Below are 72,089 nucleotides of genomic sequence, written 5' to 3'. Positions count from 1 at the left end.
CTATGTCTGCATCTCTACTGCCATGCAAATATGTTCATCTGTACCATTTTTCTAGATTCCACGTATATGCACTAATATATACTTGTTTTTCTCTTCCTGAATTACTTCACTCTGTATGACAGACTCTAGGTGCATCCATTCCTCTTTAAATGACCCAATTTTGTCCCTTTTTATAGCTGAGTAATATTCTTGTTTATATGTAGCACATCTTCTTTTTAAAAATTTATTTTAATTGAACCATTCATCTGTTGATGGACATTTAGTTTGCTTCAATGTCCTGGATATTCTAAATAGTGCTGCTATAAACATTGGGGTGCATGTATCTTTTTGAGTTGTGGTTTCCTCAGGGTATATGTCCAGTAGTGGGATTTCTGGGTCATATGGTAGTTCTACTTTTGGTTTTTTAAGGATATTTAAAAATAGTATTTTTTTCCATACTGTTCTCCATGCTAACTGTATCAATTTCTACATCTGTTATTGTATTTAACCCTTATATTTAATTTATGAACTTGCTACCAGTATCATCCATTTTTCGTATTAGAAAAGTAAGACTCAGAGTATCTTGCATGAAGCAATAGCAAATCAGGCATCCTAACCAGTCCTGACTTAATCTCCAGATTTTTAAAGTGATATCCTGCCCTGTACACATTCCTTCCATATTTCCATATTCCTTCCATATACATACTCACACATCCAAGATATTTGTATTTATCTATTTAATATTAATGTAAATACCTATTTTATTCTGAATAAATTATTATTGGCCCAATTAATGGAGCAAAATTAACCATTCACCTAGTTCCCTTTTCCTCAGCTTGCAATATTATCCCATAAGAAATATATTTAATATATCTTATATATTCCTCCCATTTCTCAATTATCAAGATTTTTAATGAGACTAGAGATAAGTTTGATTAAATGCTATTGTGATATCTATTGAGTTGAAGTTGTTTCCTTCAATCTTAAACCTTTATGAAGTGAATAAAATCAAAAGAATTATTATTGTGGTATTATATTCTTTTAATGCATTTAATATCTACAATAGATTTAGTATACAAATATTTTATTTATGAGTTTTTACATTTGTGCAGCTGTCATAAGAAGGAAAGTAACTGACAATGCAAATGTAGATAAAGACTCTAAGACATATGAGCGTATGAAGATTGTCCTGAGATTATGAGACTCAGTCATTCTTGCTCTTTGGATGGACCAACTTCTGTGGTCTTCAAATCCCCCCAAAATGAATTATTGCCTCACTAGAGATATAATCTACTGAAGAATTATACTCTCTGAGAGGATTGTGTGTGTATGTGATAAGGGAGGAGTGATTATATGTATTCCTCTGGCACATTGCCACATGGAATTGTACTGGCTACAAGTTTACCTGCTGGTCTGGGAAGTCAAGTGTAAAAATACATCAACTGAACCAAGGGATGTTCATTTCTCTTAGTGCCTTTGAATCCATGATTAGGCAATTCAGATATATCAATCCATGCATACTGAATGGATTCAATCAGTAGACAGTTCCACAGATCTCCTTGGTGTGATGGAATAGTCTTAAAGACTATGGTTCTCACAGCATTTGTGTTCAGTAGTTCATTGATGTTGGTGCACAATTGTGAACTTTTAAAATCAGTTTTATTGTACTTTCATGAATTGAGTTATTACAATGGTTTCAAATATAAAAACCAGCTTAGAGAATAATATAATGAATACCTGTTGTAAGAAACAAATCATAACTAATTTGAAACTTCCTTTGTATTCTGTTCCCTTTCTCCAAATTTGGAGATTTAGTGCTAGATTTGTTAACAGTGGTTCCTGTCCTTCCCATTCATGTTTATACATTAATACTACAGTGTCAGTCAAGTGTAACGTCAGTTTACAATATGGGTTTATAATTCTCTGTTGATGACAGGATGTTATATGCATCTTTTTGCAATTGATTTTCTTACTTAATATGATGTTTTCAAAACTGATCCCTGTTGATCAATTTTGTAGAAATGGTTTATACTCTTTAATTGATGCATAAATTGTACAGAACATACCACACCATGTTTTATACATTTCATTCCTGATGGACATTTGGTTGTTTCTATTTTTATATTTTTACAGCAAATGTTGCAGACATATTTATATATGGCCTCCTATATCTCATGTGAAAATTTTGCAACACAAAATAGAACCGTTGATGGAAGAATAAGCTCATATTCAGATTTACTCTATCTTGCCAAATTACTGTCCAGTAATGAAGATGGTCCCACTTTGTGTCAGTTGTGTTGGGAGGCCTGCTTCATAGCGAGTGAAAAATAGCAGCCTGATCAAACAGAAGGAGCTTTAGGGGACTTCAAAAAGGGTTTGAGGGTAATAAACAGGTAGATAAGTGTCACTGAAGAAAAATCTTTTAAATTTTGCAACTCTACAAAGGGTAGACAGTTTCCATGATAACCATGATAAAATGGAACTGTACTTTTCTTCATTTTGGTGGGCATTTCCATAAGTCTCAGTCATGCAGAAGCTTCAATTAAAAATTTTACCATAATTTTAAGAACAAAAGAATAAACTAGCACATGCTTCATTGGAAAAAGTTCCATGCAATTATTGTAAATTATGTTTCTCCTGACCTCTCTCACTTTACTCAGAACTTCAACTTCTAGGATAATCCACCAAAGGAGAGGCAGCAGTTTTAATCTGTAGTTGTTGTCCAGTCACTAAGTCATGTCCGACTCTTTGTGACCCCATGGACTGCAGCACACCAGGCTTCCCTGTCCTCCACAATCTCTCAGAATTTGCTCAAATTCATGTCCATTGAGTCAGTGATCCTATCTAACCATCTCTTCCTCTGCTGCCCCCTTCTCCCTTTGCCTTCATCTTTCCCAGCATCAGGGTCTTTTCCAATCAGTCAGCTCTTCGCATCAAGTGGCCAAAATATTGGAGTTTCAGCACCATTCCTTCGAGTGCATGTTAAGGGTTGATTTCCTTTTGCATTGACTGATTTGATACCCTTGCAGTATAAGGGACTTTCAAGAGTCTTCTCCAGCATCACAAATTTACCACAAAGAATCTTCACCATCAGTTCTTTCATGCTCAGCCTTCTTTATGACCCTACTCTCACATCTGTACTTGACTACTGGAAAAACCATAGCTTTGATTATACGGACCTTTGTCAGCAAAGTGATATCTCTGCTTTTTAATATGCTTTCTAGGTTTGTCATAGTTTCCTTCCATGGAGTAAGCATCTTTTAATTTCATGGCTTCAGTTGCATTCACAGTGATTTGGGCATCGAAGAAAATAAAGTCTGTTACTGTTTCCATGTTTTCCCCATCTATTTGCTGTGAAGTGATGAGACCAGATGCCATGATCTTACTTTTTTGAATGTTGAGTTTCAAGGTCTCTCTTCTTTTACCCTCATCAAGGGGCTCTTTAGTTCAATGACCCAGGTCAAATTTATATCCACAGATCCTGGTAGGATGGGCAAAATATCTTTGTCTAAGGAACCTTGAAGTCAGGTATCCAATTAGTCATCTGGACAGTATGACTTTTAGGATAAAAATATAATTACATGCCAAAAAAGAAAAAAAAAGCAGAAAAAGAGCATTTGCAGTCAGCTGACTTTCAAATCTAAGTACATTTATTTTAAAACTATTCGCTTTTTAATCACAGAACTTATTGGAATTTGGGGCTTTATATATCTGTATATGTTTAGCTGAAAAAAAACTAGAAAGACAAAGAAGAAATACAGACATGGGCATTGTTGGGCCGCAGAAATTTCATTAGTCAGTCAATGGAATTTGAGGAGAGAAGTGACATTTACTCAGAAATCAGAACAGAGCATATGGATGAAGACTGGGGGCTTATCCAGTTTCTCTTCAGCTATTTTAGTTATTCAGGGGAGTTGGGAATGTTACTTCTGTTTCTGTTTGTGTGTCTGTGTGCTTGATGTAAACATCAAAACATTAAATAAATATTCATTGACCAATTTTCTGGGTTGTATGCTTCACTGGGTGCTTGGACATTTTGTATCAATAGCTACAACCAACTGAGCATTTATTCTGTGTCAGGACATTTACATACATTTTTTCAATGCTCCTAAAATAACACTATAAGGGAAGAATCATTCATCTTTTTCAAAAATAGGTGAAGAAGTTGAAAAACTTGTTCAGGTCTATACCACAGTAAGTAGCAGATCTGATATTCAAAATCAAGACCACTCTGATTTCAAAGTTAGGGATTTTTACAGATAGATTTTTTATAGATGTAAATATACTATCTTCACCTTTCATTCAGGAATTTGAGAGGCCAGTGAGGAGAAAGACATGCAACAAAACTATCACATTTTTGAATTCCTTAGTTGAAGTCCTATTTCTTCCCTTGGATTGATTCAGGTCCATTTTTGACAGAACAAGTACTTGATAACTATTTTAAACATGAGTTGGATCCTCTGACATCTGCTTATGTCCCTCAGTGGGAGCTCAATTCCACCCATGTAAAAGTCATAGTCCTTACAATGGCCCACTTGTCCTGCAGATCTTTTCACTTTTCTGATCTCATTTCCTACTTTCTTTCCCATTTACTTTTGCAGTCACCCTGCCCACCTTCGTGTTCCTTAAACACTTAAGACAGGCTTCTGCTTCTGAAACTTCTTTTCAGAGGAATCTTTTGCTAACAGGATCTTTGCACTTTTTTTGTTCTTCTTATTCTCTGCCCACATACTCTCCCCACTAACTGTACCAGGGTTTTTATCTGCTTTGTTCACCATTTTAAGTTCAATCCTAAAAAAGTGCTGGATACCTAGAAACCTCTGCTTAATTGTATTGAATAAAGATAAATGAATAAGTGAATGAACAAATGCAAGCAGTAATATCATAAAAATGTATGTAGATAATGGCTTTCCAAATCTAACTGAAATCTACAGAGGCTTAACAGAAAAGGCACTTCAAACAGCAATCTGAAGGATGAATTATGGTTACCCTGGTGGACAAGAAAGGAAAGAGATCTCCAGGCAGAATGAAAAACATAAGACATGGATAGAGTGGCTTAATAAAGCATGTTTTGTTTGGGGAACTGCAAACACAGTTCAGTATTATATCAACATAGCACTTGAAAGAAACTGGGGTGCTAGCAGGGAGCCAGATTATGGTGCCATGTGCATCAACCAAGACCTTAGCAGGCAACAGATGAATATGTACAGGGTATACTCGAAAATACATCAATGAAGGGACTTTTCAAAATTAATTTTTTGTTTAATTTATTTACTTTTTAATTGAAGGATAATTGCTTTACAGAATTTTGTTGGTTTCTGCCAAACATCAACATGAATCAGCCATAAGTATACATATGTATACCAATGAAGGGGCTCTTTGCAGAAATGTGAGTAGCGTTAAGGGAAACCAATAAGATATGGTGAAACCTTCCACAGATAACAACATCAGGAGTTGTTGTCATCCAGAGATCTGGAAGAGAAGGAGACAGTAAGTATGATAAGACAGAGAGAGTAACTGCAACTCTAGGACAGGACTCCCTTTCAGTAGAGAGATACAACCAACTTGCCAGCTGGGGAAATTAACACCCTAAACTCATTCGTCTTTTACCCCCAATCTCTTACCATTATTTTTCATGCTTAAATCCAACCAGAAGCCAGATGGCAGGGGAGCCAATTAACTATAGCAATATAGTTCAGATTCCCAGGGGCATACAAACAAGGTGAGGAAGGGTGAAGAGTACATCTAGAGAGAAAGAATATCCATGACAGAGATAAAAATTTTACTTGATGTTGTTGGGGAACCATTCAAAAATTTCACATGCAATAGTTAAAAATCAGATCTGATATGAGAGAATATGGCTCAAGCAACAGAAAATGAATACATGTAGAAAATAAGTGAAGTAGGAGAGAGAGAATGGCATTAAGTGGTATTGCAAGGATCCTGGTGAGAAATTATGAGGGTCTGCACAAAGCAGTAACTGCAGACCAGAGGAGGAAAGACCCCAAATTGAAGACATTACAGCATTTTACATCACAGCTAAATATCTCTCAAGAATGCATACAGGAAGAGCTACTATCAATTTCCTTAATTATATATTAGCTTACATGTCTAATATGAAGAATAACTGCTGTTTAGCTTCCATAAGATTTGCAGGGGGCTTCCCAGGTGGATCAATGGTAAAGAATTTGCCTGCCAGTGCAGGAGATGTGGGTTTGATCCCTGGATCAGGAAGATTCCCTGGAGAAGGAAACAGCAACCCACTCCAGTATTCTTGCCTGGGGAATCCCATGGAGCGAGGAGCCTGGCAGGCTACAGTCTATGGTGTTGCAAAAGAGTCGGACACTACTAAGTGACGAACAACAAAAACAGCAAGACTTTACATACAAAGGATACTTGCTCTGAAATTCAAAGAGGCTTCTTTACTCATGGCCAGTAATGATTTTAACCAGGATAGAGGGTACCCTTTCCAACCAAATATTTGATTTGATTATTGAACTGTAAAAAGAATCCAAGTTTGTATAATTTGTAGTCTTTTTTCCTAAGGACAAAGAATATAGAGAATATTAGCTACGCTTGAAACTCTGGCTAGCTTACTAGCTAGGTGTGTAGACAAGCTAAAGTTACGTGAACATGGGCTGAGTAAAGTTTATATACTCATTTTCACCATATAACTGAAAAACCCAGCACGTCTTCAACAAACTCATAGGTCAAAGGCCTCCAACTGTAGCAAATATTACATTAATGAAAAAAATTCAAATCATAGGTTTAAAAAAAACTGAGTTAGGTCAGACTGCAAAGGCTGGTCAAGGTTTGAGAACTGTGGAGAGTGGTGAGTTGACCTTGGCTGAGGTCACTTTCAGTTCCCATAAATTTAGGACCCAAGCAATGTGAAGGGCATGCATGAAATCACAGATACAGGGTGCAGAGAGGAGAAAGGGATCCCTAATGTCTTTCTGGTATGCAGTCACTGAGTCATGTGTGACCCTTTTGTGACTGTATGGACTGTAGCCTGCCAGTCTCCTCTGCCCATGGGATTTCCCAGGCAAGGATTCTGGAGTGGGTTGCCATTTCCTACTCCTCTGAAGTGTATCCCAAGGTAAAAATTCCCAGCAGTCCATTTGCCTTGAGAAACCTTCCTGATAAGTTAGATCTAGAACCACAGGATCACAATTCTTCTATACCAAGATCATGACATAGGGAGGGACATTTTATCACTCATAAGTCCAACTTACATAAGATAAAATTCTTGCTTACTCTCAGTTGCACATTTCTATAATTTTGACTCCTGATTCTGCAACTAACTAACTGTACAACTTTGGGTAAGTTGTATAGACTTGCTATTTACTTGCTTAATCTATAAAATGAGACAACAATATGACCTCCTTTATAGGTTTTTTCGGAAGAATGAGTTGATTCATGAAAAACGCTTGATGGGCACTTGCCATATAGTAAATATTTTAAAATACTAGCTATAGTTTTATTTCTTTTTGTACTACCTGCTAAGGATTTCAGGGAAGCAGGCTTTTTAATGAACCCGATAAAAAGGATGTTCATAGTGCCTGGAGGATATCTATATCATCTTTATTTGTCTGTTTATATCTAACTATCTACCTTTCTATATCTATCTACCTGTCATCCATCCATTTATCTATCATCTATCTATTTCATGAGAAATTACCAGAAATAGGAAAGAAGAGAATTGAAGACAAGTAAAAATGAACAAGAAAAAAAATCAGAAGAGAAGACAGACAATAGGTTAGACCAGAAAGAGCAGAAGTGAAGTGGTGTAGGAATAACAAGTATCAGGTAGAAGTAAGTCAGGAAGGAAATAAAGCGGAGGTGTCCCTGATGGAAGAGACAGAGCATTAGTCTGCCCTGCACATCAATGCAGTGGGTATTTCTATATTACAGTATGCTGTAGTAACTATTTTCTATTTATTCTACTAAAATTTATGGAGAATCTACTATTTGTAAAGCCTGAGAACTGACAGATATAAGAGAACTGTCAGCAAGAAGTCTCATCATGGAAGAAGTGTTTATATCTAGTGTGTACTTTTTTTATATGACTTGGAAAGTGAATATCTTACTTTTTGAAATGCTTTGTGAATTATAAAAGGTGATTATAAAAAGGTGGGGCCCATAAAATAGAGCCATTTGTCATCTGTAGACCCGATTCTTCAGGACTAAATGTATTGCCTCAGATCAGTGCTATAGTGCGCCAATCTTCAGTGGGATGAACTTGGGGCTGAGAGCGCTAGCCACGAGCACTGTCCTCTGTTGCATTATTACATACAAAAAAAATCACCACTCCATGTTCACCAAGTGTAAACAGTTGGGAAGCAAGGCTTTCTGGGAGCTGTTGATGGATACTCTCCCTATTTTCCTTCACTGTAGAAGCTGCCAATAATCTATTAATAGATAAAAAGTATGATTGTTGTTGTTCAATCGCTCAGTTCAGTTGTATCTGACTCTGTGACCCCATGGACTGCAGTACCCCAGGATTCCCTGTCCTTCACTATCTCTCAGAGTTTGTTCAAACTCTTGTCCATTGAATCGGTGGTGCCATCCAACCATCTCATCCTCTGTAGCCCTGTTCTCCTCCTGCCTTCAATCTTTCCCAGCATCAGGTTCCTTTCACTGAGTCAGCTCTTTCCATCAGGTGGCCAAAGTACTAGAGCTTTCGCATCAGTACTTCCCATGAATATCCAGCTCAATCAGTTCTGGGAACTAATTTTTCTTGCCATTAGAATAGGACTGTTAGGATGTGATTACAACTCTTGAAGTAGCCTACAGCTTTCCCCCCATTTTGGAGGGAGAAGATCAGACAAAGTTCACCCGAGTCAATCCATCTTCTCCTGGGCTGCCAGCCCAGCAGTTCATTTTCATAATTGATAATTTCCAACTGGTTACTTGATAGGACCCCTATTTCTAGCACTTGCATTAGGAAAAGTGAAGGACTTCTCATCTTTTGTTAAAAGATATTTAACACTTGGATGACTTCATATAGCCTTTGATCATCGATAGTAAACTATACTAGAACTTCAAATGCTTTTAAATGATATTTAGAACTTCAAATGCTTTTAAATGATAGAACTTCCACGTTACAGACAGTTTGGGGAGAGTTCGGAGTCTGCTAATTAAATTCCTAGAAAGTTTGCTAATGAGAGCTTAATGAGATAAATGTAAAACTAGCCAGACTACTTTACAAATACAGAATATCTGAAAAGTAATTTTAAAAATGCAACATAGGGAAGTGATGAGGGGAGTAATTGAAAAAAAAGAGATAATTCAGTGGTCCCTTGATGTCCCAGTTGTGGAAAGTAAAAATTTTTAGCATGAGTGAATTTGATTTATGTCCTCAGTTCTGCCAGGAAGATTGTAACTTCCTGGGGAGAAAGACCTCATTTTACATTTTTCCACCTTGATATATATTATCTTACTTTCCCCCCACCGTGTTATAGCTATTTTAATCCCTTTAAAATTAACTGATCAGCCAGCATGTACATACTTGGAAGGTTCTAACTGATTTGGATTCAATGGACCTGAGTACTACAAGAGATAAAACAGATTCAAAGGCATTTCATAATCAGAGTGGCTTTACAACTTGTATTCCAGTTGCTAATCATTCTACAGAGAATCGTCCTGTAGAAGACTCTAGAGATGCTATTAAACAATTGAAAAAGAGTTTTTAGTGACTGTGTGCAACGAATTTCAAGATTCTGTTTTAAATTCAAAATTCCTGAAAGTGGACCATGAATTACATATCATTATTTGAAAATGAAGTGGTCAATGTTTTATTTCTCATAAGGTCCTTTGAATTATCTTGTATTTTTAAAAGTCTGGAAGGAGTGTGTGCATGTAGTAGAGCATCTCCTGTGTAGATGCCCTTTGCTGTGATTTTGGTGGGAAGTTTAGATAACTCCTTAACATGAACATCAAGTCTTCTTAGATGGCTGTAGCTTTTTCCGGGTCCTTGTTCCCCACTGGGCAGCAGGATATCAGCAGGAAGAAGAATAGCAATGATTGTTTCTGAAAAAAGGAAAGTGTTACACAGGAAAAACTACAAAGTCTTATTCTACTCACATCGTTTGTTAGAGTACTATTTGACCTTGACTAAGTGGAAGTGAGCACTGGGTAAGGAAATTAGACTCAAAGATACTTTATTATCAGGGCTGTTTTTCAGGATTATTATTCCAGTTCATAATCATTTTATAGAATGTCATCATCTTGAAAGACTCTAGAGATGCTATTAAAATATTCCGGGAAAGATTTTAGTGACTTTGCACAGCATGCTTTGAGATTCTCTCCAATGTATAATGATGTAGAGGGTACCTAGTAAATGTCTTAAAATAGGCATTTTTTCCATTGGAAAGCTAATGAATAATTTCCATTATATTTTAAAGAGAAATTAGAAAAGTGAAATAATTTAAAGCTTACTTAATTCATCCTCATTTCTGATAATAAACTCTTCTCTACTGAACCCTGCCTCGGCCCTTTCTTTTTAAAAGTATATTTAGCACATTCTGTTTCTTTTTGGGTAACCTAATTGGAATTGCTAGTTAAGTCATGAGAAGGAAAAACAAACAAATGAAAAAACATGAGGTCAAGATTGTTAAAGACCATATATTATACTTACTGATCCAGGAGGTTAGAGTTAAAGATCCATTCAGAGACATGAAGGCATGTTAGTGATAATGAAACAAGGAAGGGGGCAGGGTACAAACTTTAAAAGAATGACATAGCCCGAAGATACAGCACAAACTGATTAGAGCCAAATAAATTTAAGGTGACAGAAGAGTTGAGTTCCACTAGACCTTGTTGTTGTTGTTCAGTCACTCAGTCATGTCTGACTCTTTGCAACCCCATTGACTGCAGCACACCAGGCTTCCCTGTCCTTCTCTGTCTTCGGAGTTTGCTCAAACCCATGTCCATTGAGTCAGTGATGCCATCCAACCATCTCATCCTCTGTCGTCCCCTTCTCCACCTACCTTCAATCTTTCCCAGCATCAAGGTCTTTTCCAATGAGTTAGTTCTTTGCATCAAGTGGCCAAACTATTGGAGCTTCAGCTTTAGCATTGGTCCTTCCAATGAATATTCAGGGTTGATTTTCTTTAGGTTTGACTGGTTTGATCTCTTTGCTGTCCAAGGGACTCTCAAGGTTCTTCTCCAAATCCACAGTTTGAAAACATAAATTCTTCAACTCTCAACTTTCTTTATGGTCTAACTCTCACATCCATACACGACTATTGGAAAAACTATACCTTTGACAATAGAGACCTTTGTTGGCAAAGTAACGTCTCTGCTTTTTAATACTCTATCTAGGTTGGCCATAGCTTTTCTTCCAAGGAGCAAGCATCTTTTAATTTTATGGCTGCAGTCACTGTCTCCAGTGATTGTGGAGCCCAAGAAAATAAAGTCTGTCACTGTTTCCATTGTTTCCCCATCTATTTGCCATGAAGTGACCTTGAGCCTCATTGTATTAATAACATGTCAGCAAGCTAAATGACACACCCACCAGTGCCATGACAGTTCTGAAGTCAACCATCAAAGATCAAAAATTGGATGGTTGCTCAATTCTTAGAAATCCCAGCCCCTTCCCAAAAATAGTTGGAATAATCCTCCCATTCATTAGCCTATGAAATTATCCAGTCCAGAAAATCTAACTACACCCTATTTTGAGGGCTCTAATTTTCTGAGATGGCTCACGCTCTGCCTGTGGAGCATGTTTCTCTCTAAATAAATCCACTTTTTGCCTATCATGTTATCTCTCACTGAATTCGTGCTGCAATGAGACTTCAAGAATCTGAGCTTCATTAAGTCCTGAGACCAGGTATGTGATCTCAATTAAAAGACCTGGGGTTTTGGCTGGCTGGGTTCAAGTCTCAATCTGAGTTACACAATTTCAATCAATACCAAAGTAGTTTTGACCTAATATTTACTTTCTCCATCATATTACATATTACATGAATATTTCTCAAGAGTTGGACTAAAACATGTTCTAAAGAAAAAGGACTTTAGAACTAGGAATAGACAAGGACAGGGTGCTCCAGGACACTCTGTCAAACTCTGGGAGAATGGCTGGTATGTTCCAAATTGTCTGCTTCAATCTGAGTACACAGATATTTCATCAACACTAGAAGAACAGTGAGAAGGGTCTAAATAAGCCTTAGAAAGGAAATGGCCTTGAAGTTCAAGTGCTATTGTCCACTCATGGGGTTAAAGAGTTTTTCAAAAAGTGGGACCACTATCCTTCCTACAATTCCACATAATTGTATTGAACCCCAAGTTAGTCTGACATAAGTTATCGCTAAAGAATATTCCAAGCAAGCAAGAAGGAATTATGAATGTTTGTGAATGAGATAGCAATACTCAGGTCAGTCTTGTGGAATCAGTAAATCACTGGGCTGAGGTCTGCCTAGCTGCAGAAGGATTGGGAGATTTTCCACATGCCTAGTGTGTTCCATAGAGGAGAAATGTAATAGAGTTTCTACTACATGTTTCTTAAACATGAGCCAGGCTTGTTTAGAGTAAGCTATGCATGAAGTGAAATATGTTTCCCTTGGCAATGTAAGTTTGGAAAGACTTGGGTTTGTAAGTTTCTTCTAGTATTTTATGAGAACACTTCAAACATGCTAATTAACTATACTTTTTGTGAAATTCTTCATTTGTGGAGTAAGAGAACACAACATTGTAAAGCAACTATACCTCAATTTGAAAAAAGAAAAAAAAAACAACCTTTCTGTAGGCTCAAGGTATTGCATCCATGGTTCTTAGCAAAGAGTTACATTTTGAGACCATATTTTCCCCATCTGACCATTCTTAACTCATTTTTCGTTTTCTTAAATCCTTTCCTATCATAATTTCATAGTAGCTGTATTTCTTTTTATAACTCAGAAGTAATGAACATTTGTGTTTTTTCCTAATAAAAAATTAAAATAATGTTTAAAAACTTATTTTCCTATTGAACACCAGGATTTCTCTTGAGGAATGAATGTCTTTATTTAAGAACAGCCTTTAACAGGGATAAAAAGAGTGAAACTTGAAGTACATGAGTTTGTAGGAAACAAGGAAGGAAAGTGCCAAGGCACTTTGTGTAACATGGGAGAATCATGTTCTCTTTTAAATCATCTGCTATATAGTCTTGTGATGAGTGCTTACCTCCACTACCCCCTGAATCTCTTCTGTGTAAAAAGTCTATTTTTTTTGTTTGTTTTTATTTAGTCATGTGCAACTCTTTGCAACCCCATGCAATGTAGCCTGCCTGGCTCTTCTGTCCATGGGATTTCCTAGGCAAGAATACTAGAGTGGGTTGCTAAACGTCTACAGCAAACTCGATTCTACGAATGATAGTTTGGGGTGAGGGAACATGGAATCAAGAGTTGAAAAATAGGTCCTAAGGGCAACTCAATAAATAAGCAGCAATAAGATAGGTAGTAGAAAATTAAGCATGCATCAGGAGCATGCAAGTGAATTTGGAACTGCAGGGGTTAGTAGAAATGTTGGAGAAGACATTGAACTTTCCATTTGAATAGGATGGTTTTGAAATGACTCTGTAGCCATCTCAAGGAACAGGATAACTGCTGATATCTTGATAAAGATCTGATTCTGTGGTAGAATACAAAATTCGATTAAATTAGATAATATAAGCACATTTATTTCAACAGCTCAGTCACCGCCACCTTTCTCATAAATCTGTCACTTCTCTCTCTTCACATCCCCTGGATTTCTTTGCTTTCATGTTTGATATGGCTTTTCAAGACTTCTATTCTCTGATCCTCTTTGGATCTGCTCTTACTAATAATGTTCTGTTATGAAACTCTCTGAGTCATTAAAATGAGGATTATAATGTCTTCCTCAAAAAGTCCTAAGAATCCACTAAAATATAATATAGGAAGAGGACAACTTGTATAATTCAAAGTGCTATAAATTATAGGTTTTGTACTTAGACAGTAGTTCATAACTGCTCTAATAGAAGAGAATAAGATAAAACAAATTGAGACTCTTCTCCAAACAACTACCTCTTCTTCTGGACAGTAGAGCTGGAAGGAAACTTAATAACTTTTCAGCACTTCTTGGTAGGATTCTCCATTTAACTGTGTATCAGAACCAAAGCTCAGTCCTCTCAGCAACCTGGCCGGAGAACTTTGTCTTTTCCAGAGGCTTCTGTACAGAAGGATGCACTGTCAGTAGCCCCAGACTAGTTAATATGGTAACAGACCTGAGAAAATCTTGGCCCCTCAAACTCTTCAAAATCCAGAGTATCCTTTCAACATAACTTTCACCTGAGTAGCTAACCAAACATAGAGATGGATGCTGGGTGCTTAGAACAAGTTCTTGTATTGGCTAATCTATTTACATTTGATTGTCATGGCTGGACTTGAACTGTTTCAGAATTTATTGAATGTGAATAATGGCTAGATCCTTCTCATTTCTTTACATGAGAATTTGGCAGCACTGATTTAAGATGGGTTGAAGGTGGAGTGGAAGTGAGGCCTTCTTTTCTCCAGAATTTTTCTTCTGCCGTTTAACCATTCCTCCTGGTTTTAGTCAATGGCAATAACATGTTGCACTGATATCCTTTTATATACGTGTTGACAGCTTTGATGTTTCACTCTGTCTTCCTATATCCTCCAGACGGAGCATCCACAGTTCTCTTAACCTTCCCACATAGATCTTATTTTGTAAATTCTGTCCTATCTTGTGACTTCCTTGAAAGCTTCCCATCTGTTTTCCTTTGAAGAAAGCCCATATAGAAAATTAAAGGGCAGCTAGAAATAAAGGTGAAAATATATCTTATTTTGCTCTTCTTATCTACTTCATTTTTCTTGTTTGTTCAGTAGCAGGAATAATTTACAAAAGGGAATAAATCTTATATCTAAATGAATAATTACCTCTTTCTGAAAACAACACAATTTAGATTTCGATTTGGTGCTGAATACAATTGAAATCAATTTGTTGTAGTTTAGTCGTATCCGACTCTTTTGCTACCCTGTGGACTGTAGCCCACCAGGTTCCTTTGTCCATGGGATTTCCCAGGCAAGAATACTGGAGTGGGTTGACATTTCCTTCTCCAGGGGAGCTTCCCAACTCAGGGATCGACCCCGTGTCTCCTGCATTGGCAGACAGATTCTTTACCATTGAGCTACCAGGGAAGCCCTGTTGAAATCAATGCCTGAATACAAAAAAAAATCTGTCAGTCTGTTTTTAATTTCATTGGTAAAGAGTCCATTAGATTAGAGATTAAATATAATCTGGATGATGCAGATATGAACAGGAATATGAATCTAATTTCTTTTTTTGCGCCTTTATCTCAGAAGAATACAAGATAACCTTAAACCATCCTTTGTCAAGGTTTTTTGAGAGACTGAATACATTTTGAAGCCACTCAGTATTTATTCCATGCTGAACCTTGCCTATAATCTTACTTGGACTTTGGACAAAAAACAATGGAAAAGTTATATTTGTAACACACATACAAACACACACACACACACACATTATGGTGTGTGTGGTACATTTCCATGGTGTTGGTTTCTGAGGCTGAGTTAGCTGTTTCAGGCATCTCTCTTCCTTTTTTCTTCTTTTTAAACTAGAAATGCTAAGTATGTTTCCTATGTGCAAATATCATGATGGTGGGATTTGTCCAATATGGGATTTACTGGCAAAAGTAGGACAAAACATAAAATTATGTCTTTTTGATAAAGCCAATGTTTTTAATGTTTTGATTTATCAAAAACAACAATGATTGTCTCAGTACATACTTTCTCTACTAGAGATTTTAATCACTCTTCAAATAGAATTTTTTTATCATTTCTTTTTTTCCAAGAGTGCATAAGAATGGCCAAAAAATCTTTAATTTTGGTTATTATTATAGTTCCTAGGGCACTGTCAAGAAATGAGTCCATATAAAATAATTTCTAATTTAATTTGAATCAGTACAATATATAAGCCCCTTACTTATGAGGTAGTAGTAATTTATTGATTTATAGGAAAATTAAAAATATATTTGAAAATTGATTTACAGGAATAGAACTCCTTCCCCTCCTCTACCCTTCCTCAAAAATGCATAGGAGTGAAAACTTAGTTAATACATGTGCTATGTAACTGTGTGCCTTGTTACTATGTAAAAATCTAGTAGTTCTCTACTCAAAAAAATTTGGGTCTGATAAATCTTTAAAATGATCTTTGATAACATGACGGTTAATTTCATGCATCACTTTGGGCCATGGGGTGCAGAGATAATTGGTCAAACATTTTTTCTAGTGTGTCTGTCATGGTATTTCTGGAGGAGTTTAACATTCAAATTGCTGAATCAATAAAGCAGATTGCCCTCCCCAATTATGGTGGGCCTAATCTAACCCATTGAGGACCTGGATAGAATACAAAGACTGAGTAAGGAAGAGTTCTTTCTCCCTGATTGTCTTTGAGCTAGGGCATTGGTCTTCTGTCTTTAGATTTGTATTTAGACTCGACTACACCATCAACTCACCTGGTTCCCAGGTCAGACTTGGTCTGGAAGTGTGTCATCGGCTCTTTTAATCTGGACCTCTCAGCCTCCATAATTGCACGATCCAATTCCTAATGATAAATATAAACTATATATTAAGCTATATATATACATGTATATATATATTATATATATATGCATGAGTGCTAAGTCTTTTCAATCATGTCCGACTCTTTGAGACCCTATAGACTGTAGCCCACCAGGCTCTTCTGTCCATAGGCTTTTCCAGGCAAGAATACTGGAGTGGGTTTCCATGCCCTCCTCCAGGGGATCTTCACGATCCAGGGATTGAACCGTCTTCTCTTAGGTCTCCTGCATTGGCAGATGGGTTCTTTACCACTAGCACCACCTGGGAAACCCCTTCTTGCCTGGAGAATCCCATGGGTAGAGGAGCCTGGTGGGCTACAGTTCATAGGGTCTCAAAGAGTCAGACATGACTGAAGGACTTAGCATGTATATATATATATATATATATATATATACACATATATAATATGTATGGGGCTTCCTTGGTAGCTCAGGTGGTAAAGAATCTACCTGCCAGTGCAGGAGACGTGTTTGATCTCTGGGTCCGGAAGATTTCCTGGAGAAGGCAATGGCAACCCACTCCAGTATTCTTGCCTGGGAAATGCCATGGACAGAGAAGCCTGGCATACTACAGTCCAAAGAGTTGCAAAAGATTTTGACACAACTTAGTAACTAAACAAAAGTGTGACCTTTTTTATGATCCCACCATGGGGATTTCTGTACACTAGTGTCTGAAATTCCATTAATAATTACCTACTTCTCTATCACAGATGAGGTATGAAAGGTAAATTCTTCGGAAGAAACTATGTTATGATTTCAATTTATGTGAAAGTAAATGGGGAGTATTTGATTCCTATGAGTTTTTTTTTCTTCAAAGAAGGGGTGGATTAGACTAGAAAAATAGCTGAAAAGATAAGAGTGTTACAGAAACAGAAAGAATACAAAGAGGCATGATTGAGTGCGCTATAGCTTCTTTCACAATTATTTCACGTTCATTTATTCAAAGGCCACCCCAATGAAAACCACTTTCTGAAAACTGGGCACTTCTCCACTCTGCTTGGACCCTCAGGAGTGATTCCAGGGATTGGCAGTTAGCTTTTTTTAAAGATTTAATTACTTCTCTAACTAGAACTATGTGAAAATATAGACTACTAAACAGATAACAGTGTGCCATTGAGGGCAGCCTGACCCACTATATAAATTCTCAGGAGGCTGGAGAGAGAAAGGATTCTTTTTCTATTTGTGCTTATTGTAAGCCCAGGCACTAGAATATTCTTACAGTTATGAGTAGTGTCATGTTTCAAATGTTTACTCATCAGGATCAACTTGTCTGCTTTTTGAAGATCACTGTGACACAGTAAATGTTAGAAAAGATAATACAAATTCTCCAAAAGAAATGGATTAGAGCTTGAGCTTTTATCAGTCACTGGAAAGTAAAATAAAATCCATATATCTATTTTTAATATGTATGAACTGCCAAATTCAATTCTATGCCAAATTGTGTATCACTATAGGATCATATACATTATATAATATATATATATGCACACACACAGATATGTATACACTCACACACATATATATGAAGTGAAAGTGAAGTCACTCAGACATGTCCGACTCTTTGTGACCCTGTAGCCTGTCAGGCTCCTCCGTCTATGGGATTCTCCAGGCAAGAATACTGGAGTGGGTTGCCATTTCTTTCTCTAGGGGATCTTCCCGACCCATATACCTGAATTCTATTATCTAATATTTTGCCAAAGTTTTCTCTGTCTATAATCGAAATGATATTGGTTCCAAGTTTCGTTTTTCTTTTGTCTGCTTTTGGCATCAGAGTGATTCTAGTCTAATAAAATGAATTGGGAAGTATTTTTTTTTTGTATTCTCTTTTCTGAGATTATATAGAATTAACATTAATTCTTCTTAAATATTTGAAAGAATTCTCCACTGAAGCCGTCTATACCTGGAGAGTACTTTTTTTTTAAATTATGACTTTAATTTCTTTAATAGTCATAGGGCTACCCAGATGATCAGTCTCATGTTAAGTGAGTTTTGGTAGTTTGTGTTTTTCAGGAACTGTTTCATTTGATGAAAATTGTTATATTTGTATGGACAGAGTTCACTGAGTTCCCTTATGATCCTTTGACTTCTGCAGAATCTGTAATGATATCCTGGTTTCATTTCTGATAATGGTCATTTGTGTCTTCTTTTTTTTTTTTCCACCAGACTTGCTAGAGACTTATCAATGTATCAATGTTTCTAAGAACCAGCTAGTTTCATTGCTTTTCTCTATTACTCTGATTTTGTTTTGTTTCAATATTGTTGATTTCTCCTCTTTAACATCATCTTTCTTGAGCCTGGCTTAAGTTCATTTTATTCCTCATTTTGTAGGTTCTTGAAGTAGAAACTTAGGCTATTTCTGTCTACTAATGTTTACTAAACATTAGTAAAATGTTTTTATTTAGTGCTATAAATATTTATCCCCAAATTGCTTGGGTCTCTCAGATTATTATTTTTTGTTCCTTTTCCAATGTTTTTGGTAATGTATCTTTATTACGGTAAAATCTATACAGCATAAATGAACCATTTTAAACCATGTAGTTAATTGGCATTTAGTACATTTATAATGTCTTGAAGCCATCACCTCTAGTTTCAAAATATTTTTTCACCAACTTTACTGAAATGTAATTGATATATATTATTCTGTAAGTTTAAGGTATAAATGTGATTTGGCACAAATATGTATTGCAAAATGATTACCACAATAAGTTTCACTACAAAACTATAATTTTACACAGTTACTATTTTTTTTTTGTAGTGAGAACATTAAACATCTATTCTCTTAGCAACTTTTAAGGATGTGATATTGTTGTTGTTGTTATTTAGTCTCTAAATCATGTTTGATTCTTTGTGACCCATGGACTGTAGCCCACCAGGCTCCTCTGTCCATGAGATTTTCCAGGTAAGAATATTGGAGTGGGTTGTCATTTCCTTCTCCAGGGGATCTTCCTGATCCAGAGATGGAACCCATGTCTACTGCATTGGCAGGTGGATTCTTTACTGCTGAGCCACCCAGGAAGCCCGGAAGGATATGATACATTATTGTTAACCATAATCTTTATTCTGTATATTAGATGCCCAGAAGTTATTCATCTTATAACTAGAAGTTTGTGCCTTTCGGCCAACATCTCCTCATTTTCACCTCCTTTTCAGCCCCTGGCAACCACCGTTCTACTCTCTGTTTCTGTAAGTTTTGATCCTTTCAAATTCCACATATAAATGCAATCATTCAGTATTTGTCTTTCTCTCTCTGGCATATTTCACTTAGTATAATGTCCTCAAAAACTTAGTTGGTAACCCATGAAAAGATAGAAACATAATTAAAATATTAGCACAGTTTTATACTCATTAAATAGTCAAAAGATACATAAATGCTATAATAAATGTAACATTTTATCTTGAAAAAGAAAATTCCTCAAAACCCAAAGAATTTACTGCTTAGTCCACCGCTGGGAAGGGTTTTATTATGCTGATTCTTATGGTTCTTATATTTTTTTAAATATTGCAAAGTTCTGATGAGCTTTTATGAGAATAAAAATAAAAACCACGTTTTTCTTCTGACAGTCATTCCAACTGAGATATTTTTGATATGTTATAGGAATAATGAATAGCATAAAAGAAAACTATCCTAGAAGGAAATCTCAGACCTTAGATAATACTGTCATTTATTCAAGGGTCTTGGCCGGTCATAATGTAAAGAAAAATAACTACTTTTCTGGTACTAGAATGTCATGCATTAAGAATCAAAATAATTTAGATCATAAAGCATTTTCCCCTACAAACTAACTCTGTAGAGGCTTGGGGAAAAATAGAGAAACATAAGTATTCAGTTTCATTTTAAGCAGATCTTCATAAAATGGGATTCTTCCAAAGTAAGCGTTTATAGTACCATTTTGAGGGCAATGTAATATTGAAATCTGTTTGAATGTGTATTCATTTAATCCATGTGTGCCTATGTTCAGCAACCAACTAGAGAATTAATATCTATCCCTCTATAGTGATAAAGATCAAATTCTTCACAACACCGTGAACCCTTCCTAACTAAATTATGGTTATGATAATAAATTTACATCTTGAAGGGTTTAAACACAAGAGAATAAAGGACTTAATAATGAAAGTTAATGGATTACAATCCATTTAAACTGTATACTCAGAAAGAATATGTTTCATTGGGGAGTTTTGCTAGCTTAATAAATGAGAATTATCTGTCCTGACTGTAAAATCAGCCTGGTTAAACTCACTAGCAAGTCAGCTCACTGATTAAACACAGAAGGTATTTGAAGGGCACTTTATCTCTAGACCTAGATCATGCCCTTGACACAAGGGCATTTTTCCTTTATTAAAAAATAGCCATTTACCCTGACTTTGTGTTTAAATTACTCATTTGCGAAAAGAAGTAACTTTTCACATTGTTAGATGAAAACTATTTATAATGGTAACAGGTCAAATCATTCCTTCATCCACTTCCTGTTTGTGGGTCTCAAAATCGGAAGCAACCTTAAGGAAGGAATTTAAATATTGTGTGAAACACAGGATTTGGCCATGAGAGTCCGTCAGGCTTGTTTTTGGAATAAGTCCACATAAACCCCAAGAGACCCTCTTTGTTCTGCAAAGACTGTTCCCTCACTGCTGTAGAATGTCCTGTGTTCATTCATCCGCACTAACTGAGCAGTACCCTGAAACAGGTGCCCCGCTCTGCCCCTCATGTGTGTCTAAAGATGCACTTGGGAAAGATTTAGAAATTAATGTTGTGAGCCAGAAATATATCAGCTGGGCAGGTGGACACAGTTTCACTCACCGGAGGGAACTGGAGGGAGGAGACGTGGCTCCCTGAAAGAAAATAACCATGAGTGAAGTGGAAGTCTGAGAAATGGAGCCACATCAAACACTGCAGACAGAGAGCAGGGGACCATGGCAAGGTGTGAGACTCTGTCTAATCACCTGGCCATTCAAATACACTGGGAATGTACCCTGAGAAAACCATAATTCAATAAGACACATGCACTCCAGTGTTCATTGGAGCACTTTACAATAGCTAGGACATAGAAGCAATCTAGATGTCCGTTGACAGATGTACAGAAAAAGATGTGGTGTGTGTCAAACACAATGGAATATATTTCAGCCATAAAAGGAATGGAATTTTGTCATTTGTAGTGATGTGGATGAACCTAGAATCTACCATACAGAGTGAAGTAAGTCACAAAGAGAAAAGCAAACATCATATTTTAACATGTACGTATGGAATCTAGAAAAATGGTACTAATGAACCTATCTTCAGGGCAGGAATAGAGACGCAGATGTAGAGAACAGACTTGTGGATACACAGAGGAAGGAGAGGTGGGACGAACTGAGAGAGTAGCATGGACCTATATACACGACCATGTAGGACCATATATACGGTACTGTTGGGAAGCTGTTGTATAGCGTAGGGAACTCAGCTCAGTGCTCTGTGATGAGCTAGAGAGGCAGGATGTGGGGAGGGGGTGGGTGGGAGGAAGACTCAAGAGGAAAGAGATATCAATATAGCTGATTCATATTCTTGGAGAATCCCAGGGACGGGGGAGCCTGGTGGGCTGCCGTCTATGGGGTCGCACAGAGTCAGACACGACTGAAGCGACTTAGCAGCAGCAGCAGCAGAGCAATTATACTACAATTAAAATAAATTCTAAAAATACAAATATATAAAAAATAAAATTAATATTCAGGTTTTTTAAAAAGACACACACACACACACACTTATAAATGTACACACAGCTTTCTCTCTCTCTCTCAGTCATCTTCCTGAGTGTGTACACTTTGGAAAGAGGAGACTGATAAACAGAAAGGTGCTATGTCACCGTGATCCAGTTCTGCAGTGGGACATCTTTTAGAACAAACTGGTTGTAAGAGTGGAGCAGAGAAAAATCAGCACTTAGAGAGTTAACCATGGCAGAGGTGGTGGTAAGGGCACAAGAGACAGTGAAGATGTTTCTGATTATCATGTGCAGGTGGTACAAGTTACAAAATTCAGGAATATTGAGAACTATAATTTCATTTTCCTGTTACCCACTTTCCTTTTTATTCTCATTCATCTGGAATGGAGGAAAAGGAAAGAAAATTTTCTCGAACATCTTTTCTATCCATAAATCTGTGTTTGAGTTGCAGGAGCCTTATGGAGGACCAAACAGTGAGAGGACAATCTTGTCATTTCTTCACTCAAATGAGATGCCCATTATCCAGTTTGGGCATCAGCCACCTGACCTTGTATGTAAATGTCAGGTCATTTCTTACTGCTCTTCACCCAGCCCTTTTGTGCCTCACTGCTGTAAGTGACAAACGTGTGACATACTTGGAGTCAGGGGAATTCCCTTGCCATGCTCCGTTTCCCTGGGGACAGAAATCTCAGTGGAGTTGTCTCATCCTCATTAGTCTAGACCTGTTCCTCGAGCAGTAAGTTGGATCCTGTTGCTCTCAGAGAACCTTCTCCTTGCCAAGCTTCTTCCAGGATTTCCCAGTGCACATCCCCTGTCTGCAGGACCCAGTAGAGTCTTAAGTTTCTTATCTTACTTCCTCTTCTCTTTTGTCCTTCAACATGGGACTGATTTTTCCTGGACCACTGCAGCAATTACAAATAGATTAAATTTGGTTTTTGAGGCCATTATAATGCCTCTCCAATAATAGCTGAAAATTTCCTAATTTATAAACTTGGTGTCTTCTCAGTTTACATTTAGAATCAAAGCATGTAGGGATAAAATTTCAGAATATAAAACGTTCCCTGCCTTCTAATCAGTTGAATGTCTCTTTTGGGGAAAAGAGCCTAGAAAGGCCTCAATGCTTTATTTAGGAAAAATGGATAAGCAGAGAAACAAAAGTAAAAACTATAGTAGATGGATATTGATACATGACAAACCTAGGCAGCATACTAAAAAGCAGAGGCATTACTTTGCCAACAAAGGTCCATATAGTCAAAGCTATGGTTTTTCTAGTAGTCATGTATGAATGAGAGGGTTGGACCATAAAGAAGTTTGAGTGCCGAACAATTGATGCTTTTGAGCTGTGGTGTTGGAGAAGACTCTTGAGAGTCCCTTGGACTGCAAGGAGATCAAATGAGTCAATCCTAAAGGAAATCAACTGGTGGTCCAGTGGACTGGTGGTCCAGTCCTTCCAACATACATTGGAAGGACTGATGCTGATGCTGAAGCTCCAATATTTTGGTCACCTGATGTGAAGTGCAGACTCATTAGAAAAGACCCTGATGCTGAGAAAGATTGAAGGCAGGAGGAGAAGGGGACGACAGAGGATGAGATGGTCGGATGGCATCACTGACTCTATGGGCATGAGTTTGAGCAAGCTCTGGGAGATGGTGAAGGACAAAAAAGTCTGGTGTGCTGCAGTCCATGAGGTCACAAAGAGTGGAACACGACTGAGTGACTGAACAACAATAGATAGATCAATAGATTGATACATACATAGATGGTCTGATACCTTGCCACGTAAGTGAGAGTTCCGGGTGATCATGCTGAATTATGAATTACAGCGAATGCTATAATGGTATGTGCATGCCTGCTAAGTTGCTTCAGTCATGCCTGACTCTTTGCGACCCTGTGGACGGTAGCCCGCCAGGCTTCTCTGTCCATGGGATTCTCCAGGCAAGAATAATGGAGTGGGTTGCCATTTCCTTCTCCAGGGGATCTTCCTGACTCAGGGATCAAACCTATGTCTCCTACATCTGCTGCATTGGCAGGCAGGTTCTTTACCACTAGCTCCACCTGGGAAGCCCATAGTGGTATATTACTGGGTGAAGTTGAGGGACAGAGAAAGTTGAGGGACAGAGAAAGCTGAGGGACAGAGATTACTCCCTTTATTTATGGCTCTTCTGGGTCTTCGTTGCTGCTCAAGGGCTTTCTCTAGTTGTGGTGCTCAGGCTTATCATTGAAATGTCTTCTTATCTTGCAGAGCACAGGCTCTGGGAATATGGGCTTTAGTAGTTGTGGTGTATGCACTCAGTAATTGTGGCTCACAAGCTTAGCTGACCCACAGCATGGAGGGTCTTCCTGGACCAGGGATCGAACTTATGTCCCCTGAATCGGCAGGTGGATTCTTAACCGCTGGACCACCAGGGGATTCTCAATTACTCCCTTTCAACCCCTCATTTGCAGTGACTGCCTTAGCATCCTTACAACTGAGTAAATGCTGATCTTTAAGAATTTTCTATAGCCGGGACATTTGAATGTTATTTAGAACTGGAACAAATGGTCAAACATCCTAAAATGTGAGATACGGGTAACTTTCTTATAATAATGTTAAATAAAATTAGTCCATACCTGACAAAGGAATATGGAACATGAAGCAAATGTTGATGAAAGCCACATACAGATTTCATTCATATCTACTTTTCCTTTTTAGATAATCATTCAAACAAAAGACAACTAATATTTAAGACAGTACTTTACTGAAATTAAAAACAAGTGGCTATATTTTTTTTATCAATAAGGGCTTTTGATTTAGATTGGTAGAAACTTATGTATGTGACACCCATTAAAGCTAGATACTCAATAGTGGTGTGTACAGGTATTTAGGTATACTGATTTTTTGATGCAACAGGTAACAATCAATTCCTATAAAAAACTCAATGTTTCTCACTTAAAGTGTTCATTTAAGTGACAGCAAAATTGATAGGAAATATTGACTAAGATGGTAAAGAATCTGTCTGCAATGCAGGAGACTTGGATTCAATCCCTGGGTCAGGAAGCTCCCCTGGAGAAGGGAATAGCTACCCACTCCAGTATTCTTGCCTGGAGAATTGCATGGACAGAAGAGCCTGGAGGGATACAGTCCATCAGGTTGCAAAGAGTCAGAAATGATTGAGCAACTAATGCTTTCACTTCATTTCACATGAGCTAGAGACTGGACCAGGTTCTAGCATTATAAGAATGTGTGTGTGTGTGTGTGTGTGTGTGTGTGTGTGTGTGTGTGTGTGTGTGTGTGAGTCACTCAGTCATGTCTGACTCTTTGACACAACTGAGTGACTAACACTTTAACTTTTCGAGGTAAAAATACTGTAATATCACAGTTAAAATAGTAGCAAAAAAGTGCTTGATTTTATTCATTACATCAAGTTTTTAAGTCTTATGACAGTCTTTTGAGGGGTGCACTATTATTATCTTCAGTTATAGGAACTGAGGCACGGAGGGGTTGTATAGCTTCTCAAGTAAGTACTGAGACAGGATTTACAACCAGGCCACCTGGCTATAGAGTTCATGAACTTACCTCCCTCCTTCTACATCCCAGAAGTCCCATTTCACTTAGACCACATAGAACAAGAGATAATCAGCCTGAGCACAGAAGCAGTAGGTCCTCAAAGTGGTGGTTCTCAAAATTTAAGAACAAAGGCAAGAGTTATTGTTTTGACCCAAATTATTGAAGATTTTTAATAAGTCATATGTTTATTTGGACTGATGAAAATGTTAATTTGTTCAATTGATTAAAGTCTTCACATGTGGGAATACATTACTTAGGTATGGATACTTAATTAACATTTTCCTATGGCCCTATCTAAAGGTTTTTGCCCTTCTTAGTGACTAGCTGTGGTCAGCCTGTACCTAAGTACCTGAGATCATGGGCAAGTATGAAGCGTGTGTGTGTGCGCGCGTGCTCAATTGTTCAGTCGTGTCTGACTCTTTGTGATCCCATGGACTATAGCCTGCCAGTCTCCTCTGTCTATGGGATTCTCCAGGCAAGAATACTGGAGTGGTTTACCATTTCCTACTCCAGGGGATCTTCCAGACCCAAGGATCAAACCCACACTTCCTGCGTCTCCTGCATTATCAGGCAGATCCTTTACCACTGAGCCACCAGGTAAGCCCCAATTAGTGTCTTCGGGGAAAACAAAAAGTATAAATTACTTTCCTAAAGAAACCCACAAATCATATCATCCAATAGCACAGAATTTTCAGAAAATGTGGTATGTGGTAGATAGGAAAACTTGGAGTCAAGTAGACTGGAATGAGTGTTTGCGGTGTGGCCTTGGGAAAGTTACTTGACTTCTCCAATTCTTAGTTTCCTAATTGAAAAATACAAATAGAAATGCCTATGCAGGTTGGCTGAAGATTAAATGAGATAACATACAAATCCACTTTGAACAATGATGGTGGTTACTTAATATTAGAGGTTATCCCTGTTTGAGCAAAATCATTATAATGGCACCTAGGAAAATACCGAGTTTTGCCACCAGTCCTCTACAGTCAACCAATGAGATATCTACAAGGATGAAAATTTCTTGTCGTAACTCTCATGAGTCACAGAATAGGATGATATTGTAGCCAAACTTCCAGGGCTTGAGTTCTATATCTACCTCTTACCAACTGGTGATTCTGGCCAAGTTGCTTTATCTCTTTATGTTTAGTTTACTCATTTGTAAAGGCTCCTTCATCCATGGAATTCTCTAGGCAAGAATACTGGAGTGGGTTGTCATTCCCTTCTCCAGGGGATCTTCCTGACCCAGAGATCAAACCCGGGTGTCCTGCATTGCAGGTAAATTCTTTATCATCTGAGCCACCAGTGAAGTCCCTGTAAAATGTGTGTAATAATAATACCCTCAATGCTTGCTTTGAAACTAGACTATGTGATTATTTATACATTTCTTAGAGCAATGACTTACACGTAATTAGCACTGTTTGTGTGGGTGCTATATCGCTTCAGTTGTGGGTGCGTGCTAAGTCGCTTCTGACTCTTTGGGACTCTGAACTGTAGCTCCTCTGTCCATGAGATTCTCCAGGCGAGACTAATGGAGTGGGTTGCCATGCCCAACCCAGGGATCAAACACTTCTCTTACATCTGCATTAGCAGGCATGTTTTCTACCACTAGGGCCACCTAGGAAGCCCTTAGCACTAGGTTGCTGCTGCTGCTGCTGCTAAGTCGCTTCAGTCGTGTCCGACTCTGTGCGACCCCATAGACGCCAGCCCACCAGGCTCCTCTGTCCTTGGAATTCTCCAGGCAAGAACACTCTGGAGTGGGTTTCCATTTCCTTCTCCAATGCATGAAAGTGAAAAGTGAAAGTGAAGTCTCTCAGTCATGTCCGACTCTTCACGACCCCATGGACTGCAGCCTACCAGGCTCCTCCGTCCATGGGATTTTCCAGGCAAGAGTACTGGAGTGGGTTGCCATTGCCTTCTCCTAGCACTAGGTAGGTATTTATTAAACAAATATCTTCATAATGCATTGCTGATTTAAACTCTAATAATGGATTCGACTGGATAGTAATTTTAGTCACATATATTTCTAGTACTTTTTGATTTCTTATTTGAACAGATACATAATTATTCCATATGTTGTAGAGGTAATCAGAGGTGGAAGCTTTTTGATATTTAGCAAATACTATTTTAGAAGGTTGATTAGCTTCACAGTATTTGCCTGAAGCTACTTTTTTTATGAGACTACGTTCTATGTGAATATTAGTTTTTGTGTTTTTTTTTTAATTGAAATTGTGGTGTCCTTTGTGTATTTGAACTGAAATAAGCTAAGTGACATTTTGAATTCATTGTGTATTCCCAAGATGTCTGACTTCATATAGCCCCTTGTAAGAGTTTACATTCATGAGGGAAGAAAGGAAGAAGCCTGAATGAAAGTGCTGTTACCTCGATGTCAGGTTGTGATTATTAACAGCAAAATAACGAAGTATTATGGAAATAAGCAATCAGGAGTCCAAATCAGTAATTCTCTCCAGTCCTTAAGTGTTCTGTTGCTTTTATTTGCAATCCATTGCCAACCAATGAAATTGCTCCCCAAATATGAACTTCATTCTCCACGCTGTATTCAGAGTGTTCCAGACTTATTTCTGATTCCAGTATGTGATTAGATGCTGACTGAATGAGTCTCTCAGACAAGTGATGAGACACCTTGTCAAGGTTATAGTCAGACACTCCATCTCGTACAATTTAGACTTGGAAGGTGGTGGCTGCATTTATTTCTGTTAAGTGAACATCAGAGATAAATGGCAGGGTTCATTTTCCAACTTAACACTTCTGTGAGGGTGAATAATGGCTAGCTAAGAGCAACAGTGGTATCTTAACAAAAGCCAAAATAGGAACAGTGAATTTAGCTTGCTCCATCTGTCTAAAATAATATCTCTTATTTTACCTACTATTGCATCTCCATGGTACCCCATTCATTACTTACTTTTGGCAAAACTTTTGAGATCAACTAAAGCATTATTAAGAACTATTTCTGTGGGATGTAGACCATCCATATCAACCCCTAATACATTTTTCAGAGGTAATATCCAACCTGAAAGTGAAACTTAAAAATAAATCTTTTTTTCAAATATAGTTATGAAAGGGAACTTAAAAGGAGAGAGCTTTCTTCATGGAACTGGATGTTAAGTCCAAAAAAAGAGAATTTGATGGAAATATAGTTAAACTTCAAAAACGCAGACCATGCTTGGTTTCTGGGCGGGAAACCAGAAGGAAGCATCACAATAACCACTTCTGATGCCTACATCATTGAGGTGGGGTAAGGCTCTTTCCAGTTTCCTACAGAATGGTAAATATTGACTTTCAAAACTTTGATGGAGTAAAATACAAAATATTTTTCCTGGCAGCTCTTCCTGGATATTCTGTTGGTCTAGGCTGAAGATGAGAGGGGAGAAGTGTAGTTAAATATGACTAACCCATTGCCTTTAGTGCTCTGGAAAATACGAGTTTTTAAACTACTTGCTCCCCTTGGCCATTCCTGCCTCTTGGTTTAGCTATTAATCTCATTATCAAAGTCATACTAAATTCCCTAGCTGCTAAGGTTTGTTAGAAACCACAGCAAGAGAAAGGTTAGTGGTCCCCATCCCTTGATTGCTGAATGCCTGGGGTCCTTCTGTATGGCAAGATGATGCATTGTTCCCTGTGCTTTCTTTGCCGTAATCTTACTGTTCTACAACCCAGTATATAATTTCACAATCATTCTCATTATCAGCACATTTCAATAAAGTTCAAATTTGTATAGCCTTGAAGCCATTAACATTTTGTAGCACATTCTGGGTGGCACATTTTTCATTCAGAAAAATGTCTTCAGAGGAATGTTCTTCTGATATATTACACTCCTTGGTTTATCATTTAAAACTTGAGACATCCACCAGCATATACATCTTATTAAAAGTGTCGAAAGAGGGCAAAAAATTGCACTGACTTGAAGAGCCTTGTTACTTAAACTTCAGGGATCACTGCATCCATTTTGCCTTTTGTTAACCATTTTCTTCCCCTATTTTTTTCTCTATTTATTTTCTTTACATGAGGATCAAAAGAAAGGGACAAAATGGGTGAACATCTTTAAAGAACAGCATTTAAATACAAAAATTTTGGGGAAAATAATGAAAATGATTATTTGTCCCTGCATAAATAAGGCAACATAGAAATATTAATATTTATACCTTTAGAAGCATTTTCTTTGTGGATTATATATCTATGCAAAATAATAATAATATGACCTTCAGTTAGGTGAGCCATAAAAAATTGAAATGCCTTACTTATGTAGAGAAACTCAGAACTACTGAAGTCTGAAGGGAGATTCTTCGAGTTTAAAAATAAGAGTGCTGATTCCTTTTGTCACTCTTTAAAAATTCGTCATAGGACAGATCACTAAGGAACATAAATATTGTTAAACTGTGTAGAGGCTCTTTGTCACTGCTTACTTTGTATGCACCTGCATGTGGTTGGCACAGAATGGAAGGTCATCTTCAAGCTGTGATGGGAAGGGCTCTTCTGAATGACTCTTCTGGTCCTTGTTTTGATAGTGTTAATTTCACCATTTGAGATTTATTTTTTCAGTCCTTCTCAAATGCCATTGGACTCTGATTCACCCAGAAAGTTTGCTAACAGTAAAAATACACAAGGCCTGTATACAGAACTGTCTCTTTGCAAGTTCAATTGACCCTTGAACAACACAGATTTGGACTGGGTTGGTTTATTTACACATGAACTTTTTTTAGTTTTGTAGATACTACAATGGTTATAGTATCCATGGTTGGTTGAAGCAGTGGATGCTGATCCTTGGGTATAGAGGAACCACCTATGCAGAGAACTGCATCTACTCAGAGGGTCAACGGTAAATTATACACCTGCAAGGAAGGTGAGCCTACCTTAACCTCTGCTTCATTCACATCTGAAGTCTGGAATAGACCTTTGATTTCTGCAATTTTATGTACTTCTCATGTGATTCTCATAGTTTGGAAAATGCTGAATTCAGGTGACTCTTTAGAGGATTCATATTAAATATAAATAACTCTTGGAGATAAAATTGTTATGCTTTTATGTGCTTGATTGAAGTACTTTTTATAATTTATTTTTGCCTCATAAGATGACCCTCAGTGAATAAGACTAGTGGTGTGCTGATAAAGTGGATAAAGTGGGAGGTAGGTGTTAGGTTTGGGGATTGGTAGGAAGAAGCTTTAATTTGTAGCATTTGTCAATTTCTATGGTGTAAATCTTCTTGCCATAGCTGATTTTAAGCTATTAATGGATTAACAACCATCTTGTGAGATTTCTGAATATTGAACAATCACCTCTTTTGAATCCATGAGATGTGGCTCCTGCATACAACTGAGACTGCGGGTAACTATTTCTGAGAAAGAGGGAAAGAAGGCTCTGAAAATATGGCCCAGGGCCAAGAAGGTGAGGCTGAGATATGATGCTCTTCTAAAGACATCCAGGGAAGGATTATGGTCAAAGTAAGCAAACAAAAGACAAAAGAAGGGCGATTCTGTTTGGGATTTCACATGGGACACGGTTCTTTGGACCCTGGAAAGAGACAATGTAGGAGTTAAGAAGGAATTAAGAAGTTAAGGAGTTAAGAAGGAAAAACTCCAGGAAGATGGTTGAGGTCAGGTGTCAGGTTTATGATAATGTGTGCAGGTGTGCTAGGTTGCTATTTCAGTTCAGTCACTCAGTCGTGTACAACTCTTTGCAATCCCATGGACTGCATCATTCCAGGCCTCCCTGTCCATCACCATCTCCTGGAGTATACTCAAATCCATGTCCATTGAGCCGGTGATGCCATCCAACCATCTCATCCTCTATCGTCCCCTTTTGCTCTTACCTTCAATCTTTCCCAGCATCAGGGTCTTTTCCAATTAGTCAGCTCTTCGCATCAGGTGGTCAATGTATTGGAGTTTTAGCCTCAACATCGGTCTTTTAAATGAACATTCAGGACTGATTTCCTTTAGGATGGACTGTTTGGATATCCTTGCAGTCCAAGGGACTCTCAAGAGTCTTCTCCAGGACCACAGTTCAAAAACATCAACTCTTCTGCACTCAGCTTTCTTTATAGTCCAACTCTCACATCCTTACATGACTACTGGAAAAACCATAGCCTTGACTAGACAGACCTCTGTGGACAAAGTAATGTCTCTGCTTTTTAATATGCTGTCTAGGTTGGTCATAACTTTCCTTCCAAGGAGTAAGCATCTTATAATTTCATGGCTGCAATCACCATCTGTAGTGATTTTAGAGCCCCAAAAAACAAAGTCAGCCACTGTTTCCACTGTTTCCACATCTATTTGCCATGAAGTGATGGGACTGGATGCCATGATCTTAGTTTTCTGAATGTTGAGCTGTAAGCCAACTTTTTCACTCTCCTCTTTCACTTTCATCAAGAGGCTCTTTAGTTCTTCTTCACTTTCTGCCATAAGGGTGGTGTCATCTGCATATCTGAGGTTATTGATATTTCTCCCAGCAATCTTGATTCCAGCTTGTGGCTCATCCAACCCAGTGTTTCTCATGATGTACTATGCATGTAAGTTAAATAATCAGGGTGACAATATATAGCCTTGATGTACTCCTTTTCCTATTTGGCACCAGTCTGATGTTCCATGTCCAGTTCTAACTGTTGCTTCCTGACCTGCATACAGCTTTCTCAAGAGGCAGGTCAGGTTGTCTGGTATTCCCATCTCTTTCAGAATTTTCCACAGTTTATTGCGATCCACACAGTCAAAGGCTTTGGCATAGTCAATAAAGCAGAAGTAGATGTTTTTCTGGAACTCTCTTGCTTTTTGGATGATCCAGCGGATGTTGGCAATTTGATCTCTGGTTCCTCTGCCTTTTCTAAAACCAGCTTGAACATCTGGAATTTCACCGTTCATATATTATTGAAGCTTGGCTTGGAGAATTTTGAGCATTACTTTACTAGCATGTGAGATGAGTGCAATTGTGGAGTAGTTTAAGCATTCTTTGGAATTGACTTTCTTAGGGATTGGAATGAAAACTGACCTTTTCCAGTCCTGTGGCCACTGCTGAGTTTTCCAAATTTGCTGGCATATTGAGTGCAGCACTTTCACAGCATCATCTTTTAGGATTTGAAATAGCTCAACTAGAATTCCATCACCTCCACTAGCTTTGTTCATAGTGATTCTTCCTAAGACCGCCTTGAGTCTACCCAAGACAGACGGGTCATGATGGAAAGTTCTGACAAAATGGGGTCCTCTGGAGAAGGGAATGGCAAACCACTTCAGTATTCCTGCCTTAATAACCCCATGAACAGTATGAAAAGGCAAAAAGATAGGACACTGAAAGATGATCTCCCCAGTTCAGTAGGTGCGCAATATGCTACTGGAGATCAGTGGAGAAATAACTCCAGAAAGAATGAAGAGATGGAGCCAAGGCAAAAAAACAAAACAAAACAAAACAAAACACCCAGTTGTGGATGTGACTGGTGATGGAAGCCGGGTCCGGCGCTTTAAAAAGCAATATTGCATAGGAACATGGAATATTAGGTCCATGAATCAGGCAAATTGGAAGTGGTCAAACAGAAGATTGGAAGAGTGAATGTTGACATTTTCAGAATCAGCAAACTAAAATGGACTGGAATGGGTGAATTTAACTCAGATGACCATTATATCTACTACTGTGGGCAAGAATCCCTTAGAAGAAATGGAGTAGCCCTCATAGTCAACAAAAGAGCCCAAAATGCAGTACTTGGATGCAGTCTCAAAAACGACTGAATGATCTCTGTACGTTTCCAAGGTAAACCATTCAATATCACAGTAATCCAAGTTTATGCCCTGAGCACTAATGCTGAGAAGCTGAAGTTGAATGGTTCTATGAAGACCTACAAAACCTCTAGAATTAACACCCCTCAAAATATGTCCTTTTCATCATAGGGGACTGGAATGCAAAAGTAGGAAGTCAAGAAACACCTGTAGTAACAGGGAAATTTGGCCTTGGAGTACAGAATAAAGCAGCACAAAGGCTAATAGAATTCTACCAAGAAAATGCACTGGTCATAGCAAACACCCTCTTCCAACAACACAAGAGAAGACTCTACACACGGACATTACCAGATGGTCAACACCGAAATCAGATTGATTATATTCTTTGCAGTTAAAGATGGAAAAGCTCTATACAGTCAGCAAAAACAAGACCGGGAGCTGACTGTGGCTCAGATCATGAACTCCTCTTTTTGCCAAATTCAGACTTAAATTGAAAAAAGTAGGGAAAACCACTAGACCTTTCAGGTATGACCTACATCAAATCCCTAATGATTATACAGTGGAAGTCGCTAAGTTGTGTTCAACTCTTTGGAACCCCATGGACTGTAGCCTGTCAGGCCCCTCTGTCCATGGGATACTCCAGGCAGGAATACTGGAGTGGGCTGCCATGCCCTTCTCCAGGGGATCTTCTCCACCTAAGGATCAAACCCATGTTCTCATTATGTTTCCTGCATTGGCAGGAGGTTTCTTTACCTTGAGCGCCATCTGGGAAGCCAAATGATACTGTGTAGGCAGCCAAAACAAGAGGCATCTTAGAGAAGAATTGTTGAGCATTAACTAGCAACTTAATGGGTACCCACAAAATTAAATAGTAGAGCAATCAAAATGACAAGGAGTAAAGAGATGAAATCTCTCAGTTAGGGAGAGGAAAGCAGAGAGAAGACCATTTGTGGGTATGGTGGGAAGCCAAATCAGGACAAATATCAGAGTCCAGGTACTAGTTTCCTTGCCACATTTCAACTGCATTAGGAGCAAAGGAGAACTAGTAGAGTGAAGCTGTGTGAATAATTCAGCTCAGTTCAGTTCAGTTCATTTGGTCACTTGTGTCCGACTCTATGACCCCAAGGACTGCAGCATGCCAGGCTCCCCTGTCCTTCACTATCTCCTGGAGCTGGTGTATGGATAATTAACCCCACTGAAATAAAGTGGTGAGACTAAAGTGAAGACTCTCTAAACCAGGAGTCTCCAACATCTGGGGTCTAATGCCTGATGATTTCAGGTGGAGCTGATGATAGAAATAAAGTACACAATAAATGTAATGCATTGAATCAAACCATCCTCCACCCCAGTCAATGGAAAAGTTTTCTTCCACAAAACCAGTCCCAGGTGCCAAAAAGGTTGGGGACTGCTGCTCTAAGCTATCTATGCGGTGTCCAATATTACCAGGGATGGTAACTTCCTGATGTACACTATGGGGAGTTCTTCATTTCCAGTGTCCTCATTTGGAAGTCACTTTCCAATTTAATATTGTTTATTTAATATGTAAGATTCTTCTTTCCGATATGATACTATAGAAGTGGCTACCAGCTTCCTGAAATATCGCAGACTTACAACTTCTCTGGCAAAGGCAGGAATTGTCAATTCACATGTTATCCTTGTGCTCACAGTGGCAGACCCTTGGAGTGGCTGTGAGCTTTTGTTCTGCCATCTGAGAGTCACTTGTAGAACAGGAAGGATTATTCCTTTATTTCCCAGCCTTTTAAAGAAGAGGAGTCATCTTTCTTATCCAAGCAGAAAAATGAATGATCAGTGATTCAGGAACGTCTTAAGAGCACTATGGGGGCATATGAGGTCTTCCCAGGTGGCTCAGTGATAAGGAATTCATCTGCAACGAAAGAAACAGGAGTTCAACCCCTGGATCAGGAAGATCTCCTAGAGATGGAAATGGCAACTCACTCCAGTATTCTCGCCTAGGAAATCCCACGGACAGAGGAGCGTGGCAGGTTGCAGTCCATGGGGTCTGAAAGAGGCAGACACGATTTCGCAATCGAGCACTCACGCAAGGGCATATAAACACTTTGGAAGGACAACCTGTTTGCTTTTTCTCAAATAACACTCAATATAACTATATAAAAAACTAATCAGTTTGTTAAGATAAAAGTAATATTTCAAGAAATGATGTTTCTGTTTATAAAGACAAAACCTTCCATCATAAATTATAAGAAAAAGGAAAAAGAACTGATTTGGACCCAGAGAAACAAATGTCAGATAAATAACCTTATTATATATGTATATTCAATTTCTTATTTGATTTTGTTCAAATGATTCTTCACCCTGACACTCTTCTTGCAATCTGAAGGATGTAGTAAAAAATGGTGCTCTCCTGTATTGGTTTTGTATGTGAGCTGCATCCCCAAACCAAATTGCTTCATGAAAGGTGATAAAGAAAATTGATATCACAAAATAAAAAGGGATATGTTACTTACAACTACCAGCCTTGTGTGTCTCAGATCAAAAATCAATTAAAAAAAAAACTGCCTTGAGATATTAAGGTAGATTATTTTACTTCATGTTTTCCCAGAACATAGCTTCTTTTCCAGAGCTCTGTCCTCTCCTTTAATTTGGACCCTAACTAATTTAAGTTGTACAATTTAATACAAGACCTTTAAACTTATTAAATACAATTTAACATATTTAAATCTATTAAAGAGTTGAAGTATAATGCAATATTTATTTTATATAATGATTTAAGAATAATCAGAAACAGAATAATGCAAAATTGATTTTTTTTTTGCTGCATCATTGATAATTAGTAAGAAAATAGCAATATAAAGAGGTAAAAGTTGTGATCCAAGAAAAGAATACAATTACATCTATCAAAAGGATCAAGATAATTTGATCCTGAGCTTCCTAGCAACCAGAGAAGAGAGAAAACATTGATTTTTATGGTTGTCATCAGAAATGACAAAGCAAACCAAATTTTTCAGGAAATACATTTTCTTTAGATTCTGTGTTATTTTATATAGGGATCTGAGTACTGTCACATTCAAGGTTCTCAATGACTTACAGTAAATGTAGTATGTATTTATCATGGTGATTCCACAGGAGAAAAATCCAATGTAATTCATGAAACAAGGGGCTTTGTATTTGCTCAGTGGACCTTAGTACTTTGCAGAAGTTGAATTTCATAGTAAGAATAAAAATTCCATTGAAAAATAATCTCCCAGTTTTTCATACTTCATGAGTTTTCCTATTTAAACAATAATCTATTGGTGTTAGTATATGAGAACCCATGTATGTAAGAATAGCCTCTTATGACAGTGTTGTATGATAGAAAATAAAATAGAATGATAAATGAGCTTACCTCCTTCTCAGATTGTCCTACATAAAAACTTTCCTATTTATCCAGAAGAGCTGTGAAAAAGTTTTCCAAAACCATTAGAATTGGCATTTGAACATACCAATGAAATCTTATGCATGTTAAACAAAATAATGCTTCAATCATTTTATTTTAAAAGAAAAACATCAGATGAAATGTAGGTAAAGACCTATGTTATGTCTCCATTACAAATGTTATTTTTCCCATAAATACATTAAAGAGGTGATTTTTGTATTTATAACTTATAATTGTCACTTTAATTTCTTCAATAACAGAATTTTAAAATAAAGAATGAGGCAGATTCAGTTGCTTTGCAAATAGCATTTGCAATTGTTAAAGATACAGGGTTTCTCTGAAAAAATAACACAAGGAGAAAACAACTATAGATTATGGTTCTGGTGTTGTTGTAGTGTGTAAATACATTTTAAATGCATTGTTCATTTGTTGGTACTTATTTATTTGAAAGATAAATACAGAATTCCCAACTGTAAAACAAGAAAAAAACTATTCCAATTTCTACAAAATTTGGAACTTAGAGAAGAGATGAACTTTCATCAGTTTGGAAGCCTTTTTCTAAAAATCTCTTTGGGTCTGTGCTGAATAGAGAAAACAATAATTATAGCCCAAATTTGAAGTGATAAGCAACAGTTAGGTTTTTTTTTAATAGGACTGAATAGTTTAAATGCCATTAATTCATTAATAAATGAAGGCCACTACCAAAAAATAACAATATGTGAATACAATAGCAACAGCACAACAGAGGAGTTCTTTTAGGAAGAAAGAATTCTGTGCACAGACCCTAAATCAGCAATGACTGTTACCTCTCAAGAATGTATCAACATCTCTTTTCAATTTACTTTAACTTCCTGGACAACAGCGTATGTTGAAAAGTAAAAGAGTAAGTCTAAAAATTTAGTTTAGAACAAACAATAAAAATCTTCAAACTGTGAATTCCAACTCAGTTAAAAAATTCACCTGAGTAAAACTGTGTTAAAATTTAGTATTATTCTACTAGGTATATTTGAGATCAAAGGTGTATAGTTGTATTTTGAGGTAAATCTTATCCACTGACAACCAATTAGGAGACTTGGGATTGGAATTTTGCCTTTAAAATGGCCAGTGAAGTGATTATGGACTCTTATTTGTCAATATCACAGTCTAGGAGACTTTTGACCTTCTTGTGATGAACAACAGACTTTGCTTTCCTTAAGGGTCCTGTTTGGGGGACTTGGAGCCCCTGAGAGATGGGCAAGAGGAGAAGAAAAAGAAGAATGCCAAGTGCTGACTATTGGGTTCCTCTGTTCAGAGGTGCCATTGACACCTTGCTTTTGCCTCTAACCAGGTACTTCTGGCAAAGAGGAAACAATCTTAGAGTGTTCTTGCTTAATTTTGTCCCACAGATTCAAAACTGTTAGGCTAAGTTCAGTGGAAATTAGAAAAATAATAACAATGAAGCATTTGATTTTGAACCATTGTCTTGTTTTAATCTGAGTACTTGGCTTCCAAAAGTATTTTAAACATTTTAGCTGTTTACTATCTGGAGGAGATAACATAATCTAAAACACTGTGCTTTGCTAAAAGCTGAATAAAGTGTTTATGAAATTTAAGAACATGAATCTTTATTTTTTCTTGTTAAATGATAGATAGAAATAGCCATTTGTCCTTAAAATTAATTTCATGTATTTAAAATTGGATCATTGACTTTTTTCAAGTTTTTGCTCTTCAACTTTACATATGATAGCATAAGTTATCAACATAACTACTCATTATCAACTTTGATTGAATAAAAAGTAAGAGAAATAAAATAGAAGATGAAAAGCAATGTTAAAATTAGCAATGGCTTTCCTATGATTTTTTTTCTGAGATTATAGTTTAACTGTTTAAATGGCACTGATCTTTTTGTCATTTTTTGTTTATTTACCCCAATTTTTCTGGTACTTTTCTTGACCTCTTACTTCCAAAGCTAATTCCCTTTACCCATATGTATAGAAACACATGCATTGGATGATATAACGAACTAAGAGGAATGAGAATTATGGAGGGTACTTGTGTAATATCCCAATCATTTATCAACCCCAACTTTTAGTTGCTTAAAGCAGTCATTTAGTTTGCTGCAAATCTTCAGTTTTGTCAGGTCTCTGTGGAGATGCTCATTTCAGTTGTATGAGACATCAGCTGGGCTTCTTAACTGCAACTAGAAGATCCATTTTCAAGATGGCTTACTCACAAGACTGGTGAATTGCTATTCGCTCTAACTGGGAGGTCATTCAGGGATTTCGGCTGAGGACTATTTCCTGTCCAGATAGGTTTCTCCATGGTACTGACTTTACCTTTCAACACATAGGTTTAAAAAGTGGGTGTTTTATGAATAAATATATGTTTCTTGTTTTTATCTTTCTGACTTACTTCACTCTGTATGACAGACTCCAGGTCGATCTATATCTCTACAAATGACCCAATTTCATTCCTTTTTATGAGTGAGTAATATTCCATTGCATATATGTACCACATATTCTTTATGCATTCATCTGTCAATGAATATTTAGGTTGTTTCCATATCCTGGCTATTGTAAATAGTGCTACATCTAGTTCCTCAGCAGGACTAGAGATGCATATGTAGAGAACAGATGTATGGACATGGCAGGGAAGAGGAGGGAGAGATGAACATGGAGATTAGTTTTGACATAAATACAGTACCATGTCTAAAATAGATGGCTAGTGGGAACCTGCACAGTGATCTTCAGCTTGGTGCTCTGTGATGACCTATAAGAATGGGATGAGAGGTGGGGGTGGGAGGGAGGTCCAAGAGGGAGGGGATATATGTATATATATAGCTGATTCCCTTTATTGTGCAGCAGAAACTAACACAACATTGTATTGCAATTATACTCCAATTAAAATAAATAATAATGAGTGTTCCAGGAGACAGGAGGTGGGAGCTGCAAGTTTCTTATAGATCTAGAAATTGGAACAGGCCATCTTTCACCATATGGTTATTGACCAAGCAGCCATAGCCAATCCAAGGAAAAGGAACATTGATCCTACCTCTCAGTGAGAAAAGGGTAAACAAATGTGGCCTCCTTAAATCCACCACTGATGGATTGCACACTTTGATATCTCAGAATATTAATATGCTTCTGCCTATGTACAAAGTTACAGTCAGTGTCCATCAACACAGTGAGATATTTCTCACAGTCAAATTAATTTTCCTGGTTAGCATTTAGTCACTAAATTTTAGAACTAAAACTTGTCTTTGTCTAATTCCTTCATTTTAACAATGAGAAGGAAGTAGAAAGGATGTTTGAGAGTTAAATGCAGAGTCAATAACAAAATTCAGTTGGAATGCAGATTTCTGAGTCCTTCTCCCATCTTTGGTTTACACATTGCCTTCAGAAAATTCCTTTACCACATACATAGGAAGCCTGGGTAGTCTCAACATCATCACAAGATAAACTTATAAGATTGGCTAGTTGATATCTAGTGACTAAAGTGCCCTGAAAGGAATAAAGAATAAAGTACATACTTTTGAAAGGTGGACAATATCTTAGAAAGATTGGAAATAAATGTAAATACCTTATGGTTAGAACGTGGGTATAGATAGGACATAGAAACAATGGTATAGAAGTAGAAAAAAACATAGAGATACTGGGGGACTTAAATTTATAGAAGAGAGGAGTAGAAAATGAATTTTGAGAGAAATTCTTAGGTTTTACCCCAAGGAAGAAAAGACAGGATTTAACTAGCCTTAATTTAGCTTAATTCAAGCACTAACTAGAATAAAAGTGTAATTAGGATATTTTGATCTGTAAATACATAAAAAGTCAGCTCTTTTGCATATGAAAGTATAAAGATGATCTGCATTATGTTTTGTTGGAGGATAATAAGGGATCTTAAATATCACATAAGCCCATCTAAATGGCTTTTACACAGTGTTGTACTCTGTTCAATTCTAGAAGATTTTAAAAACCACTTGAAATTGACTAGGCCATCTTTGGTTCCCTAACATAATAAAGCTTACAAAATAGCTTCCACTGTGCTGCAGTATACTGTAATTTAAATTGACTGATTTTTTTAGCTGAGTCAGGTAAACGATGAGCCAAACCACAGTATGGCCTTAGGTGAACCCATTCTAAGAACAAGCAACTTATGTGTAAACTTGTTTTAGCAGATAAAACACAGGAGAAGCTGTTTATTAACCTTGTTCTCTGCAGACAGATTTTGTATGTTGTGGTACATTTGGGTGGTTGTACTGAATTGACCAGCTTGGTCCAATTGACCAGTCACCTCTGAGCTAGGGATGTACAGCCAGGTTTAATTTTAATTTAAATGTAGATATCAGCTTTTTTTTTTTTTTTTTAAAGTAGAGGTTGTTTGCCACCATGTTATGCTAAGCCAGGAAGAGAGTCAACCACAATATTCAACTACTTTTCTCTGGATATCATGAAAATAACCAGTATTAAACACTCTAGTTATAACAGTGGTATAATATGAAAATATTTTAATACTAATATTTTAAAATAATATTTTAAAAATAGCTAATATTTTAAAATAGCTACTGATATATGTCAGACTTTTAGCTGAAAGTAATAGACACTGACTCTGGCTAATTTAAGCAGAAGTTGAATTTGTTCAAAGGAAGTTCTGACAATGTCAGAAAAATCCAAACTCATAGAATTTGATGATGGTCAGTGATAAAGCCTCAAAACTCTGCTGTAGAGCCAGTGCCGTGACGATATCAGGCTTCCCTAGTGCCTTAGTTGGTAAAGAATCCACCTGCAATCAGGGAACTCTAGATCTGGGTGAGGGCTGTCCTTAGACTTGTGGAATAAGTGAGGATCTTACATGAGCAAGCTTGCCTGGTGGCTCAGCTGGTAAAGAATCTGCCTGCAATGCAGGAGACCTGGGTTTGATCTCTGGGTTGGGAAGATCCTCTGGAGAAGGAAAAGGCTACTTCAGTATTCTGGCCTGAAGAATTCCATGGACTATACAGTCCATGGGGTCGCAAAGAGTCAGACACGAGTGAGCAACTTTCACTGACTGATTACATGAGCAAAGAGAGGATAGATATGTTGTGGGGGAGAAAGGGCGTTGAACTTGAGAGTAAGGAAATTGGGTTCAGGGCTTCCTAGGTGGCACTGGTGGTAAAGAACTCATCTGCCAATGCAAGAGGAATGAGAGACGCTGCTTCAATCCCTGGGTCAGGAAGATTCCCTGGAGGAGGGCATGGTAACCCATTCCCGTATTCTTGCCTGGAGAATCTCATAAACAGAAAATCCTGGCAAGCTACAGTCCATGGGGTAGCAAAAAGTTGGACAGGACTGAAGCGACTTAGTGTGCATGCATGTACCCAGACCTGCTAACCAGCTATTTGATCTTGGCTCAGTGCTTACTTTTCTATTCCCTGTTTTCCTTCAATGGACAGTAATAGTGTTACATCGAAGAATTCCTGAGGAAAAAAAGCATGCTGTATCCATCAAGGAACAGTGGCAAGCTGTACTTTGATACACATGTTTTCAATGTTTTCCATTCATTCATTCAGTAATTTTATCATTCCCTCTACAACATCTTCTGTCATTCTGATAATGTATTATGCACTGAGAATACAAAGTTGAGTAATAAAAAAGCAGATATGTTAGAAAGCAAATAAGAACTGCACAATAAAAGCATGATTCAAATGTAAAGTAAAATGTGGCCTGATTTAACAACTGATAGACTCTCAGGAAAAAGAATGTATTTGCCATTTACTCTAGGATTTTCCATTAGAGACCAAGAGCTGCAACACCAGAGACTTTGAAAGGCTGTATGATTCTATAATGTCTTGACAAAGCAACATTTATGGAAGTAGGATAACAAACCATCTTTTTGATCCTAACTTTTACAGACATCTATTATAAACAATGTGGCGTCTATAATTAACTCCAATACTTTGGCCACCTGATGCAAAGAACTGACTCATTGGAAAAGACCCTGATGCTAGAAAAGATCGAAGGCGGGAAGAGAAGGGGACGACAGAGGATGAGATGGTTGGATGACATCACTGACTCAATGGATGTGAGTTTGGGTACACTCCAGGAGTTGGTGATGGACAGGGAGGCTTGGCATGCTGCAGTCCGTGGGGTTGCAAAGAGTCGGACATGACTGAGCGACTGAACTGAACTGACCAATGATTAACAAGGGGCTTCCCTGGTGGCTCAGCAGTAAAGAAGCCACCTGCAATGCAGGAGACACGGGTTCAGTCCCTATGTTGGGAAGATCCCCTGGAGAAGGAAATGGCAACCCACTCCAGTATTCTTGCCTGGCAAATCCCATGGACAGAGGAGTCTGGCAGGCTACAGTCTATGGAGTCATAAGAGTCAGACATGACTTAGCAACTAAACCACCACCACCATAGTTAACAGAGATCTGATTTCCATGACAGAGCAGAAGTTAATCCTTAAGAAATTCATTAGCAAATACAAATTGTTTCAAAGGGGGAAATACAGATTATTTCTTGAAAGGTCGTAGAAGAAATAGAGGTACTCACTTTATGCAGAGTAGAATGGAATTGCTGATTAGAGTTATAGAAAAAGTGAAATGGGTGTATCATTTTAGGTAACAAAGAAAATAACTAAAACTAATGCTGTAAGAAAAATTGGGAAAAGAAAGTGATTCATAGAAGGTATTGAATGAGATGATTGGTTTTTTGAAATACAGGGAAAATGATTTTTTGTAGTTAAATTTTTTAAAAATTTTACTTGGAGGATAATTGCTTTACAATGTTGTATTGGTTTCTGCCATACAGCTATATGAATCAGCCATAAGTGTATATATATACTCCCTTTTGAGCCTCCCTCCCACCCCTCCATCCACCACTCTAGGGAGATGATTAAACCTGAAAACATAAATGGCCTAAAGGAATAAGGAATAAAAGGAAGGATGGAGAAGAGTCTTGCTGGAGACTGTTGCTTTTCATCTTGTTTTTCAGTCTTTTAGAATTGGGAGGTGTGCTTTTTACTCAATAGAATATTTTGTATATATACATTATGTGTATACATTCTTTGTATAGACTCTACCTATCTATTTATCATCTATCTATGCGTAACAGGTAGAATTTCTCAGGGAAGGTGATACTTGAGCTGAATGTCAAAGAAAGAAGAGTTATATTAGGCAAATAAAGAAGGATCAGAGGCATTTCAGTCTAACTATAGGACTTGAATATATTACTCATGTCTTCTGATTAAAATATGAAGTTTATTTAATGGTTTATTTAAAGCTATGCTAACTTGAGACAAGTCATTCTTTCTTAAACATGACCGTATTTTCCATAAATATAAAGGTAAGAATAAAATTTGAATCAATATTCTGCTATGAGAGAAGAAAGAAAGCAAGGCAGAACCTGACACTCTTGGTGAGGAAATAATCTCACTGATATGGGCTGAGTAACATTTGCATGAGGTGAGGAAGCATTTGAATCCTTGACAATCTAAGTTTTGGAGTTTTGAAAATGAAGATTTAAGAGCTCTTGATGGAAGCAATTTTCAATGTCACATGAGGTTAGAGTTTTCTCCATGAGTGATTTTGAAAGGAAATACAAGTATTTGCAACACTCAGAGTCCAGGTTCAGAGATACAGAAACTGACAGAACCTGACATTATTTTTCAGTGTCCTGTCCCATTGGCATGGATCAAGGCTGTCACTCCAGTGAGAAAACCAGCACCAGTGTCTGTGCACAATCAAATTAATCCTTGGATCATCAGTGTGCCCTTACAGTCAGGGGCAACTTGACATTGGGGCAAAGTTGTAAGAGAAAATGAGTTGAAACTAGAATTTTATTCTTGGCTTTCCTAGCATTTTAATATGAAGAATAGTTGAGATATTTCCAAAAAAGTTGCTTACCATAGAAAAATGAAAAAATAAATCCCTGGGGAAAAATCATGAACTACAAAAGCGACGTGGAAGTATTTAGCAAATCTTAAATGTTGAAAAATATTGATAGCACTCTTGTATTCAAATCTAAGCTATACTCAACATAAGCAGCAGCAGTGAAAGCATTTTAGTTTAGATATAGATGTTTATTAGGTCTTGTTTAACAATTGTGCTAAAAATATGAATTAGTCATCACATTACAATTCTATACATACACATTTTTAACCATCAGAGAAAATACAATCAAAAAAGGAAAAAACCAAAAAGGGCAGGGAAGAAAACTGGATAAAAATTTCAGAATATAATAGTAGGAATAAAGCTAAATGTGTTAATAATCACACTAATGCAAAATGCTATATTTTGTATTAAGAATTAAGTTCTTATTTGATTTTTTGAGGAGGTGACTTTTTATTGAAGTGTAGTTGATTTATAAGGTGTTATTTTCAGGTGTACAGGAAAGTGATTCAGTTATATATATGTATGTATGCATATATATGTATGTGTGTGGGTGTGTGTGTGCTTTCTTTTCAGATTCTTTTTCATCATAGGTTTAGGTTATTACAAGATACTGAATATTGTTCCCCTGTACTATACAGTAGGTCCTTGTTGGTTATCTATTTTATATGTAGTAGTGTGTATCTGCTAATCCCAAATTTCTAATTTATCCCTATGTGCCTTTCCCTTTGGTAACCATGTCTGTTTTTTATGTCTGTGAGTCTGTTTCTATTTTATAAATAGATTCATTTGCATCAGTTATTTAGATTCCACATACTTGTGATATCATGTGATGTTTTTGTCTAATTTGCTTCACTTAGTTTGATAATCTCTAAATCCATCCATGTTGCTGCAAATGGCATTATTTTATTTATTCTTTTTTTATAGCTGAGTAATATTCTATCATTTATATGTGTATACACACACATATATGTAATTTTTAAAGTAAATACAATATAAAAGGGACAAAGTTTGAGAATGACAAAATAATGGAATATTAAAATATTTACCAGGTAGATGCTAACTAAAATTGCAGTGATGCAGTAACACTTGCATTAGACTCAATGTGTGCAGGTATGCATGTGTGCTCAGTTGTGTCTGACTCTTTGCAACCCTGTGGACTGTAGCCCACCAGGTTCCTCTGTCCATGGATATTCCAGGCAAGACTACTGGAGTGGATTGCCATTTCCTTCTCCAGGTGATCTTCCTAACCCAGGGATCAAACCCGTATCTCTTGCATCACCTGCATTGACAGGCAGATTCTTTACCAACTGTGCCATTTAGGAAGCCCTCATACTAAACTTTAAATGCTATTTTTAAAAGATAAAAAGAAGCATATAATAATAAAAAAGTTATTATCTAATAGAAACACATTTGTCACAAATATTTAAATACCTAATAAAATAGTGTAAAATATATTAATAATTTTAAATTTAATTTAAAGCACGCAGTAAAATATGAAAATATTTGACAAGTCACAATCACTGGGGAAGAACTTCAACAAATATATGTTAGCAATTTTAACATCAAGAAACCATATTGAAGATTGGCTAAAAGAGGTATAAAGTCTGATATGACATATAATTTCTTTCAAAGTGAAAATTTCTAAAAGACAAAACAAGATAGGAAGGATAGAAAATCCTTGGTAAATCCTTTTAGAAGGAATTTGTCAATACAAAAATTTAAAGCACTCAGTCTTTGAGACAGCACTTTAATTCCATGACTCTATCCAAATGAAATATTCATGTGTTTGTTTAAAGGTGCTATTGTAACATCTTTGTCATTAGGAGAAAATTTTAATACTTCAAAGAATCACAGAGCATTCATAAATATTTGGTTAAACCTACATGTTTAACTGATACTAATATGTTGCATTCAGAAAACTAAGATCATGGCATCTGGTCCCATCACTTCATGGCAAATAGATGGGGAAACAGTGGCTGACTTTATTTTTGGGCGGCCCCAAAATCACTGCAGATGGTGACTGCAGCCATGAAATTAAAAGATGCTTCCTCCTTGGAAGGAAAGTTATGACCAACCTAGACAGCATATTAAAAAGCAGAGACATTACTTTGCCAACAAAGGTCCGTCTCATCAAGGCTACGGTTTTTCCAGTAGTCATGTATGGATATGAGAGTTAGACTATAAAGAAAGCTGAGTGCAGAAGAATTGATGCTTTTGAACTGTGGTGTTGGAGAAGACTCTTGAGAGTCGCTTGGACTGCAAGGAGATCCAACCAGTCCATCCTTAAGGAGATCAGTCCTGAGTGTTCATTGGAAGGACTGATGTTGAAGCTGAAACTCCAATACTTTGGCCACCTGATGCCAAGAGCTGACTCATTGGAAAAGACCCTGATGCTAGGAAAGATTGAAGGCAAGAGAAGAAGGGGACGACAGAGGATGAGATGGTTGGATGGCATCACCGACTCCATGGAGATAAGTTTGAGTAAACTCCGGGAGTTGGTGATGGACAGGGAGGTCTGGCATGCTGTGGTCCATGGTGTTGCAGAGTCGGACATGACTGAGCGACTGAACTGAACTAAATATGTTGCATTGATACTAATATGTTGCTAAACTATATTGTTAACTAGCAAAAATAAAGTTCTAGAAAAATACATACAGCATTTATAGGAAAATAATATTTGTATATAAATATCTAGAAAATTGTGTAGACATCAAATTTCTAACTTTAGATATTTCTGAGGAGAGGGTGGGAAAGCAATAAGAGAGTTTTGAGTAAATGCTCATGTATTTCTTTGCATAATTACTTGAGTATTTTTCAGAAAGGATACACTAGGATTGTATTCATGAAATTAAAAATATCAAAAGCAGTCTGGTTAAATGTTTACTCACATTACAATTAAGAGAAGTGAATTATCAGGGTGGTTAGGTATTAAACTAGTAAGTGAAATGACCATGCTATGAATTCAGGAAGGTTCATTCCAGGTCTTCTTGTTTTTTCACTTTCATTTTGCTGAAACCCTTAAAGATGTAAGGACTCAGGAATTTATATTTTTTTCTCACACTTTGCCTTTCATTAACTAAGCACCTGTTATCAGAATCCAAATATATCAATGTATCATTCGGAAGTTTGATCAGTGGTACTTGTCAGTGCTTTTGCAGAGATTTTTCTGTGTTCAACTCAGTATTATAGCGAGTTGTTTTTTGGCCTTATGTTCCACTTCATTTGCATTCAGGAAAAACAGAATTATTCTTAGTGAGAACCAATCGAAAAGAAAACATTGAATTGTTTTCAACTCATTTCTTTCAAGATGTTGCATGTTACAAAGATGTCAGTCATATAATAAACTTTTTATCTTGTAAATGTGACATATTCTGAACAGTTTATTCTGCCAATAATTTGAGGTAATGAATATTTTATTGTATATTAGTTGAAATAAATCAAGTCTACAAGGCACTTGATAAAATTGTGAACATCATAAAGGAAAATAATCTAGTCATGTAATTGTAAAGGCTAACAGCTGTCTTGCTGGCATAACTATTTGGAAATAGATTTATTATTACCTTGTACAAGTCAGGAAGTATTCATAATTGTTGGGGGGGGAATTTTATTGGTTAGGAATATATATATAGACCTGAAGTTCTGATTGAATTTAAATTTTATTTGTGACACTGCGCCTAACCTGTTCCTTGGTGATTTTATTACCTAGGTTTCTTTGGTTTTCTGTCACTGAACCCACATCTTTTGCTAAGTATAGCATCTGAATTGGGAATACATAGCAACTTAGCACCCTGGAGGAGGGCATGGCAACCGACTCCAGTACTCTTGCCTGGAGAATCCCATGGACAGAGGAACCTGGCAGGCTTATTGTCCATAGGATCACAGTGAGCCAGACACAACTGAAGTGACTTCACATGTACAACTTAGCAAATCCTAGTATTATTGCTTAGGTTCAATCTTAGAAAGGGTCTGAACAAATAGAAATTATTCATATTTTTAACTGCCTACACAAATTCTTCTCATCTTGGCAACTTTAGGTGTTACATCAGAGCCATAAAACTTTTTGCAGTTATTCCTTGGTATCTGTGGGGGATAGATTCAAGGACTCCCTGTCAATAGCAAAATCTACGGATGCTCAAGCCCCTTATATAAAATGGCATAATATTTACACATCCTCCCATATACTTTAAATTATCTCTTGTTGTTGTTCAGTCACTCAGTCATGTCTGACTCTTTGCAACCCCATGAACTGAGCACTCCAGGCTTCCTTGTCCTTCACCATCTCCTGGAGCTTTCCCAAACTCATGTCCATTGAGTTGGTGATACCATTCAACCATCTCGTCCTCTGCCACCCCCTTCTCCCCCTGCCTTCTATCTTTCCCAGCATCAGGGTCTTTTCCAATGAGTGAGCTCTTTGAATCAGGTGACCAAAGTACTGCAGCTTCAGCTTCAGCATTAGTTAGCCCTTCCAATGAATATTCAGGACTGATTTCCTTTAGGATTGACTGGTTTAATTTCCTTGCAGTCCAAGGCACTCTCAAGAGTTTTCTCCAACACCACAGTTCAAAAGTGTCAGTTCTTCGGCTCTCAGCCTTCTTTATGGTCCAAATCTCACATCCATACATGACTACTGGTGAAACCATAGCCTTGACTATACAAACCTTTGTCAGCAAAGTAATGCCTCTGCTTTTTAATACTTTATCTATGTTTGTCATAGTTCCCCCCCCTCCCAAGGAGCAAGCAGCTTTAAATTTCATGGCTGCAGTCACCATCTACAGTGATTTTGGAACCCAAGAAAATAAAGTCTCTCATTGTTTCCATTGTTTCCCCATCTATTTGCCATGAAGCTACGGGACTAGATGCCATGATCTTTGTTTATGGAATGTTGAATTTTAAGGCAGCTTTTTCACTCTCCTCTTCCATCTTCATCAAGAGGCTCTTTAGTTCTCCTTCACTTTCTGCCATAAGGGTGGTGTCATCTGCCTATCTGAGGTTATTGATATTTGTCCTGGCAATCTTGATTCCAGCTTGTGTTTCATCCAGCCTGGCATTTTGTATGATGTACTCTGCATGTAAGCTAAATAATCAGGGTGATAGTATACAGCCTTAACATACTCCTTTCCCAAATTTGAGCCAGTGCATTGTTCCATTGTTAAACAACTAACTGTTGCTTCTTGACTTGCATACAGGTTTCTCAGGAGGCAGGTAAGGTGGTCTGGTATTCCCATCTCTCTCCAAATTTTTCACTGTTTGTTGTGATCATCACAGTCAAAGGCTTTAGCATCATCAATGAAGCAGAAGTAGATCTTTTTTCTGGAATTCTCTTGCTTTTCTATGATGCAATGGATGTTGGCAATTTGATCTCTGATTCCTCTGCCTTTTCTAAATCCAGCTTGTACATCTGGATGTTCTCAGTTCATGTACTGTTGAGGCCTCACTTGGAGAATTTTGAGCATTACTTTGCTGGTGTGTGAAATGAGTGTAATTGTGCAGTATTTTGCACTCTACCTATGTTAAATTATATCTAGGTTATCTACTCTAAATTATTTCTAGGTAACTTATAACACCTAATAGGATATAAATGCTATGTAAATGGTTTTAAATACAATGTAAATGCTACGTAAATAGTTGTAAACTCAAGTTTTGCTATTTGAAACTTTCTAAATTTTTTCCAAAATATTTTTGATCTGCACTTGGTTGAATCCTTAGATGTAGAAACCACTGATATGGAGCGTGGGCTGTATAATGTTTAACTTTGGGGTTTTGTAATTGGAAATATTGTGTGTGTGTGTGTGTGTGTGTTAATTTCTCTGTGTGCCTATAGGTGAAGAATATTAAAAGAGAAAAGGAGATTCCAAAAGGGAAGGCCATTTTCAGAATTCTTTCTTGTCTTCAAGAGGGAAGATCTTTGGGAAGAAAGTCACAGTTTCCAGAGGGAGTCAGTTTTCTTCCCTGCACCTTTCTCTTTAATTTTGATATGGTCAGTACTTTTGTCTCAGTTACCTTGTTTTCATGAATTGTTCAAGACTTAACTCAGGCAAGATAGGATAGGTCAGTAGGATCCTCAAGAACTTTTTGTCAGGCTGGGAAGTAAGTCTAGGCATTCTCCTTTTCCTCTTCCTCACCAAGCAGTCTAATGTCTGAAATGTGCTAGTTTTCAGAGATGAAATACTAGGGAGTTTCAAGATGATAATACAAAGGTAATAACTACCATTCTTGGATGACCTCCAAAACAGCATTGTAGAATGTTTCTGCTGGCTTTATTAAGACTTATACCTATTAATCCCTGCCCTGGGCTGTTACAGCATTATCACTGATAACATAGCTAAGTATCCTTCCACCCCCATCAGAAACAGTGCTCACACTCTGAGATTACAGCATATGCTTATTCGCATCAAAGCTAGATAACAAAAAGGCAGTCATCTAAATGGCCAATAATAACTATTTTAAATAGGTAATTAGAAATGCAACCATATGAGGAATAGACTGACATCTCTCAAAATAGCGCTGAAGTAAATTTATTGACATTCATGCTACGTAGTAGAAGGAAAAGCATTTCCTACAGACCAATTTGGAAATTACCACAGTTTATAATTTTTGCCAAAGGTAACAGCTGAGCGGTTTTTGTCCAGTAAGAAAGTGAGCCTGAAAGTAATATCATCTGTGTGGATTGGTAGGTTAGAAAATCTGTAGATGCCAAGGAAACTTCATTGTGTCTATTTTTTCCCCAAAAAGGTTGCATCTTTCTACTGCCATATCTGACACATCAAATCCAATATATATTGTAAATAATTTTGTAAAGCAAATAGTTCAATGCTTACCAAGAGATATTTGGTTAATAAATGAGAAATATTGTTACTCAATGTATATCAAGAAACGGAATTAGAATAACAAGTTGAAACTATCAGAAATAATTGTTGGGCTCTGTAGCTTGTATCGGAGAAGGCAACCCACTCCAGTACTCTTGCCTGGAAAATCCCATGGATGGAGGAGCCTGGTAGGCTGCAGTCCATGGGGTCGCTAAGAGTCGGACACGACTGAGCGACTTCACTTTCACTTTTCATTTTCATGCATTGGAGAAGGAAATGGCAACCCCTTCCAGTGTTCTTGCCTGGAGAATCCCAGGGACAGGGGAGCCTGGTGGGCTGCCGTCTATGGGGTCGCACAGAGTCGGACAATGACTGAAGTGACTTAGCAGCAGTATCAGCAACAGCAGTAGCTTGTATATGTTGGGCTCTGTAGCTTCCCGGGTGGCTCAGTGGTAAAGAATCTGCCTGTGATGCGGAAGATGTGGGAGATGCGGGTTTGATGCTTGGGTCAGGAAGATCCGCTGGAGGAGGGCATGGTAATCCACTCCAGTATTCTTGTCTTGGAGAATCCCATGGACAGAAGAACCTGGCAGGCTATAGCCCATAGGGTTGTAAAGAGTCGGACATGACTGAAGCAACTGAGCACTCATGCATAACTTACGTATATGGCACCTATAGCAATTACATGAGGTCAAATAATTGAAAGGACTCATGAGACGTTATAAGGCTTTAATAAAGATGAATAATACAACAAGAGAATGAAAGCATAAGAAAATATCAGAGAGGTCCAAGACTTCCAGGTACAGCTCCTGGGGCCATTCTCAGGAACACTGGAAATACTTTATTTTTCAATCATACGTCTGCAAGAAACATACAATTTACCTTAGGGCCAGGGGAGCCAAGGTAAACACAGCTCAATCCAGACCATGTAACCATACAAATCAGGTATAAATCATCCACCTACAGCTTATCGATAAAAAGTATAAACACACAGGTACATGGTACCTTCTGAGAGGTTTCAGTCTTTAAAATTCACATCGTAAATCACTAGCTGATAACTTTCATCTCCATCTTGGCTAAGGATTAGTGCCATAGTCCTGGACTTTGGTGGAGATATGTACAGAGCTACCCAAGCTACCGGCCTATTAACCTATCCTTACTCAGCACTTTCATGAAAATTGGAAAAAGGTACTCTCCTGTGTAATCTGAAAGAGTAAATAAGACTTTTTCCTCTGGGAAACATAGGTCCATAGCTTGAAAATAAAGGTAGGCTGTCCGCTGGTCTCTACTTGTCCTGAATGCTGGCTGCTTCTCTGAGTGCACAAACTGTATATTGGTTTATGACAGACATATGTGGAAGAACTATAATCTGGACATTCAGCACTTCCACTGGTGTGACCTATGTACGCATCAGAGGACAGATCTGGCCTGGTGTGCTACAGTCTATGGGGTCACAAAGAGTCGGACATGACTGAGTGACTGAACTGGACTGATTGCAATGCCAGCCACTCCATGTTCGGAGACAGAACGTGTGATTTTTGGAATGCTAAGTCTTGATTTTGTGACAACTTGATGCCAGGCAGATTCGAAGCAGTAGCTCAAATGCGGAAGAAGCAGAGCTCTATCCAAGTACCAGAACTCTGGTTTAAAGTGAGCATTTAGTCCCAGCCATGAGGCTCATGCCAAAATATCACACCAGATGGGACAGAAGGTAAGCATGGGAATAGGAAATATAACACTTTGATGCTTGCTTATCCATCCTGTAGAACTTGCTGTTTATAATCTGGCCTAATTAAAATGACACTGAGAAGCAAAATAGCACAGCAATTAAGAGTCAAATTCTGCTGCCCGAGGTCTGATTTAAATCCTGGCTCTGTGACTTATCACCTGTGTGACCTGTGTTATTAGTGTTAAACCTATTCTTTGCTTTAGTTTCCCCATCTGTAAAATGAGGATAATAATAGCATCTATTTCAAAGTGTTTTAGAAGCAAATGACATAATAAAAATGTAAGTTCTTAGCACAGTGTCTGGCACAATATAAAATATGAGCATTGTGTATTACCCACGATTCTTACTATTCCCAGATGTTGGAGTGGAGTTAAACTACAACAGCTACCAAGGCTTTTAAGGGCTGGCTGCCTCCACTGTAACGGGGCTTGCAATGGATCAGAATAAAATCTTTCTTCCTTTCATTAGTTCCCATATCCCGCTGACAAATTTGTATCAGCACATCCCTTTCAATGCTGAGCTTCCTGACACCCTGCAATGCTGCATTTCCTGATGTCCTGTTGACATCTCTGGCTCCTACTGACTGTGTTTGCCTTTTCATGGATTTCATGCAGTAGACTGATCTCTTGGAACTGATGTTCCATTTTGCTTATTTTCTTGACCATGTCTACTAGACTTTTAAGTTCCGTGCAGGCAGGTGTCACATCTACTTTATTTACCACTGGCTTCCCTGGTGGATCAGATGGTAAAGAATCTGCCTAAAATACAGGAGCCACAGGAGAGGCGGATTTGATCCCTGGGTGCGGAAGATCCCCTGGAGAAGGGAACGGCAACCCACTCCAGTATTCTTGCCTGGGAAATCCTGTGGACAGAGGAGCCTGGCAGGTTATAGTCCATGGGGTCTCAAAGAATCGGACATGACTGAGAGATTAATACTTTCACTTTCACATAATAACTAACAGAACAACACCTGGAACACAATAGAACCAAAATTAATGGTTTGTTTAAGGACGGAAGGATTTACCTTTACCATATAGACCTGGCATCTGATGCTTCTCCATTGGTAATAAGGGCTTCCCTAGTAGCTCAGTTGGTAAAAGATCTGCCTGCAATGCAGGAGACCCGGGTTCAATCCCTGGGTCGGGAAGATCCCCTGGAGAAGGAAGTGGCAACCCACTCCAGTACTCTTGCCTGGAGAATATCATGGACAGAGGAGCCTGGCGGTCTACAGTCCATGGGATTACAAAGAGTCAGACATGACTGTGTGACTAACTTTCTAACTTTCATTGGTAGTAAACTCTGGTTCCTTTCTTTGATGCATGGCTTAATCCCTTTGTTAACTCTATTTTCATTTCTTTTTTAAAAAATTATTTATTTTTAATTCACTTCTTCAAATTAGTATCTTACCCATGCAAAGTCAGCCTCTGGAACTCAACCTAGTAGAATTTCCTGGTTTGGGACCTGTAAGTGGGATCTAGACATGAGGAATATTGAGATGTCAGTAGCATGATCAAGGAAGTTATTGCGCCAGTGACTTCAGAATGCATTGAATATTCATTTTAAAAAGTACACTTGTTACCTCATTTCAGTACACTGACTTTGTGCATTGTGCTTAAGTCAATGTGCATATGTAATAAATTTAAGAAAAAGAAGTCATTGTGGAAAACAATCATGTGGTGTGTGTGGGTGTGTGCTCAGTCATATCTGATTCTTTGCAACCCCATGGACCTTAGCTTGCCAGACTCCTCTGTCCATGGGATTTCCCAGGAAAGAATACTGGAGTGGGTTGCCATTTCCTTCTCCAGGGTATCTTCCCCACCCAGGGATTGAACTGGCGTCTCCTGTATCTCCTGCATTGGCAGGTGAGTTCTTTACCACTGAGCCACTTGGGAAGCCACGAAAACAGTCATGTCACCCAGTAATGTGCTATGTAGTTGATTCTACCTTCAAATTATCTCTAAATGATTTAAAGACTTTTTTTCATATTTTATTCTTGTTAAGTATATCTTACCATGAAAAAATCCATCTCAGTAGCAACTGTAAGCTTAAGGATATGCTTTCATGCCTCATAATAAAATGTAGCTGAGAGTGTTCTCAGGGATTATTTGGTAGATGTGGAAACTTCCCCTAGGAAGATGGTCCCTTGACCTAAGTCATATTTTGAAGGTAGATATAGTGTCTTCCCCGCATTATGTTAAAGTGCTTTCTACGGACCTGTCAAAATAAAGGGAAATGACTTGTCATTTCGCTTTGGAATGTATAGTGTAAATCTCCATCAAGATCCATGACACCTTATATGGTGATAATTGGCCACAGACCTTGACAAAGAGGTTTTGCTTTCTTCCCATGGGGTATATCTTCATGCTTTGTGCTTCAGCCACTACTGATTCATATACGGTCCATTTCTCTTTTTTCCTCAAAGTAAGGACACAACAATTATTGCCCCTGACCTTGTATGATGTTAAATTAACTGTAGCTTTGAATTTAAAAATTGCTTTACAAGCAGGATGAATCATGTACTTATTTCATCGGGCGCTTATAGCAGTGAAGATTGAGAAGGCTTTAATGACTTGGAATTTTCTTTTTATTGTGTTATTGAACAAATTATAGAGCTAATGAGATTTACCCTAAATGGAACACCTCTGTATCACCTGCTGTTTTATGGGTCTTAGGGAAAAATTGTTGGTAATTTTTCTCTTTCTGCAATTAGACAAAGTTTTGTTTTTAAACAATATTTTCTCTGAATGTAAAATATAAGCTCACATTATTTCTTCATGGGAAATACATTTGATGTGGTATGTGAAATGCATAGTTTACATCAAGGGTCTCCTTGTACACTTGAATATTTAATCAAAATAATGCAGTAGTATGAACAAGGCTTGACACTGGGAATCTCGAGTTCAAATCAAGTTCTGCTAGTTTTAGTTTTTAAATTAGCCAAATCACTTAGTAACTAAGCCTCAGTTTTCTCAAATGAAAATATCAGTATTTCTGTGAACTATGTCAGAGTAAATAAACATAGAGAACCTAAACCAATTTCTAGAACATTATAAAAACTCAGTAAATAGTAATGGTCCAGAAGTTGTTATTAATGCTGAAAACTGCATCCTCAACTCCATATTTTTTATAGAAAAATTTAAAAGTTGATCCAGGAGGCAATGAAGAATTCTGTAGGAATATTAGAAAATACATGAAACTACCTTCAATACTTCATTAGAGACTATAAGACATGAAGGTTTAATAAGGGAAGAAAATTAGGATTAGAAGGAAAGTAGATTTGCCAAGAACAGTAAATCAGAAACTATTATCACAATAGATCAATGCTTTTATATGGACTTAATAGGAAGAGTATCTTTCTAAATTTGGTTGGGCCATAGTTTGTGGCAAAGGAAAAAAAAAAAGGAGATTAAAATAACAGATGAGCATCAGTCATAATTCACACGGAGAAATAATTTTATTTGAAGTTTGTGCATTTATTTTTCTGTTCTCTCATACTTATCCAAGCCTTTTTGGCTTTATGTTGTTAAAATACCACTGTCACTCCGAAAGAAACTTATACCAGATAAAGAGGCTCACAAATCCAAATCAAATCTCAAAAGAGATGGCTCTCTTTCTACCCTAGGCACAGCTTCTTTTTTTTTTTTCCAGTTTCTAAACAATAAAGGAAACTACTTTCTTATTATTTTGATATATATTTTTGTGGCGCTATGTGAGGTACCCAAGTTGCTGCTGAAATCTAGATAAATGATTCAATAAAGATACACAAGAATATAATAGGTTCATATGGTCTGAAAAAGATAAGACACACTACATTAACCTTCTCCATAAGAAATAAGACAAACGCACACATATATCTAAATACCTCTGCAATTGTGAACTCAATGCATTTATATTATTGCCTGAAAAAATACGTTACTGTTGCAATATCCCCCTTGCTGAGACTTTTCTATCCAATGCAAACTGCCAGGTTTAAGGCAGTCCTCGGTCAAGCAGCCATAAAGCAGGAGAAGAAAATAAGTCTGTGAGTTTAAAACCTGCTGTTTGGTACAGAAAATAAAATACAGCATATTCTAAAGTAGTTGTGGTTTTATCCCATGAAATGCCTCCCTACACCAGGGACTGGGAGTAGCAATTCATCAAAATGAATACCACCAGATAACAGGCATGCCTGAGATTTTCCTTAGAATGGGTCCTCCTGAATCCCTCCCTCCCTGTGTGTATTTGTCTCTGTTGCTCAATATTTTGAATTCCCTTAGAGAAATAATTATTTTATCTTCTAAAATTTAAAAATGCTTAATACACAAATAGCCCTAGAGAAGATGCATGATAGATCTTTTAAGCATTTATTCAACAATCAGACATTTAGCCACTTCTGTATGGCTTCCCCAATGGCTCAGCAGGTAAAGAATCTGTCTGCCAATGCAAGAGACACAGGAGACATGGGTTCGATCCCTGGGTCAGGAAAATTCCCGGGAGAAGGAAATGGCCACCCACTTCAGTATTCTTGCCTGGAAAATCCCATGGACAAAGGAGCCTTGTGGGCTATTGTCCATGGGATTGCAAAGAGTGGACATGACTGATCATACACACCTATGGCCAGGAACTTTATCAAGTCCTGATGGTAAAGATATAAACAAGACTAAAAGTGCAAAAGCACCCAAAGACTAATGGCAAATATAAAGAGGTAAATGAGCCGACACAGAGAGATAGGGGTGCTTTTCCAATAGAGGTAAGAAGAGGATGGTTATTCGAGTTTAAGGGAGGGGGACTTATCCAATTTGGGATGCCAAGGAAAGTTTCTTGAAAGATGTGACTTCTAGCTGGAGACCTGGAAGAGGAGAGCTATTTGAAAATGAGAAGGGATGGATTGGAAGAGTAGCTCATACAGAGCTTTTAAAGAAATAAAATTTTGGCAGCCCTTGGTTTGCATGAACTTTGAGTAAGTTAGTGTGGCTGGGATTTGTAGTATACTTAGGAAAGGGGGACCATGACACAGATGAGGTGGGAGGAGGAATCCAAATTTGTCACACATAAGGCTTTATAGACTGGAGTTGCTTGCAGTATCGTCATCAGACTGGTATTTTCAGCATACCTTGGAAGCTGGGAAGAAATGAAGTCTCTGATTCAGGGGCTCTGGGGTGGAGCCTCAGATTCTACAATTCGAACAGATTTTCACACAACCACTTTTGGCAGCAAATTGTGAACTATATTAAGAGTTTTGTTTTTTTTTTTTTTTAATTACTGGTTGCTTTACAATGTTGTGTTAGTTTCTGCTGTAACAGCAAAGTGAATTAGCTGAACATATACATAGATCCCCTTCTTTTTGGATTTCCTTCCCATTTAGGTCACTACAGAGCACTGAATGAGAAACGCTGGGCTGGAAGAAACACAAGCTGGAATCAAGATTGCTGGGAGAAATATCAATAACCTCAGATATGCGGATGACACCACCCTTATGGCAGAAAGTGAAGAAGAACTAAAGAGCCTCTTGATGAAGGTGAAGGAGGAGAGTGAAAAAGTTGGCTTAAAGCTCAACGTTCAGAAAACTAAGATCATGGCATCTGGTCCCATCACTCCATGGGAAATAAATGGGGAAACAGTGGAAACAGTGTCAGACTTTACTTTTTTGGGCTCCAGAATCACTGCTGATGGTGACTGCAGCCATGAAATTAAAAGACACTTACTACTTGGAAGGAAGGTTATGGCCAACCTAGATAGCATGTTTAAAAGCAGAGACATTACTTTGCCAACAAAAGTCCGTCTAGTCAAGACTATGGTTTTTCCAGTGGTCATGTATGGATGTGAGAGTTGGACGGTGAAGAAAGCTGAGCGCCGCAGAATTGATGCTTTTGAACTGTGGTGTTGGAGAAGACTCTTGAGAGTTTCTTGGACTGCAAGGAGATCCAATCAATCCATCCTAAAAGAGATCAATCCTGGGTGTTCATTGGAAGGTCTGATGTTGAAGCTGAAGCTCCAATACTTTGGCCACCTCATGCGAAGGGTTGACTCATTGGAAAAGACCCTAATGCTGGGTAGGATTGGGGGCGGGAGGAGAAGGGGACGACAGAGGATGAGATGGTTGGATGGCATCACCGACTCGATGAACATGGGTTTGGGTAGACTCCGGGAGTTGGTGATGGACAGAGAGGCCTGGCGTGCTGCAATTCATGGGGTCGCAGAGAGTCGGACACGACTGAGCGACTGAACTGACTGAACTGAACTGAGAGCACTGAATAGAGTTCCTGAGCTATATAGTAGGTTCTCGTTAGTTATCTATTTTATACATAGAATCACTAGTGTATATACGTCAATCCCAATTTCCCAGTTGATTCCAACCCCTTCCCTTTCCCTTTTTCCATATGTTTGTTGTCTACAAATGTGTTCATCATGCTGTAGACAATCTGTGGGTGGGTATGATTTGCACTTTAGAATAAGCACCCTGGTTGCACCAATGAGGTTTATTTATGGGTGCAACACTTTCTTCATAACAGTTACATGAATTAATGAACAAATTATTAGGTGACAATTCCTTAGAATCCTTTAGAATTCAACTCTAAATCTGGTTTTTTAACTGAAATCACTGTAGTTAGGCTTTTTCTATGAAGACAGTGGTATTGAAGTGTGCAAATTACAGAAAGTATATGGTGCTGGGTTTATAAATGATGGATTGAATAGTATGAAACATTTTTTATTCTGATACTCCAATGCAATATACATTAAGGATTGCTTTCATTGAATATTTTTGCTAGTTGCTATCATTTTTTCATGTGTTTCTGATGAAATGAGATCAGGGTTTGGGCTATGCTTAGACAGTCCTGGGGGCCATTGAATAATTGCCAACTGACTATTGGGAAAATCTGCTCATTAGAGAGAGAAGAGAACATCAATGTTCAGCTACATTTTGAAGTTCTACTTGGTCGGCTGGCTTTAGGGGAATTGGGCTCACTTGTTTTACCTGCTCTGAGGCAGAGTTGTCGTGAAAAGTAGAAAGCGGGTATTTTAAATTATTTTTTATAGAGAGGAAGAGAAAATGATAATCAGGGCACACGGCCTGCCTATTTCTCAAGAATATTGCTCAGCTCAGAGTGTCTGAGTCAAAGAATTCCTCCCAGGCTGTTGTTGATGATGACTTATGAAAGGGCACCTGTCTGACCTGACAAGTGTACACAGCGCTGGAGGCTTCAACTTTCCATTAGTAACAAGATCCCCAAAAGGTTAATTTGTTTTGGCACTTCCTGATTACTTTCTCTGTTCATCTCATTCTGAGACTTCACATTCACCACCTGATTTAGGAGTTCTCCCTAGCAACATATTGTCATTTTTCTCAACTTATTTGCTAGCTTTGGTCCTGTGATTTCTAAATGCAGCTAAATAGTGGAAATCAATTTTCTGTTTAGAGGAGTTGATGACACCTAGAGGAATTTGAAGATTTCTCTTCTTGGATGTGTCTGGGAGTCATGTTGCACTGTCATCCCAAATGGATGGAATTTGGAGGTCTTGTCACATCAGTGACCTGGATGCCGGTCCCCTTAGTTGAGGCTCACTTTGAGTTTTCATTTTGGGATTCTCTGTCTTCTTAAATTTCCCATCACCTGAAAACTTTTTTAGGAACACTGCTGTTTTAGTCTGTTTCATTAAAATTTTTTCAATAGTTGTGCATAAAAAGTCCCACTTTGCTTACTTACATCCAGTGTCTCATAAAATAACCTAAATGTCTATAAAACCTCTCTGAAAAGCCCTCAGGTGGTTTGACCTGTAAGAATAGATTACATCCATGATCTCTCACTTGACTTTTAAGGCTTTCATTCATTTACTACCTTGATTTCCAGAAACTATCTATAGGATTTTTTTAAATCACATTTTCTTTCTTTTCACTCATTTATTTAGGACTTTCTACCAAGAAAGAAGTTATGGGCCCAGCACTGTATAAAATTTCAGTTCAGTTCACTTGCTCAATCATGTCCGACTCTTTGTAACCCCAAGGACTGCACCACGCCAGGCCTCCCTGTCCATCACCAACTCCCAGAATTTACTCAAACTCATGTCCATTGAATTGATGATGCCATCTAACCATCTCATCCTCTGTCGTCCTTTCTCCTCCTGCCTTCAATCTTTCCCAGCATCAGGGTCTTTTCAAATGAGTCAGCTCTTCGCATCAGGTGGCCAAAGTATTGGAGTTTCAGCTTCAACATCAGTCCTTCCAATGAATACCCAGGACTGATCTCCTTTAGGATGGACTGGTTGGATCTCCTTGCAGTCCAAGGGACTCTCAAGAGTCTTCTCCAACACCACAGTTCAAAAGCATCAAGTCTTTGGTGCTCAGCTTTCTTTATAGTCCAGCTCTCACATCCATACATGACTACTGGAAAAACCATAGCCTTGACTTGACGGACCTTTGTCGGCAAAGTAATGTCTCTGCTTTTTAATATGCTGTCTAGGTTGGTAATAGCTTTTCTTCCAAGGAACAAGCGTCTTTTAATTTCATGGCTGCAGTCACCATCTGCAACGATTTTGGAGCCCCCAAAAATAAAGTCTATCACTACACTAAATTATGGAGAAAGTATGAGTTTAATTAGATATCATTGAGATATTTGGTTAACTTTTCATATCACATAATATAAACTTGGGGCTTCCCAGGTGGCTCTAGTGATAAAGAACCTGCCTGCCAGTGCAGGAGGTGAAAGAGAAGCAGGTTCAATCCCTATGTTGGAAAGATCACCTGGAGGAGGGCATGGCAATCCACTCCAGTATTCTTGCCTAGACAATCCCATGGACAGAGGAGCCTGGCGGGTTACAGTTCAAAGGATCGCAAAGAGTCAGACATGACCGAAGTGACTTAGCACAGCACAGCACAGCACAATGTAAACTTAAAAAATAAAACTATGGATAGAATAAAACTTGTTGAATATTTTAAAAGTTTCATCATATGTCACATTTCCAAATGTGAAATCATAAAGGAATTACAGGATAAAAATGTATGCAAAATATTCCTATAAACACATACACAACACATACACTACATGTGCCTACTGAGGAAAATATCTGATTTTTTCTTTTGAAAAACTAGTGACAGAGAATTTAATTCTTAATATACAAATTTAGAGATTTATTTTTCTCCATAAGAACAAAATGGACAATATAATATAAAATTTGGCAGAGCACAAAACAGACGAAACATTGAGATTGGCAGAGTACAAAAGTGGAAATATAAATAACCAATGGATGTGAGAAGATATTTAACCTCACTGATATCTAATGCTAGTACAATTAATATAAAGGATTCCTTTTGACAATTGTATTGCTGCTAAGTCATTTCAGTCGTGTCCAACTCTTTGCGACAATCATATTGGTAAATGTTAAATGATAATTTATATATATATATATATATATATGTATATTTCTGCACAGCAATTGTCTCAAAATGTGATGGCCTAAAACAACAACTACTTATTTTTACTTGTCTTTGTATTTCAGAAATTTGAACAGGGATCAGTTAATTCACTCCACTTGGCACTGATTGGGCTCCCCAATGCTGCTGATTCAGCTGGCAGCTGGGCTGGATTGGAAGGTCTTAGAAGGCTTCACTTCTACATCTGGCTCATCATGCTCCTTCATGTGGTTTTCTCTTTCTCCACACGGTAACATAGTATTTATTTACCAATCTTGAGCTTATTTTTATTTACAGTATCATAGCTGCCTTTCCTGAACAAAAGTGGGAGGCGTGGTCATCAGGGGCTTTGCCTGGAATGAGCATATCACTCCCTGCTGCATTCTGTTGGTAAAAATGAGTCAAAATCAGTGGAGATTCAAAGGGAGAGAACTAGCCTCCCCTCTTAAAGGGAGGGACAGCAACACCTGGAGAGGGATGAGAGGAATGGTTAGAGTACTTTTCTGAAGATTATTGTAATTGATATTCAGAGTTGTGGAGGGTAGAAGGAAATAGGTGGTCTCATAAACTCTTTGTAGAAATGAACAAGAAAATAGAACATTAAAAAGACACTTGAAATTGTGTTAAAAACTATTAAAATTAACAATATTCATATTATTTGACCTAAGATGTATTTTCTAGGAAACAACCCTACAGAAAACTGCTATTTATAAAAACATATAAAAAATTATTGACTATTGTATTTTTTGATAAAAATTAGAGAAAAAGATCCAAATGCTTAGCTTTTGAGTATAGGTTAAATAAGATATGGGATAATCACATAATCAAATACTATGAAACTTCTTAAAAATCTGGGGTTGCCACTAAAATAGAAAAGTGTCCCAATTGAAATCTACATTAATTAATTCTTATTTATTTTTTTGGCTTATCAAAAAGCCAGCTAGTGAATTCAACTATGATTAAAAAAAAGCTATAAAAGAAAGTTCTATCTCTGTAAGAACAGACTTATGATCAGAGATTTTAGGACCTAGAATTATAACTATTACATTATGAATCACATTGATGAACCCAGGAGATTTTTCAACTTAGGATCATTTTCAAATAAAACTTTAAAAAGGTATAGCTCTTTTCCACAGCCTCAAGCTTAATTTCTTTGGACACAAAATTAGTAAGATATCATGTCTACAGCACTTAACTATGAAAAGCCTGTGTCTAAAGTACAGTTATTTTCACTGTAGGATTTATAATTACTGCTGGTTGATGTATATTTACCATGTACAATCTCTAACAAAAAAGAGTGAAAAAATTGTTTCCTGTTTTAGAAAATATAATTATCTATTGTATTAGAAACTATGTATTGACTAAAATAAATTTAGGAAATTTCGAGTAATGCAACCATATATATTTATAATCTTCCTAATGCAAATTTCAAAATCAGAATTTATTTACCATATGATATATATTATTATGTAATCAGTATCTCTCAAGACTGTCATGGCATGTTAGCTATGGTTTCTAAAGAATAAATACTTCTGTCAGTAGTAAGCAGGTCCTCCCTGTTGTGGTCCCCATCTTTAGCCAGTCCAATTCTTATAGCTTTATGGCCTTGCAGCCTGTTGTCGGTTCTTGCACCCCTTGGGGATTTAAGTGACCCTCTCCCAGAAGAAAATACTCTTGCTTCAAATGCAGCTTTACCTCCTGGCACATTGGCCAACATCTATTGCAAAAATTTTTTGACCTTGTACAAAGTTCACTCTGAAACTTGCTTCCTGTGATGCTTATCTTCCTGTTTACTATTAATAATATGCAACATCTATCTAACGCACATGATTTCCGTATGTCTTCTTGTTTATTTTTAACTCATCCTATGGAATAGGTACTTGTTTTAGGTTGGGAGTTTTAGCAGTAGAGCCTGAGGCAGAGACTCTTGATACAGTGATTTATTGAGGGAGTAGTCTCAAAGAAGGTAAGTGAAAGAAGTAGGACACTGCAGGGCCAAAAAGCTCAGCAAAACATGGTCTCCTGTTGCTGATTTCACAGGAAATGCTGAAGCACAGAAAGCACCATGGAGTTGTTCCTAATTTGACATGAGGGGACTGGTGTTTAATGTTCCTAACTCAGTCACTGGCTGCCCGTGGGGATGGATGGTAAATTGTTAATAACCCCAACTCATAGCAGTGGGGGAGAGGTGTGTGATTCAGTACACTGGATCAGGGCAGGGCTCCAAAGCATCCTCTATAATTCTATTGAAATAGAGCATGTCCTTGTCCCTCATGTCCTCAGCTTGCCTTTTGTCTGTGAAATAATTTTAGCCCAATTATAAGTTTAATCAGAAAAGTGAGAACATGCAGAAACAAAGGAAAACAGTCAAAGGAGACCAAATAATAGTAGTTTAGTCATTAAGCAGAGTCAAGGACCTTTAGTTCCTTTTCAAGGGCTATATGAGACTTCCCTGGTGGCTCAGATGGTAAAGCATCTGCCTACAATGTGGGAGACCCAGGTTCAAACCCTGAGTCGGGAAGATCTCCTGGAGAAGGAAATGGTAACCCACTCCAGTAGTCTTGCCTGGAAAATCCCATGGATGGAGGAGCCTGGTAGGCTACAGTCCATGGGGTCGCAAAGAGTCAGACACGACTGAGCTATTTTACTTCACTTTCTTTCTTTCTTTCTTTTCAAGGGCTGTAGAGAATATTTTGAGCCATATCCTATGATCTGTCTTATAGTCACTGAAACCCCACCAGGTGGAGAAGTTAACTACATGATGACAAGACTGTAGCCAGGACATAAGTGCCTCTGAGAACTAGCCTCAAGAAATGGAAACAGGCTGACACTGGCACTGGAGATTAACTGTACTTAAAACAATCAAGGTGATGCTGCTCAGACCGACTTCAAGATGACTCTCAGAGCTGACTGTGAGGTTTCTGCATGTAGTCCCCTCCTCTGTCTATAAAAGCTCTTGCCCCCTGATTGTCAGGGGGTGGGGGAGAGTCAGTCTTTGGACATACACTTACCCCCTACCAGTTGCCAGCATCCAAAATAAAGCAAACTTTCCACCAACCTGGCCTCTTGAATGGTTTTTGAGTAGCGAGCGGCCAGACTCCACTTTCCTTTACACTATTAGTTCATCCAGTTCAGTCGCTCAGTCGTGTCCGACTGTTTGCAACGCCGTGGACTGCAGCACGTCAGGCCTCCCTGTCCATCACCAATTCTTGGAGTTTACTCAAACTCATCTCCAATGAGTTGGTGATGCATCCAACCATCTCATCCTCTGTCATCTCCTCCTCTCGCCTTCAATCTTTCCCAGCTTCAGGGTCTTTTCAAATGAGTCAGCTCTTCACATCAGGTGGCCAAGTATTGGAGTTTCAGCTTCAACATCAGTCCTTCCAATGAACACCCAGGACTGATCTCCTTTAGGATGGACTGGTTGGATCTCCTTGCAGTCCAAGGGACTCTCAAGAGTCTTCTCCAACACCACAGTTCGAAGGCATCAATTCTTCGGTGCTCAGCTTTCTTTATAGTCCAACTCTCACATCCATACATGACTACTGGAAAAACCATAGCCTTGACTAGATGGACCTTTGTTGGAAAAGTAATGTCTCTGCTTTTTAATATGCTGTCTAGATTGGTCATAACTTTTCTTCCAAGGAGTAAACGTCTTTTTATTTCATGGCTGCAGTCACCATCTGCAGTGATTTTGGAGCCCCAAAAAGTATAAAGTCTGTCACTGTTTCCACTGTTTCTCTGTCTATTTGTCATGAAGTGATTGGACTGGATGCCATTATCTTTGTTTTCTGAACGTTGAGCTTTAAGCCAAGTTTTTCACTCTCCTCTTTCACTTTCATCAAGAGACTCTTTAGTTCTTCATTTTACACTACTAGCCAGCCAGAATAACATATTTAGTAAGTAATGAAGAATCACATTAATATTCTCCTTAACCCTAAATTTAACTTTGTTGGTTTTTAGACGTGGGGTTTATTCTGATCCCTGATAATTTGGCAAGCTTCAAATCTGCCAGTCTCTCTCGATGCTAGGATTCAAGTGAGAAGTCTGTTTTGTGGGGGCTCACATATAGGGTGAGGCTGAAGGATGAGCAGCTATCTTTTATTCCTCCATTTATGTCTCTTCACTGAATAGGTCAAACTTTGATGCCAGGAGTGACTTCATAGAAAATCAGAGTGGTCCTTGGCCTCTGGGAGAGACCTTCGATCATTGCCCTCTCGCCCATGTCTCCCTCGTCATGCTGGCTTATGTTGGGACTTGGATGGCCAGAAGTTTGGAGAGGCTCTGAGATGATGGGAGGCAGGAAGAAATTTCCAAAGATCTCAAGAAAAATCTGACTCATTCTTGTCATTTTTTCTAGGTGTTATGGATTGAAATAGTACTCATTCAACCCTGAAAAACTGATCACACAAGAAAGTTCTGACACATTCTTTCTCTTTGCTGCAACTGGATTAGAAGTAAGATCTTCAACATCTCAGCTGAAGCTCCAGAGTTCCAGGAATTCTTAGATTTTGAAGAGTGGAAGTTGTTACTGGGCAAGGAACCATAGAATGTGGCAAGTAGTATCCATGGTTGCTAGAGACACTGCTTTTCCAATGACACCACACATTGAATATTCGAGCATGCCAGACTGTTGCTATTTTAACATCACTGCCTGATTCTGTTGTGGTGCAGCTTGCTGCATCCTGGTGACCAGATAGCAACATCAATCTATTTTACTTCATTTCATCTGACACATCACTGAAGAATAATGTGAGCTAATTTTAAACAGTCTGGCAACCCACCTTTGTATGGAATGTGTCCATGCTGATAATATCTTCAGTGTGTTGAAAAGTTTACTGTTCCTGAGCATGCAGCTAATTTTGATTAAAGATGATACATGCTTTAATTTCACCTCTATATATGTGACTAGAAGGGGCCCAACCGTTCTTATGGAAATACTGGGACTTTTTCTTCTGGAAGGGGGGTACCTTACAGAACCTAGAGAAATACAGGGGAAACTCTCAAACTTCTATTTTGTCTTGAGGCGGTTCAGAGTGACCATTTCATGTGGCAGGAATCTGTCTAAGATGAGTGACTCAGGTGAAGGAATTGTAATTTATTTTTTAACCTCAATCCCTCAGTGTCATTTGGCAGTTTTCTGTTGGTAAATCTCTCTTCAGCTCTGAGTCATTTCACAACAGCATATCTGAGGGAATCTGTCAGGACTGAGGTGTCAGGGCTAATCATCACGGTGAGATTTGGTAATACTCTCATCTGTAGTAGCTGCAATGTTGACTGATAAAATCACCAAGCCTAGTGTACCTGTACTGATGGTGCTGTGACATGACAGACTGAGTTAAGAACTACTTTTCCCATCTCCATTCTACCTGCACACACTCCCCCCAAATCTATTTGTCCATATGTTATTTAGAGGAAATCTGTATCTCCTTAGTCACTATCTTACTAGGGATGTTTAGGGGGGCAAAGAACAGAAAAGAAATATATTTTAGTCTCTAAATCTAGGACTTGTCCCCAGACCTCTTTCCTCTCACAGACAATACCTTGCTTCAACCACATTTAATTCTGGTTTAATTTCTTTAAAAAAAGAGATGAATACCTTCCCCTACCTTCTCACCTCCTCTTAGATCCTTATCTCATTGTAGCTACAGTTCCACTTTTACAACTTTATTGAACCTGTATAAACAATATCTTTATAAATGCTGAAACTAATGTACACTAGTAAGTTCTTCAATGATTTCATCTCTTGCATTATTTAACAATGTTATTTATTCCACTTGGTTAGAGAAAGCAAACTAATCAAACAAAAACCCTTTTCTGGGACTTCCCTGGTGGTCCAGTGGTTAGGACTTTGCCTTCCAATGCAAGGGATGTGGGTTGGATCCCTGGTCGGGGAGCTAAGATCCAACATGCCTCAGGGCCAAAAAACTAAAATAAAAACCATAAGCAATATTGTAACAAATTCAATGAAGACTTTTAAAATGGTCCACACCAAAAAAAAAAAAAAGTTTTTTTTTTAACACCCCTTTCTGATTGTGATTTAGGATCTATCATTTGCAGTTGAATTTCTAACTCCCTTCTCCTGGCTGTGGCTTCTTGGCATCATTTGAGGCATTTCTTTCTGACACTACATCTTAAATGTTGATGTTTCTCAGAATTCCACACTTCTTATTTCCTCCCTTCTTTCACTCTATCAAACTTCCTGGGTAATCTACCAATAACTATGGCTTCAAGTTTCACTGATGTGAACATTTTGCCAAGCCATCAATATTTACTTACAACAATTATATTCCTTTTCACAACACTTAGGTGTTTCAGAGTGTAACTGACTAGTGAATGCCACTCAATATTGGACTCATTCTTATCAAAAAACTTATGCATTTGCAGTCCTCAATACACCCTTCTTACTAATCTGATTTAAGAAGTACTAATTCATTTTTTTATGTTTGCCTTCTTAATAATCTTGGTTGCCATTCAGCCGAAGTTTCCAATGTCTGCCATAAAGTCTCCAGCACCAAGCACAGGACTGGGCTCATATTAAATTCTCAGTGAATGTGTGTTGAATAAAACTGAAAAGGATGCATAATAGAATATAAGAACGTGTTAAACCAAGTTAAATTATAGCAATAATGGCAGCTTGATGTGCTGGAGTGAACTGGTTAGAGAGACAAGCACACTGGTAGTAAGTAGCTGTGTAAGCGGAGAATTTTCTTAACCCGAGTCTCATTTTCTTCATCCATAATAAGGAGAGGATTGGACAGCATGATCCCTATTATCTCTTCTAACCCTAAATAGTGATGGATAGAGGGGAGACACCTCATTTCCAACTATCCTTGGGATGGGAGAAGCATAATGTTATGAATCTTGTATAAGATATATGCCCATATAATAGAGACTCCTTGGTGATCCAGGTTAAAATCTGCCTTCCAATGCAGGGGACACAGGTTTGATCCCTGGTTGGGGAACTAGGATCCCACATGCCCTGGGACAACTAAGCCTTCAGGTGACAACTAGAGAAGGCTGTGCACCACAAGGAAGATCCAGTGCAGCCCTCCCAAAATAAAAGTGAAAACAAATTGTAAAAGTTATATGGCCACATATTTTCTTCTTTAATACCTCAGCTGAAGGGGTAACCACAGAGATGAACTTGTCAGAAACTGATATGGCCCTCCTGATAAGATATTTTCATTATTTCACTTTCTAACTGGCTGGTCCCCAAAGAGCCTGGGTGTTTGTTTTGCATGCACATCACAGATGCAAAGGTACACACAAGAAGCTCTGTCTGTCTGCCCTCTCAGGGAGTAGTTGAGTAAAAAGTAAATGATGTGTCTAAACAGCAAACTAATTCTTTCTAAATATAGCAACTTAATTACTTCTCTCATCATAATACATGGTGTGTGGGGGGGAGAGTATCTCTAGGTATTGAAATCCAAGCTAAGTTTTTGAATTAGACAAGTATTTCCTACTTTATCCAACTTTGAACATAGCCACAACTTTTATTTTTCTAGAAAAATGCTTGAAATCTAGATAAAGAGACTGTGTTTGCATATATTATTATGTGACAATGGGGAGTTTTTAAGCACTACCTTATATAAGCAGCAAGATGAAACAGATGAATATATATGGCAATAAGCTTTGGAGAACAAACATCCTGCAGGGGCTGCCTTTTTTTTTTTTTTAAGAATTATATAATGTGTTCAATCTTGTCTATATCCGTGATAATCTTGTTCACCTCTAGCTTTGACTGTCAGTAAGATAACCTCTTAACTCATCAGCACAGGCCTTAGCTCTGAACAAAAACATGGGAGGAAAGAAACAAGTTCAGATTTCACTGTGATCCATGTTCTAACAAAGCAAAACCTAAATCATCTAGCCTTCATTCCCTACCTCCACCTCCCTGAAATGTTTCCACTTGGGATTAACCATTAAAGCCAAACCAAAAATAACCATTTCATCAGCTTGTGTAATGTTATTAATATTTTCAAGAAAAATGTTCTTTTCACAAATTTCTCATTTTTCTTAAGAAAAGGAATAAATGTAACATAATAATATAAAACCTGAAATTCCATTGCCTTTTCACTACAAATATATGTGTTTATAATTAAAAAAAATACAGATAAAAGACAAAAAATTCACCTGTTTTATCTGTCCAAATCCCAGTAAGAAACAGATTGGCATATGAAAGGGCTTATTTAATGGAAAGGAGTTTAACAATGGGATTATTTATAAGAGTGTGGACAGGGTTAAAAGAACCCCAAAGCAGCCCTTAAACACACAGAGCCTGAGGTCCCTGGGAAAGGATTGCAATTCCTCTGCTTTCAAAGGCACAGAGAGGGAAGAGTATTACTAAAACTGGACTAGAATTATAACCTTGGGAGAGTGGCCATCCAATCGGAAATGAATTCATCCACAGAACTGAAAACTATAGCCAGGATTGGAGGAGGCAGGAGAATGCATCACGCAACCTTTCTTTTCTCCACTGTTCATCTCCAAGATTTCCTCTAGTTGGCTGAACCAAAAGTAGGCAAGAGAGCCTGAGAATGGAGTCCATAGGGAACGACACCCGAAGACCAGTCAGGCCAGGGAAGTGAGGAGAACAGATGTGGAGGAGCAGAGAATTACCAACATGTCAGTGATCCTATGACCTAGAATTGGCCACTGTTAAGATGCTGGTGTAAATCTTTCCAAGCCTACCTCCGATAACAGTTATAGCAGTTTTATTTCCCATTTCTGAGCATTTCAGTTGCTTTTCACAACTGTCCTCCTTGGAGTATTACCCTCTATATGTTGGGTAGGCTTTATTGAATTACATCTTATAGATCAAGGGGAAAGACATGGTCCTGGAATCCAGGTAAACTTTATTCAATTTCTTTTGCCTTCTCAAAATTGATTTAACACAATTGTGGTTCACTGTACTATCTAATCCAATTCTAAATCTTTTATTTAGATTGGCTAATTGACTGGCATGATGAAAAAGACAAATCTCATGGTTTATATTTTTTAAAAGAAGGGAATACAGGTCTGCTTTTTATCTCCAACCATGATACTCATGGGGATAGTTGCATCCTACTTGTTTTTAATGGTCAAGTGCTGCCACACAATCTCTAGGATTTGGGGAGTGAACTCCTACATCGCTGTCAGAACATCCAGTCCTTCAGCACTATCTCTGGTCTGCAGAGGACAGCTTCACTCGGTTTATTAACAATGTTGGTGACTATCTGGGCAGCACATCCATTAGCAGTTTGGTAAGTAGAGCGTCCTCTGGGCCTCTCACTGTAGTCAGCTAGTTAGCTTCCCTGGTGGCTCAGTCAGTAAAGAATCTGCCTGCGATGCAAGGAGACCTTTGTTTGATCCCTGGGTGGAGAAGATCTCCTGGAGAAGGAAACAGTAGCCCACTCCAGT

At 37.9% G+C, this 72,089-nt stretch overlaps 1 long non-coding RNA gene across 1 annotated transcript; it reads left to right on the top strand.

Moving 5' to 3' along the window:
• Nucleotides 1–26,269: 26,269 nt before the first annotated feature.
• Nucleotides 26,270–65,744, top strand: LOC145540490 (uncharacterized). Its single transcript, XR_014078361.1, has 5 exons — nt 26,270–26,410; nt 30,529–30,668; nt 58,644–58,796; nt 62,774–62,937; nt 65,365–65,744. It is a non-coding gene; the product is annotated as an uncharacterized LOC145540490 (long non-coding RNA).
• Nucleotides 65,745–72,089: the final 6,345 nt, after the last annotated feature.

Source organism: Giraffa tippelskirchi, chromosome 3 (assembly GCF_054371585.1).
Source record: "Giraffa tippelskirchi isolate mGirTip1 chromosome 3, T2T-mGirTip1v1.2.pri, whole genome shotgun sequence".
Lineage (NCBI taxonomy): Eukaryota > Metazoa > Chordata > Mammalia > Artiodactyla > Giraffidae > Giraffa > Giraffa tippelskirchi.
Note: the sequence above shows the minus strand (reverse complement) of the source record. Positions and strands in the feature narration are given on the sequence as shown.